Source organism: Belonocnema kinseyi, chromosome 8 (genome assembly GCF_010883055.1).
Source record: "Belonocnema kinseyi isolate 2016_QV_RU_SX_M_011 chromosome 8, B_treatae_v1, whole genome shotgun sequence".
Taxonomy (NCBI): Eukaryota; Metazoa; Arthropoda; class Insecta; order Hymenoptera; family Cynipidae; genus Belonocnema; species Belonocnema kinseyi.
In genome coordinates, this window is record NC_046664.1 from 12,800,822 (window position 1) to 12,851,317 (window position 50,496).

The 50,496-nt window shown below is 27.8% G+C and overlaps 1 protein-coding gene across 3 annotated transcripts; it reads left to right on the top strand.

Moving 5' to 3' along the window:
* Positions 1–8,800: 8,800 nt before the first annotated feature.
* LOC117178795 (uncharacterized protein KIAA0513) lies at positions 8,801–33,425 on the top strand. Of its 3 annotated transcripts, XM_033370271.1 has the most exons (11): positions 8,801–8,908; positions 12,804–12,892; positions 14,935–15,188; positions 18,166–18,350; positions 21,391–21,432; positions 23,215–23,313; positions 23,764–23,924; positions 26,440–26,626; positions 26,748–26,970; positions 32,149–32,243; positions 32,328–33,425. In XM_033370271.1, the coding sequence occupies exons 3-11, from the start codon at positions 14,938–14,940 to the stop codon at positions 32,390–32,392; spliced, it is 1,308 nt and encodes a 435-aa protein (XP_033226162.1). In that variant the 5' UTR covers positions 8,801–8,908; positions 12,804–12,892; positions 14,935–14,937; the 3' UTR covers positions 32,393–33,425. The 3 variants fall into 3 exon arrangements, with proteins under 3 accessions (XP_033226162.1, XP_033226164.1, XP_033226163.1); XM_033370273.1 differs by lacking the exon at positions 21,391–21,432; XM_033370272.1 differs by lacking the exon at positions 12,804–12,892 and having other exon boundaries at positions 8,812–8,908.
* Positions 33,426–50,496: the final 17,071 nt, after the last annotated feature.

Consider the following 50,496-nt stretch of genomic DNA (forward strand, 5'->3'; position numbering starts at 1 on the left):
TAACTTTAATAAGCAATTTCATAAAACAATTATTAATTTTTTATACGAATTTAAATTAACTCGTATCCAACGATAAAGAAAGTTTCTTCTTTATCGACTGAGTTTATAAAATCAACGAGTTTAATCGACGGCAATACGCAAGCCGTCACATCCATGATCTAAAAATACACGGTCTAGCGACGCGCAACTAAAAAAAAGTTAACCAATAAAGAGCAACTCCACCACTTTTAACCATATTGGATAAGTGAGCGCGCGAGAGTGAAGTATATTTGAAAGCAAGTAAATGCAATGAGCGAAGATTGTAAGTAAAAGATAAAGAAATTATATAATTTATAAATAAATTAAATTAGTTACAAAATAATAAAATTTTTTAGATGCGTGATCTAAAGTATAAACAAATATATAACATCTAACTTGTAATATAGAAAAAAACTTAGAAATATGGATAACATAACCTCTTAAGGAACCTGAGGAAGTGTACCTTTTAACGAGAATGAAATGAAGTATCATCCACCTAAGGAGAAAAAAGAATATTGTTTTCGGGCTGAAAGCAGAAATAAATAAATGCAAAATATCGATATCATATCCTGTATTATGATAATATCCGTTTTTATATTTCGTATATACATAAGCACTAAATGAGAACAAAAGAATCCTCTCATGGTACACAAAGTTACATGTTCAGATCTTATATTCATATGAAACAATGATTTCAATGGTATTTTCAATGGAAACACCACTACAATTTTCACAAAGTTAATCTTAACACGACGAGCTTTCACAAACGGATAGCGTCAGCAGTGTCCGCTTCTTGCACCTTATTTGAATATTGAGATCTTTCACAGGTATTGACATTGATTTACAATGTAGCCATAATTCATGATTTCAAATCTTTTGAGTGAAGACCGAGACGCTAACGGTTGCTATGGTAACCAAGATGGCTAAAAGTGGTGGAGTGCGAATGGGGACGAAATTGGGGGAGATGATGGCTAGACCATGTATTCTTAGATCATGTACTGATCAGTGCGCGACATTATAAAGCGGATTCCGCGCGGGCATCGCGTAGGAGTCGCGTGGGGAGGGTAGAAACTCGGTGGAGGGAGATGCGCGCGTCGAGCTTCGCTGGTGTTGTGCTCACGTTCCTCGCCTCTACTAGCCATGCCGCCTTGCTGTCGTCATTGCTGACGTTGCTTCTCTCTCTGTCGCTTTAACGTCTAATATTTAGTTGATAGAATTTAAGATAGTAGCCTTTTAAATTAATGAACGTTATCTACGAGAGTGCTTTTAATCTATAAAATAAAATAGTCTTGCTCTATGCGAGTTGCGTATAACACATTTATTGAATTAATGAAGACACAAAATAATTTTGTTTTTTTTTATTTGTCAACAAATCTTATGTCTTATCCAACTAGAAATGATAATTTATATTTTTTATTAAACGAAGACGCAAAATGTTATCAAATATGTACAAAATTCCACGATGTCCTCATTTCAATCAAGTATTTTACTCGCAAATAATATTCTTTTCGTAAACTTTTTAATTTTTTGCTGATGAATTATTACTCCTTTTCTCCTGATAATTTTTTTTTTTTTTATTAAAATATTTTAAAATACAACGAAGTTTGAGCAATTAAACTCGGTCAATATTAAAATTAAAAAGATATTTATCTGTTATAAATCAGTGTATTTTAAAAACGAACGACGTGCTTAAAGAAGTGTTTAAAAAAAAATATTTTATTGGAAAATGAAAACTTAGGCTTATAATAACAAAAAGACCAAAATTAAACTGCGTAACTGAAATTGATACAGGAATAAATGCATAATTTCGGTAATTTTAAATGGTTAGAATAATTTTAGAGTTCTGTATTTACATGTCGAACGATCCATTAAAAAATGTTTTCTTTCATAGGTTCTAATTTTGCAACTAAAATTGAATTGATTTAATTTAAGAAAGTTTAATTGGCAATTTAAAAAATTATTAGTTCTTAAGTAAATTAATATCACAATTTGTGTTGAATATAAATTTGGTCAGTTTAAAATGCAGTTCGCATTCATTTTAGTTTCAAGGATTTGGAGTAGAATTTTTTTTTTTTAATGATTCCCATTTAAAATTACTCTTTAGTTAAAAATTTTATTTACTATAATTCAGTCCATTCTTTAATTTTTGTTAATGCGTTTAATTAGTCTTAATGTAAAATTATAATTTCGTTATGTAAGAAGAATTTAAAATTTCAGAATTTCAGAAGATGAAGACTTTAAAGACTTTAAAGAAGACTTTAGAAGACTTTAAAACATTCAATTTGGTTGTATAAATAAAAGATTCTTTTTGAAATCAAAATATAATTTCTGAACTAAAAATAAAATAGTTACACTTTAAGTATAAAAATTTATACTCAATCAAAAAAATAACTAAATTTCCACGAAATAGTGAAATTTTCAAACAAAGACTATTATGTTAAGAATTTATTTTATTGGTTAAAGATTTAACTTTTTAGGGGATAATTTTTTTTTATTTTTGTTTAACAATTAATTATTTTGTTAGAATATTAATTTTAAAACAGAAGATTAAAATATTTTTTTTATTTGTTTAAAATTGATCGTTTTTAGTTATGTACTCAATTATTAAATTTTTCATTAGCACTTCATGTTTTTTGGTTAAAAATCAACCAATTGGTTAAAATTGGTATTTTCAAAGAAAATTAATTAGAATTTTTAACCAAAAAGTTGAATCTTCAACTAGAAAAGATAGACATGCAATTTAACATATAAATCTTCAACCAAACATGAAATATTTATACTTTTAACGTAAAAAATAATTCTGATTAAAAAAAAACTATTGCAAAATAGTTCAATTAATAACTACGGAGAAAATTTTTTAACTTATATGATGAATATTTAAATGAAGAAATTAATTTTTTAATAAAAGAGTATAACATTCAAGCCCAAAGGATGGTTTTTTCAATCAAGAAGATTAATTTTTTAAAAAGGAACAGTTGAATTTTGAAATAAAGAGATCTCCAACAACAAAAAATGAATTTAAACAAAAATGGTTCAACTTTTAATCACACAGTTCATTTTTCAACCTAATGGTTGAACCTTCAACTAGAAAATATTATCTTTCAATTGAAAATATAAATATTAAACAAAAAGTAGAATTATTATACTTTTACTATAATAAATTAATTCACAATTTATAAGACAAAACGAATTTTCAACGAAATAGTTAAATTTTCAATTAAAAAAGATCAACTTTTCATTAAAAATATGTTTTTATTTGATAATTGAATAGTTACACTTTAAGTATACAAATTTATTATAAATAAAAAATAGCTGATTTTCTCTTAATTATTAAAAAAAATCATGAGTCTTCAAATTAAAAAAACTAATTCTCAAACATAGAATTTAACATTCAGTACAAAAGATATTTTTTTAATTTAAAAAATTAATTTTCTAACAATGAAATAGTTACACTTTTAGTATTAAAAATTCATTGAAAATTTTAAGAAGAAAAAACTAATTTTCAACTTATTTTCAAAGATCCATAAAAATATTATATATTAACCAAAACAAATTTTAATCAAAAATATTTTAAAAACAGTTCAACCAAAAGAACGAATTTTTTTAACAAAAAAGATTAATGCTAAAAATAATACATCAATTAGTTCAGCTTTTACTTCGAAAACCTGAACTTTCAATTTAAAATAACAAATTTCAGCCAAAAATTTACACTTTGCACTTTTAAAATATAAAATTCATTCTCAGTTAAAAAAGTAAACAAATAATTTTCAAAGAAATAATTAAATTTTCAACCAAAAAATAAATAAATTTTTAACAAGGTAGTTAAAATTTCAACCCAGAGGTTGATTCAAAAAACGAATGATCAACTATTAATATGATATTTGATAATGCAATCAAAACAGATTTTATTTTAAATAAAAAAAGTTGAATTCAATCAAAAAGACAAATTTTTTAAAGAGAGTTAATTTTCTATAAAAATGAACAATTTTCAACAAAAAACATCGATTTCCAATTAAATGGTTAAATGGAATTTTTAAATTTACAACCAACCAGATGAATCTTCAGCCAAAAAAATTAATTTTTAACCAAGTAGTTCAACTTTCCACCCAATTAGTTAAATTTTTAACAAAATAATTAAATTTATTTTCAACCAAATAGAACTTTTAATCAAACGAGGTGAATACAAAATACTAAATAATCAATATAAAATAAATAATAAATACTAAAATAATAATATAATAATACACTTTTCAACTAAAAATAGATAGATTTTCTTATTGGGTTCTATTAGTTTATTTTTAATTTAACAGCAGAATACGCACTTATTTTTTGCTACTAAATACGTGTCATGAAAATAACAAAAAGATTTTAATTTATGAATATTATCACTGATAAAAATATTATCAAAAAAAGGAAGATAAAGACTTGAATTCAAATCTTTGATCATTTTGTGACATAAATTCAATGATTTGTTTTATAACTCGAAATTCAATTAAAAACAGTATTTTATAACTTCAAATTTAATTTTTAAAAAAGTATTTTTCATGTTTTATAACACCATTTATGAATTCATGTAATATTCCCTAAGCCAGCCCTTAACCGATAGTGAAAGCAAAACCGGTTTTGCTTAACAAAGCAATTCAAAAAATTTCATTTATAATATAAATTTTTTGTAAACTTTTTTTAAATGACATAAGGTCTTCTGATTCTTATTTCAAAATAGCCAAATAAATTATTATATTTATTTCAATATTGCATAAATCACCGTCGGAAAGTTAATGATTTTTTTTAAACAAGGTATATATAATAAATAATCTTTATTAATAATATTTAATATAATATAAAAAAATGACATCTACTAAAATTATATTCTTTTTTAGAGAATATTTTAGATTTTCTTCCTTACCACAAATGCCAGCAATGTACTGCAAAAATCGGCTTCCTTCATCATTGACTTGGTTGAGATCATTTTCTCTATTACTTCCTCTCAATGGATTATTAACATCATAGCTATCAGTTCGGAAAATCCAATTTCTTATTTTCATTTTAAAATTGGAATTTTATTTCACTCAAATTGAAAAAAACATTGTTTATCAACTTTATACACTATTTTTTTAACCGTTTTTTACACAAGACTCAAGGAAAAAGTGTGTGCGTGCCTCTCTCCTTTCATTAAAAGACTGATCATTAAGGCTCTTAAAACGTCTCGGGTTTCAGCCACATCCAAAACACGTCTACAAAAATGTATTGTTTATTGTAATATTTCAACTAAATAAGCAAAAGGCAATTCTACTGAAAGGTTCATAGCGATTTTGTTGAAAAATTCTTTTTTTTTTGTAATTGAAAATTTGAATTTATTTTTGCGCCTGTAAAATGCAACACGCTAGCTATTGAGTACGACGGGCTGCAGTTGATGGTCTAGATTTAAGTCGCACCAAATCTGCAAGCACTAATAATCGACAAGCAGTAATAATAAATTATTAAATAATAATAAAATTTAAAAAGTATGTACCTAGTGGGTACAAAATTTGGCGACGTCTTTACGACATCGTTACGACATGTTTACGACAACTTTACGACATCCTATATCCATGTCGTTTCGGTGTCTTTACGATAACGTAAAGACGTAGTCAGATCATACGACTTATTTACGATATCGTAGACACCTTAACGACATGGACATAGGATGTCATAAAGTTGTCGTAAAAATGTCGTAATGATGTCGTAAAGACGTCGTAAAAATTTGTGCCCACTGGGTATTGATAAAATATTCCACAATCATTTCTGAAAAATCTTAGTACGTTTTTTGTAATCTTGCGGTTTATAAAGCTGTATCACTATATGACCCGGCATGCAACCCGGCATGCACCGTAGCTATTCTGTTGCATTTTATAGGCACTAACACTTACTTTTAATAACAAAAAGAAACTTAAATAACTTTGTTTACCTATTAAGAATTTGGCTAAAGCCCAAGTTGTTTTTAAGAGTGTCTCATTTATGTGTAGTCCCTTGAACCGATTCAAATGAGTCTCGGTTTCGCTTGATCCACTATATAACTAATACGATGAATTATTGAAAAAAATATTTTTACCACGTCTCTTCCGAAATTTTTTTTTTTGTATTTGAAAATAGAGTGTCTTGATGCGCCTGTAGCAGGTCACCCTGGCCGCCAACCGTACACAGTAGTCAGAGTGTTGCCGGTTTCAGGCGCCTCAACACACTCCATTTTCAATTCCACAAAAAAACGAATATTTTCCGAAAAAAGATCTCTGTACAGACTGATACAATTAACTTGAGATTATGTGTTAAAAATATTACGTTCAACCATTTATTCTTTTAGACGTAGTTTGGATGTAGATAAATTGACAGCCGTTTCAAGCGCCTTAAAAGTGTGATTTTATTCCTGAAATATAGAAAGCATTTATTTATCTGGCTAGTAATTCACCAAATTAACAGTTTTTTTTTAAAATACGTAATGCTAATCATATATTGAAATAAAACTCGACTTGAAAATCATAAATTTAATCAAACACTGAAATTTACATAAGGAGTAAAAAATCGCTTATTTATGAAAATTATGGCTCGATAAGAGATATTAGTTAAAGGTGTATCTCAAAATAGAATTCACAATTAACAGAAGAAAAAATGGCGTCAATTTTTATAATAATTATTCAAATTATTCTGCTTAAAATATTCAATCTTATTGATCTTTTTCTTTTTTTAATCGATAAAAATAATTGTTTGTAATGACCCTTATTGTAATATTGTTTTTGATTAACAACACGCGGATTTCACAATTTAAATATTTGATAATTTCAGTTTATATAACTTTAAATAATTTAAGTTTTGTAATTAAAAAACCTAAACATTTTTATGAGCCGTTAAAAGTAATCCTTTTTGGTTGAAACTTGGTCTTTTTTGGTTAGATTGGATTGTTTTTTTTTTATTTAAAAATAAAATAATTTTGAGTTAAAAATTTGACTATTTAAAAAAAATCCTGTTTTTTGTAGAAAACTTGCCTTTTTGGTAAAAAATTAATCTTCTTGTTTGCAAATTCATATTTTTGGCATAAAATTCAACTGTAGTGTTGAACCTGTTTTCAAAACAAAATTCATCTCTTAGTATGAAAATTTAATCATTTTCTTGAAAAATCTCTTTTTTTTTTAAATTGATTTTTTAACTGGGAATCTAAATATTGCATTTTTGCTTGACATTTTTTATAAATTGAAAATGTATCCTCTTTAGTAGAAAATATCAACTATTTAATTGAAAATGAGTCTTATTGAAAAAAATTAATCTGTTGGATTAAAATTTCATATTTTTAGCTAAAACTCCAACTGCTTGATTGGAAATTATTTTTAAAAATAATATAAAGAATTTCAAAGTTTAAACAAATAAGTGAAAAAATTATATTTTTGGTTAAAAAGTGAAAATTTATCTTTTTAATTTAAAATTCTTGTCTTTTTGGATAGAAAATTTATCACATTCCATGAAAATCTCACTATTATGTTGAAAATTCATTTTTTATTTGAACGAAAATTGATTTTTGAACTGGCAGTTTAAATACTATTTTTTTTACTTGCAAGTTTATTTTCTAAAGAAAATTAATTTTTCTTAAAAATTAAGTTTTTTAACTAAAAATTGAGTTATTTCTCAAAAATGTATATTTGTAGTCAAAAATTCAACTACTTGATTGAAAGATAAATTTTTTGATAGAAAATTCAGCTTTTGTTTCTGTGTTTGTGCTAACAAATCATTCTGTTAACTTTATATATGACTATTTGTTAAAGATTCACTATTTTGAAAAAAAATCGTTCCATTTGTGATTAAAAATTAATTTTTTTAACGTAAAACTTAACAATTTTACTTTTGGTTAAAACTTATCTTCCTGAGTTAAAAATTCACCATGTTTGGTAGGCACTTCATTTTTTTTTTTTGAATTGATCTTTTTTAGTAGAATTTTCAAGTATTGGGTCAAAATTTCAATTATTATGTAGAAAATCAAATAATTGTTTTAAAATATTATCGTTTTTAATAAAAAATGTTAACTGTTCTGTTAAATAAACTTTTTTTTATCGAAAATTTTTTATTATATAAATTATTCTTTCATGTTTGAAAATGATTTTTTTAAGTCAACTGTCTTCTTATAATTTTGTTTTAAATTTTAAGTTTGGTCTAATTCATAAAAAATGAAGGCGTTAAAAATAATATTTTGAGATCCACGCGATAACTAGATGTTTAAATAAATTATTTGAATAATATATTGTTATTATTAGTAATATTCTCTCAGAAAAAGACTAGAAAGTAGCAGTTTTTAATCAAATTTTCCACTTTTTGTCTACTTTTCAATTAAAGTAACGCAATACTTCATTATTTTTGACAAAAATAATAGTTTAGGCAGTGTCTTATTTTTAATAATATATTTTTTTGTAATGATAGATAGTTGCGGTTCTTTCCGAAATTAATATTACTTATTCGTTTCTAACTAAAAAGTTAATTTTAAAAAACTCAAAAAAGTAATAATTTACTTCTAACCCAATTAAACAAAATTATCTTTTTCAATATTCATTGAGAACTAATTTTTTTATTATTAAAAATATCAATAATTTATAACTTCTATAATTTGTTCATAAACAATTATTTATACTTTTTCTCAGCCGATGATAAATGACCGACAGTGACACACTTAATAAAAAAAAGTTGATCATAACCAGTTGACTGAAATTCAGCAAAATTGAGTTTACTATTGATTAGTTGTAACGCAAGCGCAATGCAATTGTCACGTGTTGACAAGCTGTCGCAGTATGGAATAGAAGGCAGGAATAAACGGCCGTACAATTTTTTTTACGAAACAAGTACAGTAAAAAAGGAATAATCTATAAATTTTAACGTGAGTAGCTTTTAAATAAATTTGTTATTAACATTTTCTATTAATTTGTTGACATTAATATTAATAACTTTGCTTCGACATCCGGTTAGGTTCGATACTGTATTTTATCATATATCTTAGACCTGAAAGAGTGTCACCAAAATTGATTTTCCTAGGAGATTTTCCCAAAAAAAATAGTTTCTAAAATTTTTTCCGCAGAATAATTATTTATTATTGATATTATAACAAACATAAAGTAGCTCAAAAATAGTGTTTATAAGTAGTTTTACAATTTATTATTCACTGAAGATAATTAGAAAATTTAAAGAAATTACATTTTTTTTTTAATATTTTCGTTTACGTTACATACATTTTTTTGATGTTTGAGGTAAATATTTGATTAACGTGCGACAAGTTAAAACCTAAATAAACAAAAAACATATGTGAAGTGCAGCTGACGGAAATGGTTCAATTAATTTAAAACAAATAATATTCAAAGTGGATTATTACATTAGACAAAAATTCGGACGTGGAAATTTATATATTCTGAAACAAAAAATATATTTTTTAATACAATATTTGTATACCTTTAATTTATTTGTTTTGTATTTTTCCAAAAATTCTCAATTAGTATATTACTTTATGATATAATAATCAATTATTAAATTCATGATGTTATATTCGGTGAATTACTTGTCAAATCAATTTCTGGTGGAAAAAAAAATCCGCCTTGAGCCGGATTTGAACCGGGGTCGCCACTAGTCACGAGTCGAGCGTTCATTTTATTTTGTAATAATTGTTTTCACTTTCATGCACAATGATTAATATTGTTCAATTATTCCCACTCTAAGCAATACAACATTAAGTAAAGTTATTAATTATAATCGATAATTACATCGAATTGATGAATGTTATCAATTTTTTAATTTTAAACTCCACGTGTGAATTATGAGGTTTTAAAAATGCTTCAAGGTCAATGTTAAAAAAAATCAATTATGTTCTTATCGCTCTAAGGATAACGTCAAATGACGATGAGCACGTGTTCATGAACCTGCTGCATTGCAGAGGTACTTACATCGGTAGATATTTGGCTGCAATTGTCGCCTTTTTTCAATTATAAAACTAAATTTTTATATTATTTATAATATTTCAAAATTTTTTAATTATATCTTTATTGCACTTTGTAAGCAATTTTTCATTTGTTCTGACCATTAATATTTGCTATAAAAGATGAATTTTTATTCCAAAAAAGCTAATTTTTGAATAAGAAAGATGAATTTAAAAAAAATTGTTGAATATTTCACAACATAGTTGCATTTTTTAACAAATTTTTGAGTTTTCAAATCTGCGATGTTAAATTTTCGTTTAAGTAATTTCATTTTTTACAATACAGTTAAACTTTTGACAACCAAAAAAAGATGAATTTTTAATGCAAAATATACGTGCTGAAAATTTTGGTATTTCAACAAAAAGACGTAAAATTTCTACGAAAATAGACGAACTTAACAAAAATAAAAATTTTCAACAAAGAAAATTAATTTTTTACGAAAAAAACCGATTTTCATCGAAACAAATAAATTTTCAAACTCATGCAAAAGGAAAAGATGAATTTTCATTACCAAAATTATACTCTAACAAAAACAAAAAACAACAAAATAATTAAATTTCTAAACCAAAGTGAAAAATTTTTCAACAAAAAAAGTTCATTTTCAATCAAAAAGTTCAATTTCAAACCGAAAGAGGAAATTTAAAATCAAAGAGGTTAATTTTTTATCCAAAAATATAAATTTTAAACTAAAAAATATAGATTTTTAACCCAAAATGGAAAAGTTTGATTTTTACTTCTAGAAATGTAATTGACAAAAAAGATAATAATTTTCATTAAAATAGGAAAAATTATAGAAATTCATACTTTAACAAACAAAAATAAAATGTCTACCAAAAGAGATGGATGAAAACACCAAATATAAGATTTTTCAACAAAGAAAATGTATTTTCTACTAAAACAATGAATTTTCAACAAAATTATAAAATTTTCTACAAAACGATTGAATTTTCCAAATGAAATGACGAATTTTTAACATAATAAGATGTTCCATTCAAGAAAAAAACAAATGTCCATCGAAATTTCAACAATTTTAAGAGGAGAGACAAATTTTCTGTCAAATATTTCAGAATTTTCAACAATAAAAGATCAATTTTTAACCAAAAACGAAAATTTGCATTTTTTGTTGGAAAAATTAATTTGCAACAAACAAAACGAATTTTCAAATAAAATTATTTCAACACTAAAAAATTTGAATTTTGAACTAAAAATTAATTTTCTATCAAGTGGCTGAATCTACAACCCAAATAAATTACTAACAACGCGACAAATAAATTTCTAACCATTTTTATTTTTTAGTTATTTTTTATTTCCCCTTTTTTACAGGTCATTCAACTGCATGATTCAAAGTTGAACAATTTGGTTAAACTTCCATATTTCTGGTAAAAGATTCTTGAATTTAGTTAAAAGAGGCTTGGTTGAAAATTAAACTATATTCTTAAAATTTTGTTAATTATCAAAAAATTAATTTTTCAACTGAATATTTAACTATTCACATTTTAGTGAAAAATTGTCTTTCTACGTTCAAAATTCGACTTTTTTCTAATTCGTTTGTTTTTGCTTTAAAATTAATTTTTCTATCTGAAAATTTAACCTCACCATTTCCAATTGTAAATGTATCTTTTGTGATTAAAAATTCAACTACTTCGTTTAAAACACATCCATTTTGGCTGAAAATGAATCTTCTTGCTTGAACATTCATCCTTTTGGTTTAAAATTGAAATACTTCTGTAGCAAATTGAACTATTTTATTGAAAATCCGTTATTTTTTGTTTGTTTGTTAAAAATTAATTTGTTTGATTGAAAATTAAACTGCCCTATTTTTTAAAATAATTTAACTATTTTAATAGAATTAATAGAATTCACCAGGTTAGTTGAAAAATTTAACTGTTTTGTTGAAAATCAGTCCTTTTGGATTGAAAATAACTAAACTTTGTTAAAAAATTCTACTATTCGTTAGACATTCAATTGTTTTTTTTTAACATTCACATTTTTTGGTTTTAACTTTTCCTATTGAATTGAATTGAAAATTAATGTACTTTGATGTAAATTTGTTTTTCTGGATAGAAAATTATATTGCTTGGTTAAAAATTAATGTTTTTAGTTAAAAACTCAATCATTTAGTGAAAGATTGACCTATTTTGTTGAAAATTAAAAAAAAATTGTAAATTATCGTTTTTGATTAACAGTCAATTTGATTAAAAAATTCGTATTTTTGGTTGAGCATTCACCTATTTTGTAGAAAATTCGTGTTTTTTTAATAAGTACAACTTTTTTAAATTAAAACTCAAAATTTATTCAGGTTAAAATATCAAATATTACATTTTTGGTTAAACAATCATCTAATTTGGTTAAATTGTTATCTAGTTTGTGAAATATTCAACAATTTTCTTAAAAACTCCTTTTCTTCTGTTAAAAATTAATGTTTTTATTAAAAAATTGAATATTTTATTTTTGGCCAAAAATTAAGATTGTTTAGTTGAAAATTCAATTATCCACTAGTATTTTATGTAATTCAGAGTAAACCTATCCAAGCTGGTTTAATTTGAAATTTTGAATGATAATCAAATAATCAGGTTTCGATTAACTACATTTTTTAAGTTAAATCTTGAGAAGGTATGAAGTTTTAAAATATTATTTCTCATCGGAAAATATTCTTTAATTCAGTACAATTAAAAATAGATCGGGATATTCGTTTCCATTACCTTCCTCTTTCTTCTCTAAGCAACTATAATTATAATTCGCTAATTAAAATGCCCACACACTCGTCGCTAAATAGGATGTCCTGTCTGATAAGATTATTTTCCACAGAGATAATTCTTCACTCTACGGAAAACAAAAAATGTAGAAATTAAGTCTACAGCCACTAAAAAATGAAACAGTAAAGAAATTAAAGAACTGTAAGTATTTAAAATAATATAGATTATATTATCATTAAAAACAAACTTTTATTAGCATATTTTTTTAAACAAATTTTTAAGCTCCGCGTTGTACTTTTACCAAGGAGGAGAAATGAGGGAAACTGAGTGGAAGTGAGTTTGAAGTGAGAGGAACTTAGGGGATAGTGAGGGATCTTAGGGAAAATAAGAAGAGAAAAAGTAGAGGCAGTAAGCGGGATGGAAATGAGAGAAAATAGCTGAAATGGGGGAAAAAAGAGAAAGAGAGGGGAACGTTGAAGAGGGTATGTAATGGAAATGAGAGGAAATTAGGGGGAAATAGGAAAAATTAGGGGATAGATAGTAAGGATGTTAGGGGAAATAAGAAGAGGGAAAGTAGGGATTGTGAAGGGAAATAAAGGAAGGGTAAGTATGAAAAATTAGAAGAGAAAAAGTAGGGGAAAGGATGGGGCATGAGTGCAAGGAAAGTATTCTAAATCAGGGGAAATTAGAAGAAGGAAAAATAAGGAGAGGAACAATAGTGCAAGTGAAAGGAAGGAAGATGAAATTATTAAACAGAAAGTCTTAGAAGTGGAAGAAAATTTGGGTATGGAAAGTAAGGGAAGTTAGGGGAAATGAAAAAAGGAAAAGTAGGAGAAGGAAAAATTTAGTAGAGGGGAATTATTGGCAGTAAGGGGAAATTATGTGAAATTAGAAGAGCGATAGTAGGGGATGTTAAGAAAATAAATAGACAAAGAGTAGGGGTAGAAAGGAGAATGAAAGGAAGGGGAAATTATAAAAATTAGGAGAGGAAAAGTAGAGAAAGATACAGGAAATGAATGCATGGAAAGCATCAAAAGTAAGGGGAAATAAGGAAAGAGAAACTGAAGGAATATTAGAGGATAGTAAGGAGAGAAATGGGGCCGTAGAGGCACTGAGGGGTAATGAAGGGAGGAAGAAGCAGGAAGAATGAGGAGAGAAAAATTAGTGGAAAAGAGGAGAAGTAAGAGAAGTGAGGGGAAATAACGAGAGAGGAAGTATTAGAAATAAGCAAAAATTAGGGGAGCGATAGTAGGATGCGTAAGGTAAATAATACCAGGGAAAGTAGGGGCAGTGAGGGGAAATGAGGGAAGAATAAATGGGGAAAATAAGGAAAGAAGAAATAGAAGAAATAGCGGACATGAATGGAGAGAAATAAAAGGGAAATGAGGTAACAAGAAGTAGGTGAAGATAGGCAAAGTAAGGAGAGAGAAAGTAGAGGCAGTGAGTGGAAATCGGGGAATAAGAAGTAAAAGAAATTAAAAGCTAAAAATTGGGGACAGGTAAAAGAATCAAGGGCAGGAAAAGGAAATAGGGGAAGAAAAGTAGGGGAAGAGAGATAAAATGAGTGGAGTAGATGTTATTTGAAGTGAGAGGATATTAGGGAAGTGATATTAGGAGATGTTAGAGCAAAGAAAGAACCGAAAAGTAGGAGTGGTAAGGTAAAATAGGTAAAGGGTAAATGGAAAAAATTAGTAAAAAAAAGTAGGAAAAAGACGGGGACACGCGTAGGGAGAAAGTATTGGAAGTAGAGATGAATTACTGAGAAGAAGTAAGAGGAAGTAAGGAGAGGAAAAGTAGGGACCTTGGGGAGAAATGAGAGGAGGCAAAATAGGAAATGAGGAGAGGGAAATAGGGGTAGTGCGGCGAAATGAGAGGAGAGGAAGATAGAAAAAATTTAAAGAAAGTAAGGGACAACTAGGGGAAAAAGAGATAATGAGGTGTGAGGAATTGGGGAAAATAGGAAGGGTAAGTAGAAGAAATCAATGTAAGGGAAATTAGGCAAAATAATTAAAAATGGGAATGCGCATGGGAGGGGAAGGGAGGGCCGGAAAAAATAAATAGGGGAAGGGAAGTGTTATCTAGTGAAGCGAGAAAGGAGAGAAGTAGCGGAGGAAATTTTCATTAGTCGTGCTGAAGAAGGGAAATAGTGGAAATAGGGGAATTTAGGGAGAGTAGAGGAGGGAAAGTGTTTCTTTTTTCTTTTTTTTTCGTGTTATTTTTTTTTTATTGCATATTTTTTTTAGAAAATGGTCGACGTAACGACAGCTTTACCAGCTGATACTGGATCGTTGATGGGACGAACTAGGGGTGCATTCAGATCTATGAGATCAGTTTTAGGAGAAGGTGGAGAATACCTCCAAGGATTAGGAAACAGAATCGGATCTGCCCTCAGTAATAGTTTGGAAGAAAGTGATCTGGCGACTCCCTCATCTTCATCTCCACTTCAAGCTCTCGTTAAAGATGAGGAACTTGGTAGAAAGAAATTGAGACTTCCAAAGTAATTACAGAAAAAATGACTAAATCTTGCATTTTTTATTTAGTACAATGGGCATTAGGTTGGTAAAAAAATTATATTTTGGACCCAAGGGGTAACGTGGCGCATGTGGTATTTTAAATAATTTACTTGAATTTTACTATAAATGTCAAATATCATATCTGTGGATGCCAAATTTTTCCAAAATTAGTCTAGTACATATACAAAATTATCAAAAAACATTGTTATTAAATCATTATCACAATTTTTTAATTGTAGCGATGTACATTTGATGAAAATATTTGCACTACCGTAAAAATACAAATTATAAAAAAGATTATAGTTGAAAAATTCTTTAAACCAATTATTATGCCAATTGACAGTGGAGGAAAATCTTTTCCTTTAATTTTCTTTTTCGAATAATTTTATTTTATATATTATTATTGCAACATTTTTTGTAACCTTAAATATTCAAAAAAATGTAAGATTAAAATCTAGTTAGTTTTCTGTTATTATCATAAATGATTTCTATGTAACTAAAATATTTTTCTGAAAGTCACACTGTAATAAAAATACAAAATTATCAAAAATATTGTACTTAAATAATTATTAAAATATTTTTTTTAACTTTTCAGCGATGTAGATTTGATGTAAACATTTACATTGTAGTAAAAATACAGAGTTAACAAAAAACGTTGCAGTTGAAGAAGTTTTTTTAAAACACTTTTTTAACTTTTTAAATTAAAATTAAATGAATTTTCTTTTATCATTAGACATTACATTTGTGAATGTAAAATATTTTTCTCAAAGTCACACTGTAGTGAAAATTCAAAATTATCAAAAAAATTTTCCTTGAATAATTATTTAAATATTTTAAAAAACTTTCCAGCCATGTAAATTCAATGAAAACATTTACACTGCAGTAAAAATGAAAATATTTCCAAACATTTGTAGTTAAAGAATTCTTTTGAAAAAATCTAGCGACGCACATCGATGAGAAAATTATTCTTTAGGTTTTTGTATGAAAAATTATGTTTTAAAAATGTTGTTTAAATACTTTTTACGTCGCGTTTAAAATTTAAATGAACTAAATTTTCTTTTATCATTAGACTTTATTTATGAAAAAGTATTCCAAATAATGAAACATTGAGACAATAATTTCTCAGATGTAACCCTTGAAAATGATAATATTTTAGAATCAGGAATTGAAAATTAAATGATGTTTTATTTGAAAATTTGTTAAATTACTAAAAACTTTAGACTCAAGTTAAAAAACATTTCGAATTGAAAGACTTAAAATTGTCAAATCTTAAAAATTAAAATTATAGCTATATTTTTTCGTATTGGAATTTAATGATTTAAAGTTAAACATTTGAAAATTATACTCTTTAAAATCCAAATTGAAAGAATTAAACTATTTGAAATTAAAAAATGTGCAATGGAATAATTTGTTTAATTTTGAATAATTACAATTTTAGGTTTTCGAATTTTTATAATAAAAGCCACATTTTCTACCTTTCCTTTTATGTGTCTCAATTTTAGAAATAAAATTTTAATAGTTAATTTTTGAAAAGAATATATAGAAATTTTTTCATTTTGATTCTTTTGATGAGAAAAAAATGTTCAGTTTTAGATAAAGTTCGAATTCTTATTTTGAAAATTTTTTTAGTTTAGTTTAATTTGAAAGGATCATAATCAACCATTTTTAAACGGCGAAAAGAACAGAAATTTTTTTTATATACTAGAAAAATGTGTCTAATCAATTTTAATGTTAAATTATAATTTGTATATGTAATAACAATTCCATATTTTACAATTTTAGAAGAATTCAATCCAAAACATTCAATTTAGATTTTCAAATCTAAAATTGCCTAATTTTAATCACTTCGAATTAAAAATGAATTAAGTTCCAAAGTATTTAAGTTTGAACTATTCGATTTAATAGGATTTCGATTTTAAATTATTATTTAATTTCGAAGGATTTTAATTTAAAATAATACTATTCTGATGCCTTCGGATTTAAATATCTTATTGTTTTAAAATTGTCCAATTTTTTCAATTCTAGATTCTTCAACTCAAAATAAAATTTTCAAATTTGAATTCCTTGAATTAGAATCAATACAGTGTTTGTTCAACTTTAAATTATACAAATTCAATTTTTTATTTCATACGAAATATTGTCCTTTTTCAAATAATTTACCCGATCTAAAAATTTTTGATTATGAATGTTTGGAATTCAAAATTCTTAATTATTGTTTTAGCAATTTTAGAGACGACTCAAAAATCCCGAAAAATAAAATTGCCGAAAAATAAAATTCTCGATACTATAAATTTCCCAAATTAAAAAATTCTCGATATATAAGTATTTTGAATAAGAAAATTTCCGACAGTTTATAATATTACCGAATTTAAAATTCTCCAACAGGAAATTGCCGGATTATCAAATACCCTAACTAGAAAATTCCTGAATTTAAGCAATTAAAATTTTTTTAGTAAACCTTATTTATTTATAAAAAGTAAAGTTATCCATGTTTAAAGTATTGTTTGAATTTTAAATAAGGAAAAATATTCTCCGATTAAAATGTTTGATTATTGTATTTTTAATGAATAAATAATATTGATTGAAGAACAATTTTTTATTGTCGAAATTCGCGAATTTTATAATTCGGAAATTTTCTAGTTTAGATATTTTCTAATTAGAAAATCGTTGTCAGTAATTTTATTATTCTGATGTTTAAAATTCCGTAATATTATAAACTGTTGGGGAATTTTATTACTAGGCTATTTACCAATTCAGGATTTTTATACTTCGGTAATTTTATTATTGAGGAATTTTATTCTGCTGGGAATTTCATTTTTTCGGGGTTTTTTATGCGTCCACAATTTTTTAAACCTAATGTTAAAATTTTTTTAAACGATTTTAATTTATTTAATTTTTTTTGTTTTTAATATCGATTATTTAATTTACGAAAAACGTTATTAACCGAATACTTCTGAATAGGTTCGGAAATGGAATGTCTTATGAAGATTACGAAGCAATGGCTCGACACAAAACGGAACGGCGGATAGTAAAAAACGAACCAATTCGAACTCCCGATATTAGTCCAGAGTCTATAGAACCTATTCAGGAAAAAGATATTAAGGCCACAGGTCCTGACCCCTACGACAAATTAAATTACAAAACCGGTAAGAATTATTAAAAATTTATTTAATTTTAATAGGCTAATATGTACTCTTTTTATTAGTCAACAAAAAAAATTCTGCTTTGGGATATTGTTACATTATAAAAAAAACATTTTTTCAAAAAAGAAGAAAATATTCATCAAATTTCGTCATTTCCAAAATTTCAAAGAGCAGGACAAAATTAATTTATAGAAGCAAAATGTTGTTGCGAATATTTGGTATGGTGCGAGGGGGAAACAAGTCTTAAGGCTCTTAAATTACTAAGGTTTTAATCAAATTGCATAATACGCCTACAAACATTATTTTTTTAATGTAAGATTTTAAATCACGACAATTTTACTGGAGGCGACCCAACGATTTTTTAAAAAAAATTTCTTGTTTTTTTGTTAGTAATTGAAAATTGAGTGAATTTACGCCCGTAAAATGCAACGCGGTAGCTAATGTGTATGCCGGGCTGCATTCACTCGGGGTAGCAGTTGAAGGGCTCGTCGCATTTTACAAGCGCAATTAATATAAAATTGCAACAAAAAAATAAAAACTTCTTTGGTAGAATGTGAACGTTTTGCCTTGAAAATTCATTATTTCGATTTAAAATCTTCTTTTTTTGGTATCAAAAATTATTTTAATCTGAAAATGATGGTAAACTATTTTTTATTTTTCATTAATGACTTATCTTTTTCAGTTGAGAAATCAACTATTAGATTGAAAATTCATCACTTTGGTTGAAACGTCACCTATTTTGATGCAAAATGGTAACTCTTAACTTGAAAATTTATTTTCAAATTGAAAATTTAACCATTCCAGTCGAAGATTTATAATTATAGTTAAAAATTTTACTATTTTGTTGAAAATTCGTTTATTTTTAGTTAAAAATTAATTATTTACTGCAAATTTATTTATTGCATTTTTTGTATAAAATCTTAACCATTTTTTATTTTTCATTCTAAATTGATGTTTTTCAATTGAAATTTTAAATATTGGATTGAAAATTCATTCCTTAGGTTGAAAATTGAATTATTTTGGTTGAAATTAGTTTTTTTTTTGCTTGAAAATTCATTTTTTTATTAAATGTTTAACTATTCTAGTTGAAGATTTATTACTTTGATTACAACTTCATATCTCCGTTTGAAAATTAAACAATTTTATTAAAAATTTCTTTCATTTTTTTTTAAACTAATTTGTTACTGAAAATTTAATTAGTAAATTTTGTGTAAAAAATATTTACTTTTTTGGTTAAAGATTTAACATTTTTATAAGAATTTATCTTTTTTAGTTAAAAATTCATATACTTTGTTGAAAATTCTACTTTTTGCTTGAAAATTAATCTTCTTGGTTAAAAATTTACTTCTTTGGTAAAATAGTTAACTATTTTGTTGAAAAATTTTGTTGAAAAAGAAATTTTTAGCCAAACAGATGAATTTTCAAGGAAGAAGATCAATTTTCTACAACAAAAAAAGAATTTTTACCAAAATAGATGAATTTTGAACTCAGCCAAATTTTCACCAAATATAAAATAAATTTTTAACTTCAAAAATCGATATGTGAACAAAAAAATTGATTTTAAATAAAATAGTTAAATATTCTACCAAATCGTTTTCAACAAGAATCTAGAAACATTAATTAGAAATATCAATTTTTAACAAATTAGTTCAACATTTAATCAAGTTTTCAAATAAGAAAAATAATTTTTTCACCTAGAAATGAAATAGTTAAATTTTCAGTTAAAAAAATTAATTTCTCTACCCAAAAAGACTCTACCCTGACGAATAAAAAAGAGATAAAAAATTATTAACGTGAATGGGAAAAGAATAGGATGATATAGAATAGAAGGTCTGGAAAAGGATATACTGAAATGTAGATTGACAGAGAGATAAAAAAATTTAAGTTAATAGGAAAAGAATATGATAAGATAGAAAAGACGGAATTGAAAAAGATAGACAGAATTTCCAAATAAAAGGGAATTTAGATTGACAGAAATAGAAAAGTAGGCAAAGGATAGAGTCAGATTGAAAAGAGGGAATGGAAAAAATAGACGTGAATTTAGATTTACAAAGAGATAGAAAAAAATTGTCGTGGATAGACGTAGGATAGGATGAGATGAAAAAAAGGAAATTGAAAAAGATTGAGGATATATAAAGGATAGGATAAGACAGAGAAAAGAGGATTAAAAAGTTGACGTGGATAGACAAAGGATAGGGTAAGATAGAGAAAAGAGAATAAAAAAAGATAAACGTGAATAGACAAAGGATAAGATAAGATAGAAAAGAGGGGATTGAAAAGTATAGACGTGAATCGATAAAGGGTAAGATGAGATAGAAAAAAGTGGATAGGATGAGAACGCGAAGAGGATATTGAAAAAAATAGAAGTGAATTTATATAAAAAAAGAGAAAGAAAAAGGCACATCGATAGAAAAGAAAGTATCCATCTGTTTTTATCACAAAGATTCAAAATGATTTTAAAAGATAGGATCTCTATCTTATTACTTCCAACAAAACAGCTGATCACCAGAGTTGTTTCCCCCTCAGTATGGTATTGTGCGCCTGACTAATATATGTGCATCGCAATCATTATGTTTCATAAATCCATATCACAAATAAAAAACAGAATATCTTGTTCAAAAGGATGATACTTTCAAGCGCAAAATTAATATTGTAGGTGCCTATGAACCCTGGGTGTGTGCGCGACGCATATATAACAGTGTTCCCTACGATGGCTTGGAGCACTACTACGCGTGCGTCAAATAGAGCTTTGTCATTGGCTACCATAAATCATAATAAAAGAGATCCAAGATGATGAAAAATTATTCTCTTCTCTCTACCAATGAAATACTCCGCGCCACGCATGCGCAACATTGCTCCAAGCCTTTGTTCGGAGCACTAGTGTATATTTTGAAGTCGATTATTTTCGCTCACAAAATTATTTAAAAAATTCTAAATATACCATGTTTGTTAATGATAAGCGATATAAGGTATCATTCTTCTTGAACGGTATAACATATTTTATTTTATTAAAAATAACAACTTTATCTTTGTTTTCTCGAAGCAAGGGCTCCCACTCGCTATCAGACGGTCGTTTTTCGTTTAGGTAACTCGACAAGCTGTATTTAATGTGTTCGTGTTCCCCACAGTAAATTATTATTTTCGTCCGATATGTATTACATACCTCTTCCTTTGTGGCTTATTATATTACTGTTCTTTTTTTAATTAAACACGATTGTGTACTCAGAAAAAGAGGTCGCGAGATGTGCGTCGCTAAACTGACTGGAGCTTCACAGGGTGAAGGTACATGGAAATTTATTAGGTGCGTATTTTTTCATTCGGTCCTCGATATCTCGGAAACTCAGGTCCATTGGATAAAAATAAAAAAGAAGTACCTAATAGATTTTGAATTAGCTTCACCCTTTAAAGCCCCAGTCGAATCAGCGACGCACATCTCGCGGTCTCTCCTTATTAGGCAATGTTGCAATTTTTGTGTGAAAGCTTTTTATTTAATTGTGAAATCAGCGTGATTAAAACATAATTCTCAGTTGCTAAAATACTATAATCATTTTCAGTAGCATTTGGAACAGTACTAATATTAGATTGAATACATTTTTGACTCAAAATACTCTTACAATTGGTATTTTTAAAAGCTTAAAAGTAAATTAGATTTCTATGGATTTTTTTTCAATCTAGTAGTAGTATCCATGTAATCTTAGATCCAACCCTTACTAGTGAATATTTATTTAAAGTCACTTTTCAGGAATTTGCAATTAATTTTACTACAAAAGATTGTAGTAATTAAAAATCCGGATTTCCTATAATTTCCGTGTTAAAATTTTCCATTATTAAAGTTACAAAGAATTTTCATTTCCATGGAATAACATTTGGGCTCTTAGAGGTTTTTAGATCAGAATAAATTGAAATTGGCCCATATAAATTTTTATAAAGATGAGGGGAAAAAAATTCAAAAGTAGTACCTCGGCCGGTTTGAGAACACGATTCTTTTCCAAGCTAAACGACATTAAACCAGAAACTGCCTACTTACTTACTGACTTTAAAGTAGAAATCTTTATGACCATCAGTCGGTGAAGTATAAACCTAGGTTACCTTCAGTTGGAAAAGCAGACATCTAGGTTACCTTCAAGCGGTAAAGTACGAACGTGTAAAATTATACTTTACCGACCAAGACAAGATTTCCGGATTATAAGAATATAAAATCTGATATTCGGCTGAGCCTTCCTCAAGTCCTCGAAGTATGAGTAAACTGAAGGTGGCGACGAATTAAATGAGATATTCAAACTAAATTTAAAAGTTGACCAAAGTGTAAACTCAAGCTTATCCGTGCTTCTTTCTTGGGTTTGATGTAAGGTTGGTTGCAACAATAATATTCTAACGAGAATACAGAATTTGCTACTGAATGATGTTTTGGTGCAAGCAAGATTGATTTTCTACATGATCATCAGTATAAAAATTTGTGTCCTTACCGATACATGATAATGGTTCCTGTCCGTGCTAAGATACCACCAGGCGCTTAGCTTTTACCAGCAACAGATAGCACTATCGTCAAGTCAATTAAATTGGCGGGAAATTCAAAATTACACGTGGAAAATTTAATAACATTATATTACATTTTTATTAAACTATGATTGATCTTTTTCCAAAAATCATCACTGAAAGAAAACTGAAAGAAACGTGTTTACAGACAAGGCAAGGTATACTACGATAAAATTATGTAAATAAGAAATTGTTTACTTCAAGTTTAATTTTAATTTTCAATATAAAGCTTTTGTTGAATATATTTAAATTAACTCTCTCGTAGATTTGACACCATTTTTTGAGATCATTTTTTCTCATGAGACAGTTTCTCTAACTATAAATTTTTCAGATATGCCATGCAGTAGTGGTTCGAGCGATCAAGATGGGTATGGTCCTAGTACCAGTTTAGATTCAAATATGGATGGCCGAAAAATATGGCAAAGATCATGTAAGTATAAAATATTAGAGACTATAATATAGGATTATTCATTGTAAAATTTTTTTAATACATCAATATTTTGCACAGATTTAATTAAATAAAAAAGTTTAACATAAAAGTACTTTTTAAATCAATACGTATGTTATAAAATTGTTAAAAAAAAACAAAAATTTCCTCCTTTTCAACTTTATAAAAATCTTACAAATGAAAAAATTACTCTCTTTTCAAATTTGAAAATAAATAAAAAAATCCCAGTTTTCCGGTTTCAAAAAATTCTGTGCCATTTTCTGGTTCAATCGTCTCCATGTGAAAGCTAATTTTAATTTTTAACTTATAAATGATATTTTTTTACATATCAAAACAATCGAGTTAGTTCTTTATGGAAGATGAAAAGATTGAACAATTTTCTTTAATTAATTAATTGAAATTATTAAAAAAAAAATAATAATAATTATTCAGGTTCCTCTGGATCTCTTCAATCATGGGCATCAAGTTTATCAGCCGATAGTCAATCAGAAGAGACAGCCGTAGAATTTATGAAATTTTTCGTGCCACTTTTATTTGATGCTCCAGGATCGATCGATCAAGAACAAAAGGCTACTTTCGGCCAACTAGTTCAAGTAAGGTTGCATAATAATTTAATATTTGTAATAATTTTTTCCTCGTTTTCTGTATGAATTTTTTAAAAATAAAATTGATTTTTGATCAAAAATGGTATAAATAGCAAAATAAATAACACTCATTTATAAGAAATAAACAAAATTTCTCTTTCGCGACACTGCTGATTCAATTATTCAAACAATTGTTGAAACATCAATAAATTTTTTATCAAATTGTTAATTTCTGAAACTAAAGAATGAATTTTCAATTCAATCAATAAAACATTTTTACACAACAATTAAATTTACAACCCTGAATTTAAATGTTAAAAAAAGTTCATTTTCAAATCAATACTTGAATTTTTTACCGAACTGTTTAATTTGCAAGCAAAAAGAAAAACAAATTATCTACGAAAACTTTAATTTTTTAAATGAAAATCTGAATTTAAAAAAAATTAATTTTCAACCCGTGGGTGAAAATAAAAAAAAAACTAATTTTTTACCAAAAATTAATTTTCAAACAAATAGTTAAATTTTGTACAAAATCGTTCAGTTTTAAGCAAATGAAAAAAACAACGAATTTTCCACACACAAAAATTGATTTTTAAACAAATAGTTTAATTTTCTACTAGATTGTTGAAGCCAAAAACAAAAAATATTCTCTAAAACAGTTGATATTTTAAATTTAAAAAATATTTTGATTTCAAATCAATAAAAATTTAATTTAACCCAAAAATATGAATTTTTAATAAAACTGATTATTCCCTTATGAAAAAGAAGTATTGGTAAGTATTAGATCCAATACTTACTAATACTTCTTTTTCATAAGGATTTTTAACCAAATATTAAATTTTTTTATTAAATTGCTAAATAATCAGACAAAAAATACGAATTTGATACAAAATGGTAAATTTTCAACCCAAAGAATATAAATATAAAAAAATTCGAACTAAATATTTTAATGTTTTACATACAAAAAACAACAACTTTGCTACAAGATAATTGAATTTCTAATCCAAAATCCAAGAATTCTCTTTTTTTTCCTCTCTTTTATTTTTGCGAGAAAAAATAAATTTTTACTTTTTTTTTAGAAATTTTGTTTTCTTTTTTCGAATTGCAATAGGAAAATTCAACATAAGATTTTTCAATAAAAAGTTAATTTTTAACAATCTAGTTGAATTTTGGAAGAAAAAAAATATTTTTAAAAAAATAAAATTAATTTTGAACCAAAGCAGTGAAATTTTTTAACAAATTGGTAAATTTCCAAATAAAAAAATAACGAATTTTCTACAAAAAAGTCGATTTTATAGACAAAAAATTAATTTTTCAATTAAAAAAATTAATTTTCTAGAAAAAAATGAATTTTTAACAAAGGATTAAGTTTTTACCAAAATAGTTGAATTTTTTCCTGAAAATATAATTTTCCAATATAAAAGTTAATTTTAATTCAAATAGTTGAATTTCGAAAACAGAATTTTAATTTTAGCTCAATAATACGAGTATTCAACCAAAGAAATGAATTTTTAACAAATTTGGCTAACCATCATTCAAGTAGTTGATTTTTCAACTAAAAAAGAAGAATTTTGAACAAAATAGTTTTATTTTTATTTTTAATAAGAATAGTTAAAACGTATGATTTTTTAAACAACAAAAAACGCATTTTCTACAACGAAATTGAACTTTATCCAAAAGTATAAGTGTTTGATAAAAAAGTTAAAAATTAATTATTTTGGTAAACGATTAATAATTTATTAAATTTAATTGAAGATTACAAATAATATTAAAATTTCGTAAGTTAAGTGTTCATCTGATTGGTTAAAAATTCATATTTTCGAATGCATTGAATTGCCTTTTTTAAATTAAATTCTGATAATACAAATTTTCTATATCGTATACCATACCTCTTAAGAGAAAACCTTGTCATATGGCATCTATGTGAAAAAAATTCTTCTTTCGATCTCTCCAGTAGCTTAGTAGATAGAGCATCGAATCGGTAATCGGATGACCTGGGTTCGATTCCCAGCGGAGCGAAGGGAGAAGGAATCTTTTTTTACAGATAAAAGTTCATTTTAAAATTTTAGAAAAACGAAAAATTCTGAATTTAAATCGATAGTCTAGAGATAGCTATTTTCAAGTAATTTGATAAGTATCTCATCTGATCGGCTATTTATCATCCCGATGATAATACAGATTTTCCATATCGTACTTATGACTCTTTAGAGAAAACTCTGTCATGTCGCATGTCTGTCAAAAAAGGTTCGTTTTTCGATCTCTCCAGTAGCTTAGTGGATAGAGCATCCGAACGGCAATCGGAAGACCTGGGTTCGATTCCCAGCTAAGGGAAGGAATCTTTTTTTCAATGTTAGGAATTTGAATTTCATATTAGTACCTACATTCCACATTCTGTTTATGATTTCTAAGAAATTAATCACAACTTTCTAATAAATTCGGGGAAAAGGGTAAAATTGGGTAAATTTTTTCGGATTTTAGGTGTTTATTGGAAAATAGTTCTATGTAACAAAATTTAATTTTCCAGACAGAGAATGGTAGAGTATGGTTTTCTCGGGTAGTCAATGCCCGACGAGCTCGACCTTGTGTTTCTGAGGAATCTTTTTACTCACTAGCACAACATTTTGCAGTTGCACTTTTTGAATGTCACGAAGCTGATGATTTTGCACCAGCAAAAAGCCTCATGAACATGTGTTTCACTTTTTATCACGAAGGTATTTATTATTTAATGTGCAGTTTTTAAAATTGTATTTATTTTTATTCCTAGGGTTTAAGTAATTTTTCCATTAAATTGTTATTGCAAAACAAATATTTCAAGAACAATAAACCTTCCAGTTCAAGTGCCTGGGGTGGAGCCTTACCGTGAATATTTATACACAAATTTGAGGGTCCAACCAATTTGGACTTCGATGAGATTTTGGACTGCAGCATTTTTTGATGCAGTCCAATGCGAAAGAGCAGCCAGACCTGTTCCTCATAGACCAAAAACTCTTGATCAAGAAATTGTTGCTACTGATGATCGAAAATTTCAAGCCAATATAGTATTTGGTCAATTAGGGTATGATTTCAAATAAAAATAATTAGAAAATAATGCAGTGAACTCTGGATTTGTCTTTCCAAAAATTATAAATATAAACAATTTTCAAAATACATTTAAAACATTTTTGAAACAAAAATTATTAACTAATAATTTTGAATTAAAAACGTTTTTAATTTTTTTTAAATATATTAAACGATTTTGTTTTTTAAAAATTTATATTAAGTCAAATTTCGAAAGGACAGTATTTCATATGGAATGAAAAGGAATTAAACTTGTATAGGCCATAAATAAGAGAGTTTAAAATTTAATTATTTGAAATTTAAAGGGTTTGAAATTAAACAAACGAAAATTCCGCAAAATAAAATTCCTGGTATTATAAAATTCACTGATTGGAAAATTCCCAAATAATAAAGTTCCCATAGGAAGAATGCAGAATCATAAAATTTCCGAAACAGAAAAATCCCGAAATTAAACAATAACGAAATTTGTTTCATCGATTTTATTTTTTTATTAAAATTACAATAATCAAATATTTTTATTAAAAAACAAATATTTTCAATCCTTAAAATTCCTAAAATTATTGGTTAGGTTCAAAATAACTATAATTCAACCAAAAATTTTATCCAGAAATTTGTTTTCTCAACTATTGTTATTTACAATAATAATAATCATTTTAGAAACTTCAAATATTAAAAATAATTTACTTTATAAAAATATTTGATTATTGTATTTTTAATAAATAAATTTTCTATTTGTTTAAATTCGTGAAATTTATATTTGTCAATTTTTAGTCGGGAATTTTCAAATGCGGCAACATTATAAAATGTTGGCAATTTTATTATTCGTGAATGTTAAAATTCGGTTATGTTATAAAGTATTCAGGAATTTTAATATTCAGGAATTTTCCAATTCGGGAATTTTATTATTCGGGAATTTTGCTATTAAGGACTTTTCCAATTAGGGAATTTTATTATTAAAAATTGTATAATTCGGAAATATTACTATTCTGATATCTTATTTTGTAATTGAAACTACTAATTGAAAAATATTCTTAAATCAAATTAATTTTTGTTTAAAAATCATCAGATATCTTAATTTAAGGAATCTTATTATTCGGGTATTTTTCAATTTCGGATTTTTATTATTGGGAAATTTTCCAATTCGGGAATATAATGAACTGTTCGGGAATTTTCAAATTCGGAACTTTTATAATTTGGGAATCTTATAATTCGGGAATTTCCTAATTCGAAAATTTTACCATTATACCATCCCGGGAATTTCATTATTCAGGAATTTTATAATTTGGGGAATTTATTTATGCAAGAATTTTTATATTCAGGAATTTTATTATATGGAAATTTTTCAAGCCGGGAATTTTATTATTAGGGAATTTTCAATTTCGGGAGTTTATTATTCAGGAATCTTATAATTCGGGCATTTTTTAATTTGTGAATTTATTTATTCAGAAATCTTATTATTCGGGTATTTTCCTTTTCGTGAATTTTATTATTCAGGAATTTCATAATTTGGGAATTTCATCATTCGTAAAGTTTCCAATTTATAAATTTATTTATGCAGATCTTATTATTCGGGAATTTTATTATACGGAAATGTTCCAATCGGGGAATTTTATTATTCGGGAATTTTCATTTTCGGCCATTTTATTATTCAGGAATCTTATAATTCGTAAATTTATTTATTGAGGAATTTTATTATTCTGGAATTTTTCAAGTCTGGAATTTTTCAATTCTGGAATTTTATTATGCACGAATGTAATAAATCGGTAATTTTAATAATCGGGTATTTCCCATTTCGGGGATTTTATTATTCAGTTATTTTATAATTTGGGAATTTTATTGTTTTTGTTTTCAATTCGTAAATTTATTTATTCAGGAATTTTCCAATTCGAGAATTTTATTATTTATTAATTTTCCAATTCTGGAATATTATTACCCGGAAATATTCTAAAATTGAATTGATTTAGTTTTAAAAAAATCATCACATATCTTAATTTAAGGAATTTTATTATTTCGATATCTTCCAATTCTGCGTTTTTATTATTAGGACATTTTCCAATTCGGGATTATCATGAATTGATCGAGATTTTTAGTATTCGTGCATTTTCAATTTCGCGAATTTTATTATTCATAAATCTTGTATTTCATAAATTTTCTAATTGGCAAATTTATTTATTGAGGAGTTTTATTATTCGGGAATGTATCAATTCGGCAATTTTATTATTCAGGAATTTTATAAATTTGTAGTTTTCCAATCCCGGAATTTTATTATTCGGGTATTTTCCATTTAGGGAATTTTATTATTCAGGAATTTTATAATTTGGGAATTTTATTGTTTTTGTTTTCAATTCGTAAATTTATTTATTCAGGTATTTTCCAATTCGAGAATTTTATTATTTATTAATTTTCCAATTCTGGAATATTATTACCCGGAATTTTCTTACTGGGGAATTTTATTATTCAGGAATTTTATATTCGAGGGATTTTTATTATTCATGCTTTTTATAATTCGGGGATTTATGTTTCGGGAATATTATTATTCCAGAGTAATAAAATTGCGAATTGGGTAATTGCCGAATAACAAAATTTTCGAATTGGAAAATTCCCAAATAATAAAATTCCCAATTATAAAATTTCTGAATTGGGAAATTCCCGCATTATAAAATTCCTGAATAATAAAATTTCGGAACTAGGAAATTCCCGATTAACAAAATTCCCGAATAATAAGATCCCCGAATAAAGAAATTCCCGAATTAAAAAATTCCTGACTTGGAAAAATCCCGAATTATAAAATTCCGGAATAATAAAACTAATGAATTAGGAAATTTCCGGATTGGAAAATTTCCGAATGATAAAATTGCCGCATTATAAAGTTCCCGGATTATAAAATTCCTGAATAATAAAATTGGCCAATTGTCAAATTCCCGAACTGGAATATTCCCAAATCATAATATTCTTGAATTGGAAAATTCCTGAATAATAAAATTACTGAATTGAGAAATTCCCGAATAACGAAATTCGCGAATTAAAAAATTTCCGAAGAAATGAAATTCCTGAATAATAACATTCAAAATTGCAAAAATTTTCTCGAAAATTTCCGAATAATAAGATTCCCAAATTGGAAAATTCCCGAAAAATAAAATTACTCCTAAATAGTAAAATTCCGAATTGGAAATTTCCGGAATAATAAAATTCCCAAACAGTTTTTAATGTCCCGAATTTAAAAAAGAAAAATAATTGGTGTTTAATCAATATTATTTATTTATTAATAATACACTAAAGAAATATTTTGATATAAAAAAAATATTTGTAATGGTTAATTTTTTTAAATTGTAGTTTAAATATTGCATTACCGTCTGCTATTTTCTGTCTCGAATTTTATTTTTCAAACATATTTAAATTTGGTAAGCATTTTTATTTCGGAAAATTATTTTTTTTTTCGAGAATTTTGTTGTTGTGATATTTAGGTGGTCCGAAATTATATAACAATTTTATTTTTAATTAAAAAATCAAAAATTATAATGATTTCAGAATAAAATTCCGAAAATATGGTAATATCAAAATGTTCAAAATTAAATCATTTCAAATCAGAATTTCAAAAATTTAATCTTTTCAAATTCAAGGGAATTGATATTGTATTATTTATAGTTAAAATCGTTCAAAACTAAAGAACCAAAAGCCTTTGAATCTACATAATATGAATTCGAAGTGATTAAAACTTGAAATTATAAACTAAATTGGATTTTTGAAAGTTAAAGCTTCTGAACTTCTAAAACTGTAATCCTCACTACATACAAAAAATTATCATTTATCTGAAAAATTGTTGAGGCGAATTTTTCTGAATTAAAAACAAAATTTACCGTCATTTGCATCAATTAAAATAAAAATTGCAATTATAATTCTTTAAAATTTAATTAGTTGAACAAAATGTTTAAAATAAAAAAATTTTGTCACCAAGAGTTGAGATATTAAAAATTTGATTTACACAAACCCTTAAAAAATTAAATTATTTTGCGTAAATTTTAATAGTTTAAAAATTAAGATCTTTCATATAGTTATTCATACTTTTTAAAATTAAGCGATTCTAATTTTAATTACTGAATTAAACCTTTTAAAAGTAGAAATTAAAAACTTACAGTCAAAAATGAAAATTCAGAATTGTAAAATTGTAATGATTCAAAATTTAGAAAATATTTAATTTCTGAGGTATGAATATTCAATAGTTTAATTTATTCATTTTTTTATTTTTAGCCACAAGATTTTTAATTTCAAATTTTTTAATCGATAACACTTCATATAGTTAAGTTGAGTTAAGTTCGAAGTGTTCAACATTTTAGAACATTTTCGAACCAAAGAAAATTTATTTTCGAGTTATTAAAAAAAATTAATATCAAATTGTTACATTTTCATCGCTTAAAATTGAAAATTATTCCACGTAAAAAGTTTTCAATTTTAAATTGTACAATTTAAACCCTTTCATTTAAAAATAATCCAATTTCTATACCCTTAGAATTTTTTTATGCAATTTTCAAACTTGTATTCTTAAGATATTAATTTTCTCACGTTTTAAAATTGGCCTATTTTCAACATTTTAATCTAAAATCAGTAAGATTCGAGATTCTTGAATTAAAAAAAAAAGTTCAACTTCAAATTATTAAAGTGTAAATGATTTTATTTATAAACTATTCAAGCTCAATTCTTTTTCATTCGATTTGAAATATTATTCTTTTTACTACATTTTACCTGATCTATAAATACTTGACTTTGAATGTTTAAAACGCAAATTTCGATAAAAATATATTTTTTTCAATTGCTAATGCTCTTATTTGAAATTATTAGTCATTATTTCTAAAACATTTAAAACTTAGTATGTATTTAAAAAATTGTTTGATAATGATTTTTTATATTTTTAGTATTAAGAAATGAAAATCCACCCATCTGGAAATTCGTGTACAAGAACCTCGGAGGTTGCTGGACGTGATTCTCGACACGATCTGTGCGCAGACTCGTGTCCATGAACATGTCCAGGATCCTCCGAGGTTCCTGTACAAGAATTTTCTAGCTGGGTAAACACATGATTCTCTATTATTTAATTAATAAATATTTTGGATCTAACTTTTTTTTCTTTTCTCGAGAAAAACAAGAATAATTAAAAATTGGTATCAACTTTATTTTACAGAACATTCACTTGTAACATGCATGCATTTGGTCTCTCGAGAAACCTATGCCTGGAATTTCTTCGAAAACAGTGTATTATTTCAAATCTAACACAAGGTAAATAGAAGTTTTAATTTTAATAAAAATAATAATAAAGTAGTAATTTTAATTTTGGTTCTTAATTATCTTAAATTTTTTCAGACCAAGAAAAAATGCTACGAGACAATATTGATAGGATGTTTGACGAAACCGAGCCTTGGCGATAGCTTCATCAGCCCACTAAAATTAAGCGTAAAGAAATTCGAAAAAATAAACATTTCGCGTGAATTAAAAAAAAAGAGGATAGAAGTTCTGATTAGAACCTAATTGAAGAACGTAAAATTGAATCTTTCAGCTTGGAAAGACTGCATATCAATCAATAGCGAGCGAAATAGTGCAACTTTAAAGTTAGCTGACGCGTGCGCCTGTACAATTAGAAACATGTCCAGGATCCTCCGAGGATCCTGGACATGTTGCTGAACGTGAAGGCGCACGCGGCAGAAGACTTTCCAATTGCGCTAACACAATTCTGATAATCAAAATGATTGGTGAAAAATATAAATAAGAATTAAGAGCCCTCTAAAAAATTTGGAACGCGACAAAAAGCTCAAAGAGGGTTTCCTTTTTTACTAAATGCTAATAGATGATTACAAAAGTAATTGAAATTCTCGTAGTTTTTTCTAATTTAGACCTACAATAAATTTTCAATTAAAGCTAAATTTTGATCCACAGATTAATTAATACTTTTTAATCAAAGAACTAGTTAGAATCAGCATTTAGTAATTATAGTTTTCCAAAGAAAAAATAAGGATTAATAGAAATTTTGATTTAAATCTTTAATTTAAATCTCATTAAAATCTTCGAGATTGCTAGACTCTTGCCAAAATATAAAAGAAATATCAGTATTTCTATCTCAAATATAGTATTTTCAATGACAGCTTCCTGTTTGCGTCGTCCAATAAGATTTAAGTATAAAATTTATTTATTAAACTAAGTATAGAGAAAGAAGATTATATCAATAAAATGTAATAGGTTTATAATGTTCTTCCGTTATGAAACTTCCAAAATATTTTGTTTTTTACAGAGTATATGTAAAAAAAGAGATATTGAGGGCTTAAGTTAATGTTATGTATGGGAAGACAGGTACACACTGGATCAATACCCAGTGGGCACAAAATTTGGCGACGTCTTTACGACATCGTTCGACATCTTTACGACATCCTATGTCCATGACGTTTTGGCGTCTTTGCGATATCGTAAAGACATCGTCAGATCATAAGCCTTATTTACGATATCGTAAATACACCTGAACGACATGGACATTGGATGTCGTAAAGATGTCGTAACGATGTCGTAACGATGTCGTAACGATGTCGTAAAGACGTCGCCAAATGTTGTGCCCACTGGGTACATACTGGATAATACGATTTTTTTCATTATTGGAATGCTATTGATGTAATTTAACAATTTTTTCACGAACTATTATGAAATGAGTTCTTGTAAAAAATAATCAAGTTCATTATTCTCATTCTTCTTCTGAAAAATATGAATGATCCAATATGAACTAATATTTTAAACCCGCTTCGGGGTTTATCGAAAAATTAAGTGACAATTTCAAAGTATTGATCTTCAAAATAATAATTAATAAAAAAAAGTCAATATGAAAATTTATTATGTAAGTTGTATAATTAATTTGTCAGATCAGTAATTTGCAATTGTTGGAATATTGTTCAACGGATACGACTTTAATTTTAAGTTTGAATATTTAATTATTAAGATTTGTCAATAAGTGACTATTAAACAAAATTAGTATTTGAAACTGTTATATTAAACTTACCTTTGTTAATTTTGTTGTTATTTAAGGAGAATTTTATTTATTAGGTTTGACGATAAATAAATAAAGAAAATAATGGAGATAAGATTGGATTTTTATTATTTAAAATTGTTTCATATATCCTAAATTAGAAATTGAGAAAATTAAATCTATAATAAATCTCTTTTAATCAGAAAAATCAGAGACAACTTTATGCAAATTAGAAAATATTTATGCTTTATAATAATTAAAAATTTTCATTAAATTATTAAAATATTGTAAAAGTTTATGTTAATGCTTTTTACTAATAGGTTTTTTTAAATTCAAAATAAAATCATAGAGTGCGGAAAAATACTTAAAATTTTCTAAAAAATCTGTTTTCCGCCTAAAATTCGTATTTTTAATTAAAAATTATAATCAGTAATTTTCAACAATTTTATGTTACATTAGCGTTTTACACTGAGAATAAATATTTTGCATACAAAATTTTTAGACAATAAAGATTAAATTTTTGTATTAATTTACGTTTCAGAGGTTCAAAATTTTTAAATAATTTCATGTTACGTTAGCATTTTACACCTAGAATAAATATTTTTAATAACAACTTTTTAGACATCAAAAATTAGATTTTTGTGCCAATTTACGTTTGATAGGTTCAAAAATTTTCAATAATTTTATGTTACTTTAGCGTTTTAAACCTAGAATAAATAGGTTTATTAAAAAAATGTTAGAGTTCAAAGAATGAATTTTTACGTTAGCGTTTTACGCCCAAAACTTGTATTTAAAAACACAAAACATAATTTAAACAAGATTTGGAATATTTTAACTACTTTGGATTATGCTAGTGTTTTTTGAGAAATGAGTATTTTTAATAAAAGATTATTAGATTTTAAAGATTGCAAATTTTCCAGAAGTTTAGGTTATTACGTGGTTTTATAACTGAAGATATATTTGAAATAAAAAATTATGAGATGACAAAGACAGAAAACTTTGATCCATTTACGTTTTACGGTTTTGCAAGCATTTTTAAAGGTATTTTCATGTAACTTTTGCTAACATTTTTTTGGTTACGTTGTCTACTAGCGTTTTACGCCAAGATTTACACAAGATGTAGAATCTTTTAATAATTTTGTATTGCATTTGTCTCATTTTCATATGGATATTTTTGACTGAAAAAATATGTTTTAAAAGGATTCATAACTTTAAACATCGGTTACGTTTTAGCGATTTGCACAAAAAATTTATATTTCAAATAAAAAAATTATTCTATTTAAAAAATTCAAAATTTTCAACAATTTTAGAATACGTTAACGAAAATACGTTTAAATTATGTTAACATGAATAAGTATTTTAAAACAGAAATCATTATAAATTTTACCAGATTTAGACCCTGTTAATAATTTTCGATTATATTCACGTTCTTCGTCGTAAATTGGTATTTTTAATATTAAAAATTGTAATTCGAAGAAGATTCATAACTTTTAATAATTTTAGGTTATTTCAGCTTTTCACTCCGAAAATAGATATTTTTCATAAAAAATTATTAGATTAGAAAGATTCCCAACTTTCAACAATTTTAGGTTATGTTAGATTTCCATACAAAAAGAAATATTTTTAATACAACATTATAACATTTGAAATATTATAAAAAGTGCATACATTTTTGAACATTTTTAGGTTATGTTAGCGTTTAGCAACAAAAATAGCTATTTGAAAACAAAACATAATTTAAACAAGGTTTGGAATTTTTTGACAATTTTGGATTATGTTGGTCTTTTTCGTGATGAATTGGTACTTTTAATACAAAAAAGGAAATAAATTTCGGAAAATATTCACAATTTTTAACGATTTTAGGTTATTCTAGTGCTTTACGCAAATAATTGGCGTTTTACAAGAATAATCATTTTATTTCGAATAAACATTTTTCCAAGAAGATTCAAAACTTTTAAAAAGCGATTTATTATTTTTAAACTATTTAAGGTTATGTATTATATTATTATTATTAGTATTATCAATTTCAAAAATCATAAACAAATTTCAGATTATCCTTCAGAGTCGTTAAATTTACCACTGTTGGGTTTGTCGGCGTGTTTTACCGGAAATCAGTACTTTTAATAAGAAAAAATTGGATTTGACAGAAGATAACAAACTTTTTGAACAATTTCAGGTTATGTTAACCTCTCCTACCAGCAAGCAGTATATTTTAAAAAAGATTGACGATTTGGAACTAATTTTAGCTTAAGTTAAAATTTTTTTACCGGAAGCGTATTATTATAAAATAAAATCATCACGATTTAAAAAATATTTATTATTTTGAACCATTATTGGTTATGGTCGTCAAAATTCGCATATTTTGACTTCAAAATTAAATATGGCGGTTTTTGCATACAAAAATAGTGAAAAGTGTTTGATTTTTTATTTTTATCATTTTTTTTAGACATTTTTAGACAAAATTTCTTCAACCATCGGTGCACAAAATTCTTAAACTTTAACATAACATTTTTATATATATGTTTTTTCTTCCAAAATGGCGGACAAAATGCAAAAATGTCTTGAAATTAACCATAGAACACTATTATTCATCAGATTGTCATTTGCAGTCGTTAATTTTCAGTTTTTTGACTTCTCAGACCAGAAATGGATCCTATAAATGAAAAATTATTAGATTTGAAAGTAAATACACAATTTTTTAATAATTTTAGTTTATGTTAACATTTTTCTCTGGAAGCGGGTTTTTATAGAATGAAATTAGTAAATTTTAGAGAAAACTTACAATTCGCAAATATTTTTTTTATGGTATGTAAGTTGTTAGCGATTTTATCGTCAAAAATTGATACTTCCCATTTTTCTAATCAATAAATATTGTTCAAATGATCCTTATTATTTAGATTATAATTCAGAAGCGCTGACTTCGCCATCTTTTTGGCGTTTAATCTCGGGAAGCGGCACTGTTCATTAAAAATCACTGCATTCCAAAGATAACATTTTTTTGCACAATTTTAGGTTATGGTTTGTTATAATATGTAAGTGGTTAGGGGGTTTGCCGTCAAAAGTTGGTATCTTGATTTTTTTAAATCATTAAATATTGTTCGGATTATCATGATTATTCAGATTATAATTCAGAATATTTAACTTCACCATTTTTTTGCGTTTTATTCCGGCAATCGGTGCTGCTAACATAAAATCCTTACACTTGAAATATAACGCATTTTTGCGCAATTTTAGGGTATGCTACTATTTTCACCAGAAATCAGTAATTTCAAGCAAAAACATTGATTTAAATTAAGTTTTACAATCGTAAACAATTTTTTAACGTATTTTGTTAGTTTTCTTTGTCTAAAATTGCTATTAATTATAAAAAAAATCATTGGATTCTCAAGAAGTCTTGAAATATTAAAAAAATTATAGGTTAGATCATTGTCCTCGAAAAATGAAATTTTTTTATGAAAAACGCAACAGCTTGTTTATATATCTTACAAAAACATTATATATATTAATTCCAAAGATTAAAAATCAATTTTCATCAATTATAAAAAATGTTGCCCTTACTTTTCTATTATTTTAGATAAAATATACTATTAAATACAACAAGTTTGTACTAATTTTAATTTTATACTTTTAAAAAGTTTATTTTTTAGTACACCCGACTCTCGGTTTAGCCGTTTGCGGTTTAGTAATTCCTAGAAGTGCTGGTTTCTGTATGGAAAAAATTGTCAGCGTATCAGAAAGGCGCAGTGCGCGAGTACTCACATGCGCGATATTGCGCACACTGCGCAGTATTATTTCTTCCAATTGGAGACGGTTCAAGCATCCTGCATTTCAATACTGCCGATACTGTGGCTAAACAGAGAGACGAGTGTAGTAATACAAATTAGAGTTAGGGATTTTTTAAAGGGAAATAAGTAAAACAGCATTAATTTTTCAATAAATTTTACATAATGTTTATTATTCATACTTTACTCAGAAATTTCAGGCCTCATCCAGTGGGCCTCCTCTTTTTTTATTTTGTTGCACGTGTTTGATCAGTGAACATCACAATCTCAATTTTTGTCGAGTTCACGTACAGAAATTTACGTATTCCTTATTTTTCTATAGAAAGTGACGCAGAGGCCGGTCAATTATTAGACACGTGACTTAAAATAATAATTAAACAATTTTGTCTCCACGAGACAAAAAATCACTTCGCTCAGAGGCTCTGGTTAAATAAGCCTCTGCCGGTTACAAGATAAGAACGATCTTTAATTTTTCAAGAAAAAAAAGTATCGATCTTACTGCGAACTTCCACTCATATGGCAATGCGAATTTCATCCTCCTCATTGAATAGCCCATACGTCACAAAAAATAGATACACTACATCTCGCTTAATGTCTCTTCATAGCTCAACATACCAGTACAGTAAAACAAAAATTTAAAAAAAAAGTTACTTACGCAAGAGGACATCCGCACAACAATCGTGAGGAAATAAAAACAAAAGAGAACCAAGATACCACAGTCAAATATACATAGTATAACAATTCGAAATTTAATCTCGAAGTAGCATTTCATTTTACACTAATAAAAAATCAACAAACGACGCGATTCTTAATTATTACAAAAGGTCGACGAGTCACTTCCCATAACTTTGCTTTTCTAGTTTTGGTGAAAGATCGTGGAAAATATCAAAACTCAAATTCATTCAAAGCCTTTTCGCAATTTTGTTCCTTGTCATTTCTTCATCGCTCTGATTCACTTTAAAAAATTCCTAATTTTACTTTGAATAAGTATCGAATTACCCAATGAACTTTTATCAAATACCTTTTCCTAAATCAAAATTTTTCATCTTATCAAAGCGATTTTCCAAAACCGGAAAGAGAACTTAAATCCTTTCCTCTTTTGCTTTTTTCATCGCTAGAGAGGGGAACAGCGCAATCGTGAAGCGTATGTCTCTGGCGACACACATGTCACGAAATGTGTGTCGCTAGCGACGCATATGTCACGAGATGTGTGTCGCTACCTACTCACATGCCAAGAAATGTGTGTCGCTAGCTACACACATGCCAAGAAATGTGTGTCGGTGTTAGGGCGAGGAGGCGGACGCATCACAGTTGCGATAATACGCTCTTTATTCATCGCTAAACTCTCGCTGACTTTTCCATCGAAAAACGTTTTGCCAAAGTGTACCACGAATTCGCGGAAGGATCGGAAAGTGGAAGTCGTTGATAAACATCAGTGAAAAAGTCGCGAGTGATCATAATTATATATAATTGTATAATAAATCCAAAAATATTATAAAATTATATATATTTATAAAACAAAGAGTCCGCGAATACGCCTAGAATCTACCGCGGACGTCAAGTGGCGCTCGGACGTCTTCAGGATCTCCTAGGAATCTTAAGGGAATCAAAAAACTCGGTAAAAATATCGCGAGCCCTAAACGCCACTTGACTTCCCAATCTCAGGCCCACCTTAAATAATCTCGAGCCCTCTGGCTTCACCTTGTCTAGCGCTATACGAAATGATCTTTACGGATATCATAATTTACACATATGTATAAATAACTCCCCTCGTTTAATTTACCCATATGTATAAAATATAACATTTGTATATATATTCTACATTACATTACTAAGTTTCGAAAAATAATATTACAATATATAGTGTGTATGTGTGTGTCTGTGTGTATTATCGACTTTTCTGCGTCATCCCCCGCTTCATAATTAAATCCTCCTCAGATTATATCAACTTCAGGATCTCCTTTTATTTTTTTTCCAAACCTACACTAATTGCGCGTTAACATCCTTAAAGTTCGTAAATCATGATTTCCATCTCGCTGAAATCAATCGACTTCGATTTACAGCCAATCACTTTCACCAAATGGAATGATTTTCTAAAAAAAATAATCTCTACTCGAAATAAAAAATAATTTATAAACTATAATTTAGAAGATAAATATTTACAGTAAAAAAGAAATTCAAACGAGGATCAAATTAATTTTATTTACAGAAGCTGATCCAATTTTTTTCAGCGAGGGGAGTCACGAAATTACTATGTATTTCTGTAGTGTGAGTGTATGTAAATGTAAAATCGCTAGGCGCTTTTTTCATTAATTTGAATAACAACCATTTTCTCATTTGTTTCACTAAATATATCACAAACTGCCGGTGGAGAGTGCAGCCCCTAAATTTTCGCTAAAAAGTTACTTGCCTTGATTTTTAAAATACAAATTCCTATCTTATCGACCTCGAGAGATCCAAGAACTCAAATGGTTCATTTTCGTACTAACTTAGCAGAGATATGAACCGCTTCAACTGTAGAAGGATGTCAGTCTCGATAAGGTAGATATATGAGGATTTAGAAAAGCCGATTTAGCGGAAATTCTTGGGCTACCACCGGAAAAATATAACATTAAGGGATTACATGTTAATAGTTACATCACTGTCGACGGACGCAGCGAGTTTTCGCAGCGACGTTTTCGACGTTAGTTTAATTATCATTATAATTATTATTAATCATTATTATTAAATGTCGAACTAGTAGTTTCTGCATATTATACTGCCACAGAAGACTTTTTTTCTTTTTTTTTTAAACTTTAGTGTGTAAATATTCTTTATAAATTTATAACTTTTAGTGTTAGGTGATTTTATGAAACGTCCGATAGGTTGGTTTCCCATTTTATATTCCCATTTTCTCTTCCTTTAAGTTTCTTTAACGACCTTGACTTTTTTCTCAATTTCCCCTCATTGTCTTAAACTTTTATCATTGAAAACCTGTAGTCAAGGGGGGCGGGAATTAAAAGAATCGCGATCCTTACCTAAATCAAAAGCACAATTATAAAATGTCACAAAGAGAGGTCGCGCGATGTGCGTCGCGAGATGTACATAAAAATTCCTTAAGTGTGTATTCTTTTTGATCAAATGGGCCTTAGTTTCCGATATATCATTTTTATAATTCCAAACGTTGACCCTGTGAAGACCAAGTCGAATCAGCGACGCACATCTCGTGACCTCATCTTTATTATTCTTTTTTCAGGAAGGATGAAGCGAGGATGCAAAGCCGTGTAAGTATTCACAAACGCAAACGAGAATCTAATAAAAATCGAGGATGATCAGCAATTATAACTTTTTTGTATTATCCAAAAAATGGCTCAAAAGTTGGAGTTAGAAGGCTTCCGAAGAGCAGGGAAGTCTAGATTAAGCTTTCTACAATAAGCTAGCAAAGTTGAAAGCCAGAGAATAGATACAATTCTTTTCTACACGCTAACGGTATAATATACTCTTTTCTCGATATCTCTTAGACTGGTATAAAAAGAAAAGCCAGAAGATCTGATTTTTCTAATCTCATAAGATGCCTAGGCCGAAGTGGAGACGACTCGTTGAAAAGCATCGAAAATTCGATTCGTAAATTGCTTTACTAATAAGGATTATTGTGTCTTAGCCCGAAACATCAACATGCAAGTAGGATTCGCTAACTGTCCTCTACACTTTATATTCTAAACGAGTTGCCTAATTAAAAAATATTATAGTCTTCGTACCTTAGTTAAGAAGTCAATATCTATTAACCGATTTACCTTAAAATTGTAGCGTTACTTAAATCGGATGAGTTACAAAGTCATCAACAATTTACTCCGTAGATCCTGACGTCGGTAAAAATTAATTCCTTTATCCACAATTGCTATGACTCCTAAAATTCCTAAACTCCTGAAAATGTTTCGATATATCGACTCAGAGCTTATGGTGGTGTTACGGAATAAAAGGCATCTACAATATCTCGTCTGCGATTATAATCAACAGAGAACGGATTAGAACAAGTGTGAAGTTGCGTGTGCCCGTAAATCCAGGACGCAATGTCACGAAATGTGTGTCGCTGGCGACGCACATGTCAGGAGATATGTGTTGCTAACGACGCACATATCAAAAGATACGTGTCGCTGGCAACGCACATTTCGCAACTTTTCTTTGTCAGCGCTAATCCGCTCTCTAATGATCAAGAATGATCGAACTAGATTTCTTGACCAAGGATCTCGCCACTCAATGTTCAAGACTAGCGTCTCTCACTTACCGGTATTGTAATAATATTACATAGAATAAAATCGAAAATATATATTTATATAATATATAGTATATAGTATAGTATGACTGCATCTTAGTTCTGTTAATCCTACAACTACTGAGGTGTTCTCTGGGTATCCCCGAATACGATAGCAAATTATGAGAGGACCCAGAACGAAATTATTAATTAGGCAACCTTATCAAATTACCAGAGTCGCTCGATTACTCTTCTTAATGAGAGTAAGCTTGTCCTTGGTGCAATGGACGGTCTCTAATGCAATTATAATTTTTTTTAATCTTCCTCATGGTCATTGAAACGACAATCGACTATCGACGTCGCGACAAAAGTCACGTGATTCTTCTACGGAGTAAGCTTGCCTCTTTTGTAAACTCCACCCTTTCTCAGCAGAGTAAAAATTGCATAGCACGCAAGCTAGGTAGGTCATTGGGAACGCACGAACGTACCGATGGAAAACGAAAGAGTCGCAGGGAAAAATCGAAAAGCGGAAATCCAATCTCTGGTGCGAGTATGGAAACCAAATGCTTTTTCATGTCTGATTACATTTTTCCACATACAAAATTTACTAGTTTTACTCACAGGATCTACATTTCAAATAAATCCGCTTTTATTCACGTTCAAAATACCATTCGACAATTTCATTTAATTCACATCTTTGTTGATATTACAACTTTTTAAAATTTAAATTCATATTTTCCTTTTAACTTCTACGGATTTAAAACGTGTCAATAAAAAAGACTGAGAATAAGATTTTTTTCTAATTCTAGCTTTATTTTTACGTATTATTAGTTCAGAGTCCAAAATTCTCTCAAAAGAGGCAAAATAGGGGGATTAAAAGAAAAGAGGGAAATATTAAGGGAATAATTAAAAAAAATTAATGCAGATGGAATAATAAAGTCAATTTGAAACGTTAGAAATTTCTAAGTAAAAGAAGAATGTTCAACCAAATTCTTGAATTTTCAAAAATATAATTACATTTTTAGCAAAGAACTTAAATTTTTATGCAAAATAAATCTATTTCTAATTTCTGCAAAAGAGTTGATTATTCAAACCGAAAAAATAAATTCAACAAAAAAGTTTATTTTCAAGAAAAAAGTATTGCCTTCTTAAAATATTTCTGAATTTTTAAACTGTCAACAAAAAAGCTCATTTCCAACCAAATAGTCGAATTTTTAATCCCCACAAAAAAACGAATGTTCTAAAAACCAATTGAATTTTCAACAAATAGTGAGAAAATAAATTTTTCAAAAAAGGAAAAAAGAGGAATAGAGGTAAATATGTGAATTCGGGTAAACATTTATCAGAAATATTCGAATGTCTCTTTAAATAGAACAATTCTAAACGTCATAAATTTAATTCTTGTTTCCAAGTAAAAAGTTCCAGACCTTCAAAACTGAATAAAAAATTTTTTTATGACCGACATACAAAAACTGGAATAAAAATTAAAATATTCCACCGATTTTCCCTTGAAATTGATTGTCCGCACAATAAATTTTATCCGAATGATTTATTGCGTAGTTATATCACAGATTTGGCAAAGAACCAATAGCTTCTTTTTCCCCACGACTTTCCGTTAAAATCGGCCGTTCAAAGCAGCATTTTTCAAGCGCCAGCGTAAAAATTTGCCAAAGCCGCCGAGAGAGAGAGATTAATTAAAAATTCGAAGAATCTTCGAAAAATGTATTCTGCTCTGCGAAATTCTTTTATTGCTGCAGTAGCTAAGACCCTTGACTCAAGTTAGGAAGCTCAAACTGGTATAAGTTTCCTCGTGCTGTTCCGTTCACATTGAAAATTCCTAATACCACAAAGTTCAAAATCCTCCATTCAAGATAGAAGAATTTTTTTCACGAGAGTATTGATTCAATATTTTTTACTATGTATACTGATGGATTTGGTATTGAGAGGAAACTAAATTCCGCCTAGTAGTGTAATATCGAATACTTCTAATCTCAATGCATTCCTTTCTGATCTCGATAACTTCTTTTATTATTATTTATAGAGAGCGGATTAGTGGGGGGAGGGTCGAAATTTAAGATTTAGAAATTAGCCTTGACTTACTAGAAGATTTTACGAGATGTGTGTCGCTGGCGACACATATGTTACGAGACGTGTGTCGCTGGCGACGCATATGCTGCAATATGTGTCGCTGGCGACGCACATGTCACTAGATATGTGTCAGTGACGACACACATCTCGCGCCCTTTCCTTGTAGCGCCAACTGTGCTAATCCGGTCTCTAATTATTCAATTGAAACTAGTCCAGATAAAAATGGCTGAAGAGGTATTTTAAAATGGTGTGGAATATTTCCCTTCAAATACCAAGTGTTCCATGTGATTTGATGAGGTGTCGTTTGATTCTTAAATGCTGTACAGGAACATTTACTTGCTTTACTCATTAATCTCGCTATTTATTTGTTAACTAGAATCAGTTTTCATTACGTCTAGGGTGCATTCGAATAATTACGTTAGCGTAGAATTAAAGGGGGCGAACCAATAGAATAATTAATCGAAACGCGGAGAACCCAAACGTATCGTTCGTGACTAGTTAAATTTTTCACCTTCAATATTATCTAAAATACGGAAAAAAAATTTCCTTGCGACTCTTTACCAGGGGAATGTTTGAGATTTTCATGGACGGTTGATTGTGTGTTCCGATAATTGGTTCAAAATATGATCCTGTTTAGAAAATAATTGCTCATTTCGCGTCAGGTTCTTTTGTTCTTTAAATATCGTCTCTAGAAGAATGAAACTCGTTGAATATCGTTTACTCTTAATCACAGATCATTAGGCAATAAAATTATTTTGTTTCTTCCATTGCTAGAACTCTTTGATTCCCCCGGTATCAAAATTAAATCACTTCTTTCGTTCCAATTGGAAATTTAGAATTTTAAAAACTCTATTATCAAATATCGTCGATTATCTATAGATATAGAAAATTGGTTAGGTATCTAGTTGAAAATTAAGGGACTGACGTTAAAATCTAGTCTTCGGAGGAAACTAATCTGTGTTCAATCTCAATTTTTAAAATGAGTAAAAATAATATCTTATAAAAATCTCAGTGATTTATGTATACAGTCAACTGGCGAAGAGATTTTTTTCTGAAAATCAGTTCCTCGTTTACAAGTTTAGTTTTTTTCGCGTTTTCGTTCAATCGTTTTTTTTTTATACGTGTTTGAATACGTGTCAAAACTTCGCACCTATCTCGTTAATTATAATACCGTCCTTTGAAAATCTATTTTTAGTTAAATATAATTTTTTAATTACATATATATTTATTTATTTATAATATATATTATTATTCTTTGAATAGTACAGTCGCCAGACGAGGACTCTTAGCACTTTTTTTTTTAGATAATTTCTTATCTGGGAGTGAGACGAAAGTTTTAAAAGCCTGAAAGCCTCGTCATAAAGCTTTTTTCCCGATCTGGGAGATTTTTTTTCAATGCCTAACGTCTGGTGTTTCTCTGTTTTGTTCGTTTGTTTTGTTCGTTAATTATCATTTTGTCTCGCTTCTCCTATCGTTCACTCTTTCTATCTCTCTCTTTCTCTCACACTCGCACTTTATCATTACACTTACATACATATTGCATATGAAGAGCAATATGCAAGTCGATTTTGTACAGCAACCGATTCGCTCTTTTTCAGTACTTCTATTATCTAAACCGAAACTGTTGCTACAAATTGGACGGCTTTGTAAAAAGTGTCCGTACCTGACTTGCATCGCTCTTATGTAATATCGTCGCTAATTAACTGAAAACATCTCCCTTCTCTCGAGAAAATCTAGGTGTCAAAAATAAAATACTTTTCCTAAACGTAACAAGATAACACCAAAAAAAGAAAAATTTCGTATGATTGCACTAAACTTTGGTGCATGATTGCCTCTCCCTTAAATTTGAGACCCTAAAAGCAATTTTTTCCCTAAAATCTAGTAAATCAACGTGGAGATTTTCTCGAGAAATGTGCAGTGCTTACCTGTTAATGTAGTATTTTTATGTATGTTTCATCTACACGCATGCATAATTTGATACGCGCATCCGCGCGTATTAGTTTTATAATATCCACACAGATGTACCCCACCGACGGATAGTAATGTGGTTCGCTGGCGACTTGCATGTCAAGAGATGTATGTCGCTAGCGGCGCATCTGTCACGAGATGTGTGTCGTTAGCGATGCATATGTCACGAGGTGCGCGTCGCATGCAACGCTCACGTCAAAAAATATGCGTCGCTGATTCAACTTCCCTAGTAAGACAAGGCTCATTTTTTAATAGGACAGCCGGTTAGTGGTCCAATACTATTCGTCGGTAGTATGCGTGCATGAAACAAACAAAATATGACCAGGCTTTGTTTTGCTTTACAAGTATAAAAACTTCGACGTCAAATTTTTTTCCTCGTTGAAATCGTCATTACATAGTTCGCATCACGATCATGTCAATAAACCACTTATTCGTCACTCGTGGGTTGGCCCATGGGCCCTAGCTATCCTACTTATGCAATACAATATAATTTCACGGTACGCGATTAGGAACGCGTCAATCGAATCGCTGCCACGTCCACATTCGCGTACAAACATATATTTATAAATTTTATATATGTATATACCGTCTGCTTGAAACAAGCTCCATAACGATCCCAATTTTTCCTTTAAATCGCGGGACCATGTCTCTGAAATTACTTGTTTTCACGGACGAACTGAGAGATCGCAATTTTACCCGTGCAAATAAAAAAAATGGAACCAGGGTAAAGATGACTGAAAAAGTGTATATACTTGACGGACTTAGACTAACTTAACTCAAGGTACGTGAACTTGTGATTCGCTGAGGATCGCATTTGAAACACTGTTAACGTATTAGTATAAAAATCGATTCTCAATACCTAGATTACTTTAACTAACAATAAAAAGAAAATAATGATAATAATCGAACGCTTGAAGTAACAAAACGAGGAAAATCACAAATAAGGGTTGCTTACGTCTAGAAGATTTAATCACGATCCATAAGGAAACAACACGAGGGGCAGTAAAGTTGAGACTCTTTTATCAAGAAGGAAAAAACTATTCGGGAAGACTGCCGGTTCTGCGATGCTTATCCAACCTCTATTAATAAGGATTCGTCTGAATCGAAAAATTCTATATTTCCTAACTACCAATATCGTTCGAATTCTTTCATTGACAGCTTTATATCTCTCTCGTAATGATTGAAAACCGAATTAATTCCTGGAAATATTTCTTTAAATTAAATATCTTCTGGGATTTTCAGAGAATGATCGTATGAGAGGAGAAAAAAAAGGGAGGAAAAAACGGTCGTTTTCACGACCCTCGTAAAATAGAGTTTGTAGTTCGCTCCGTGAAACAGCACCTGCATACGCGCTTCATTATTTCTTATCGCGTTCTACCTACTCGATTTTTTACGAATTCTGTGCTTACTGTTGGAAGGTGAAGTGTCTTCGACAGAGGATTCTTTTCTCCTGGATTATTCGAGATAGTAGAAAATGTTATCCTCTTCTGTACTCTCTCTGCGTAGGATTTTCCACTCCTGGATTTTTCTGAGAAGGATTCGTTCTCATTTTTTCTTCGAGCTCTCGATATGGTCTCGAGAAGGAGTCACTAGGTAGATGCTGAGGTGCTGACAGCCATTAGGGGTGCCGGAGGCAAGGCCACCGGTATATGGTAATATTTACACTGGGGCCGCATACACGCGCCCTTAACCGCATCTCTGCATACTGTTACACGATTCTCAATTACTTCTACGTTTCCTGGAAACAGAAAAGAAATCCATTTTTATACTAAAGATGCTATCCCATTTTTAGGGCAAATTAGATCAGAGCCGGGATAAATGTACATGGGATGTCACGGGATGTGCGTCGCTGGCGACGCATATATCACGAGATGTGTGTCACTGGTGACGCACGTGTCACAAGATATGTGTCGCTGGCGAAGCATATTTCACGAGAAATATATGCTTTCGATGGCAGAGGTTTACTCTAAATTACATAAAATTATCGTGGATTACTTAGACTAAACTACACTTACGCGAATCCAAAGTCCAAAATTGATTACTTTTTAAGAAAATTTTTGGATTTTTAACAAAAGATATTAACTTTTTACCAAATAGTGAAATTCTTAACCACAAGAATAATGTTCTATAGAAAAAGATGAATTTTTAAAGGAATACATAAATTTTCAACTGAAAAAGACACATTTTCAGCCAAATAGTTGAATATTCTGATAATAACGTTGAAATAATTAGATTTTCGGTTAAAAAATAAATATTCAACCAAAAAACAATTATTTCAAAAAAAAAAATGGTTTAGATGTTAACTAAAGAGACAAATTTTCAATTAAAATAAAGAATCTTCAAAAAAATATATCGTTTTTTAACCAAAAGTGATGAATTCTACACGAAAAAAGTAGTCATTAATATTTCAGCGCAAACAGATTTTAATTTTTAATAAAAAAAATTCCCGGCCATTTCCCGGGTTTTACCTGTTTCGCAAACACTTACCAGTTAGTAAAATTTTTAAATTCGAAATCTAAAACTAAACATGTTTCCATTTGAAGTAATAAAAAAATAAAATACAAACTAAAGCACTCTAAGTGGAAATATTTGATTTTAAAGTTTTGAATTCATAATTTAAAGTTTTTTCATTGAAAAATGTATTCAAAGTTTCTATTATTTAAATTTACAAACTGGAAGCACTAACACTTTTCAAATGAACAAGTTGAAATGAAATGCAGATAAACTGCAAAATTTAGAATTAAAATTTTGTTAAGTTAATGAGTTTAAATATTTAGATTCAATTCTAAATATATAAATCCACGTTATCGTTCTCAATGCTCTAAATTCAAGAATCAACAAACTTTAACATTACCAAAATTATATTATTTTAAACAATTTTAAGCTAGAAATGTTAAAAATTAAAAAATTCATTTTCTTTAGCTGAACACTTCTTAAATTAGAAGTTAAATTATCTTCATTTTAAATAGTTTAAACATCCTTGAAAAGCTTAAAAATTCAAACTTTAAAATTATGTTTACAATTTTTTCAGAACCTCTAAATATCTTTTGAAATTAATAGAATTTTTCCTGCATTTTTAGGAAATCCTGCAAATTTTAACAAACTTTCTCAAAATCTTTCACATACTTTTTTTTTTAATTTTCGAAATATTTTTTAATCTTTTTGAATATTCTTTTAAAATTATATTCCAAAATGAAAAATTATTTTCAATTTTCGTAGGATTCTTACGAAAATGTTTTTATTTTTTTGAAACCCTTTCACAATTCTTAAAAAGTTTCTAACTTTTTTTAAATCTGCGAAAATTTCCATTTTTTTTTAATTAGGCTGAGCTATTTGTACCGCAATTTCGGTACGAATAGCCGAATTTTTTCAATACAAACTTCGTTTATATTATTTGAAATAATTTCAAGTTTTAAATTAATTTTGAATCTTTTCAACGTTTTTCAATACCTCTTAAAATTACCCAAATTTTTTCTACGAGTAATAATAAGTGTTCAGTTGCTGCTTAAACACCCAAATTTAACAATTTTACTTACTAATCAAACTCTCCTCGAGATATTTAAGATTCAAGGCTTTCTGTGTCAATAAATTTAGGTTTAATTATTTACTTTCAAATATTTTGTTTCAATTTATTCGTCTTAAATAAACATTCAAATATTGCTAAAAAATTAAATAAATATTCCTTTTTTTAACTAAAAAATTTGAAATTTAATGGATTAATAATGGAATATTTTAGACTAAAGCAATAAAGTACACATTCATTTTTTTAAAATTTATATTTACAGTTGATAAAAGAAAAATGCTTTTGATCCAAAATTTGCAACTTCAAACAAATTATTCAAATTTAACTAATTTTAAAAATTCAACCAAATAAATAAAATTGCAACCAAATTTAGGAATTTTCAATTAAAACAAAAAAAAATAATTTGTAAAAAGTATTTCAACTTCTATACAAGTAGCTGTATTTTCAAATAAAAAAGATACATTTTTAACTAAAAGTGAAACACTTAAATTTTCAGTTCAAAAACTTCAATAAACATTTTTTTTAACTATAGAAATTAATTTTCTACCAATATTTTAGTTGAATTTTAAATCCAAAAAGCTGAATTTTCAACCTTTTTTTTGAAAATTCAATTGCTTCGTGGACATTCGTGTTTTTTTAACCATTTAAATAAAAATTTATCCTTGTAGGTTGAAAACTCAGCTATTTAATTAAAAATGCATTTGTTGTTGAAAATTCAATTTTTTGTACAAAATTGTTTTTTGTTTGTTAAACATTTAACTGTATTGCATGAAACTTACATTTTTTTAATTTGTCTTCATAGGTTTAAAAAAATCAACTATTTTTAATTAAAACTCAACTTTTTAATTTAAAATAAACCTCTTTTTTTGATGAAAATGCAACTGTATTCCAAAAAATAATCGTTTTGGTATAAAAACTCAACTCTTTGGTCTTAA

Bases quoted from the DNA above. Each gene is read 5' to 3' on its own strand.
- LOC117178795 (XM_033370271.1), top strand. From the start codon at position 14,938: ATGGTCGACGTAACGACAGCTTTACCAGCTGATACTGGATCGTTGATG. The intron at 15,189-18,165 runs GTAATTACAGAA...ACTTCTGAATAG, and splicing joins AAGAAATTGAGACTTCCAAA to GTTCGGAAATGGAATGTCTT. The intron at 26,971-32,148 runs GTATGATTTCAA...TTTATTTTACAG, and splicing joins ATAGTATTTGGTCAATTAGG to AACATTCACTTGTAACATGC.